Source organism: Durio zibethinus, chromosome 17, assembly GCF_047325235.1.
Source record: "Durio zibethinus cultivar Kanyao isolate XHJ-2024 chromosome 17, ASM4732523v1, whole genome shotgun sequence".
In the NCBI taxonomy this organism is placed as follows: domain Eukaryota; kingdom Viridiplantae; phylum Streptophyta; class Magnoliopsida; order Malvales; family Malvaceae; genus Durio; species Durio zibethinus.
In genome coordinates, this window is record NC_143178.1 from 7,587,452 (window position 1) to 7,643,480 (window position 56,029).

General features: G+C 26.8%; 3 protein-coding genes and 2 pseudogenes across 4 annotated transcripts; 3 read left to right on the forward strand and 2 right to left on the reverse strand.

The window, feature by feature from the left end:
- Positions 1-1,038: 1,038 nt before the first annotated feature.
- LOC111274344 (putative protein phosphatase 2C 57 pseudogene) lies at positions 1,039-1,671 on the reverse strand (annotated as a pseudogene).
- An 8,346-nt stretch (positions 1,672-10,017) lies between these two features.
- Positions 10,018-12,702, forward strand: LOC111288013 (silicon efflux transporter LSI2-like). The gene is made up of 4 exons (XM_089746385.1): positions 10,018-10,083; positions 10,626-11,798; positions 11,898-12,087; positions 12,211-12,702. The coding sequence occupies exons 2-4, from the start codon at positions 10,671-10,673 to the stop codon at positions 12,471-12,473; spliced, it is 1,581 nt and encodes a 526-aa protein (XP_089602511.1). The 5' UTR covers positions 10,018-10,083; positions 10,626-10,670; the 3' UTR covers positions 12,474-12,702.
- Positions 12,703-27,128: 14,426 nt separating this feature from the next.
- LOC111288019 (silicon efflux transporter LSI3-like) lies at positions 27,129-34,452 on the forward strand (annotated as a pseudogene).
- An 8,388-nt stretch (positions 34,453-42,840) lies between these two features.
- On the forward strand, positions 42,841-47,164 carry LOC111281027 (silicon efflux transporter LSI2-like). Its single transcript, XM_022868586.2, has 3 exons — positions 42,841-44,342; positions 44,469-44,658; positions 46,448-47,164. Exons 1-3 carry the CDS (start codon positions 43,353-43,355, stop codon positions 46,711-46,713), a joined length of 1,446 nt encoding a protein of 481 aa, XP_022724321.1. The 5' UTR covers positions 42,841-43,352; the 3' UTR covers positions 46,714-47,164.
- A 298-nt stretch (positions 47,165-47,462) lies between these two features.
- LOC111288027 (cell division cycle 20.2, cofactor of APC complex-like) lies at positions 47,463-50,080 on the reverse strand. 2 transcript variants are annotated; one of them, XM_022878777.2, is made up of 5 exons: positions 49,545-50,080; positions 49,034-49,309; positions 48,674-48,943; positions 47,726-48,577; positions 47,463-47,646 (listed from the first exon to the last, which is right to left on the reverse strand). In XM_022878777.2, the coding sequence occupies exons 1-4, from the start codon at positions 49,641-49,643 to the stop codon at positions 47,855-47,857; spliced, it is 1,368 nt and encodes a 455-aa protein (XP_022734512.1). In that variant the 5' UTR covers positions 49,644-50,080; the 3' UTR covers positions 47,463-47,646; positions 47,726-47,854. The 2 variants fall into 2 exon arrangements, with proteins under 2 accessions (XP_022734512.1, XP_022734521.1); XM_022878786.2 differs by having other exon boundaries at positions 47,463-47,649.
- Between the last annotated feature and the right edge of the window lie 5,949 nt (positions 50,081-56,029).

The following is a 56,029-nucleotide window of genomic DNA, read 5'->3' on the forward strand; positions in this document are numbered from 1 at the left end:
CATGCTATTTACTTTATTTTTTAAAAAGTAATTATGTGACCGTAGTCTTTTATTTTAAGGGAACTAAACCTAATAGGTTATTTGTGGTTAATTATGGTTTGCAATAGGTGATTGTAGGTAAGTGATTGAGTTCAAGTTTTGTGTACAAGATTTTTTCAAAACAAAAAACAAGTTTTTGACAATTTGCGAAAAGCATATTGAATTACTAATAACTAAGATCCTTTGCTTCATGTTTTCTGCTTAGAGTACTATCAATGTTTTAATTTGATATTTAACTTAGCTTAGTAAGCATGATAGTGTATCCATATTCTATAAATGTTTGTTATTTTGTAAATTTTTATTTGAAGATATGTCTTCACAATACCAAAATAAAAGCAACTGTGTAACGAAAATTTTGACAAAACATTGCAGAGAAAGTCTAAAACTACTTTTTAATTATTTTAGTTAAACAAATTGTTATAACAGTTGAATTCTAAATTTACCTATGTTTTTGTTTTGTTTAATATTGATACATTTGTATAGTATCTAGGACTTGAACCTATGTTGGATGATTTGTTACCAAAAAAAGCCACATTAATTGTTGCAAAATGGTTTATTGCTCTTTTACTATTGCTTTTGCAAGTTTGATCTCAATCGAATGTTTGTTTTGTAGTATGTTTACCTTAGGCATGATGTTAACAATTTCATTTAGTTGTAGTCAAAATCATTTAAATTTGTTTTTGGTGAATAATGTTGCATCATTCTTCAATATTCATGATGGACCATACATGTTTACTCCCCTACTTCTCCATTAATGTAAGTTTTTCATCATTGTATCTTTTTTTAAAAAGGTAAATTACATAGTTGGTCACTTAACTATTACGATCTTTTTAAAATGATTATGAAAGTATTAAAATTGTCAATTTAGTCGCTGATGTTTGAATAAGTATTTTTTTGGGTCACTATATATAGTTAAACAGTAATGGTTATCTGACGTGGCTTAATTGATCAAAAACACTTTGCTTACATGGCTTATTTTTTTTCACATCACATATAAAATTACAACTTTTTTTTATTTCTTTCTCTCATCCACCATTTCTTTCCCAAATTGTCTAAGAAGCTTTGTAACTTAGTAAAACTCTTAATAGAAAAGCTTCTTTATACTCTTGCATAATGGGCAAACAAGTTAGGAGTGGATGGGATTAAAAGAAAACAATAGCTAAGTTATCCCTACTTTTCTTTTTCAAAGCTTCATCAACTATATCCTTACTGCATATGACTAGATCATTGTGCTCCTGAAGCTTTAGTCTAGCAAAATCAATAGTATTTTGGCTCCAAAAACATCCTAAAGCCCATCATATCCTATGATAGGGAACTTATCCTCTTCGATCAGATTTGCAATCCTAATCTCTGGCTCTACACTTAACAGTCCACCATCGGCACTTTTCATTCCTTCTATGTGCCAATCTCCTAAAGCACAAGCTATATTAAGTTGCCAATTGAGGTAACTGTCATACATGTAATCTTCAGATGTCTCAAAATGCTTTCTTTCTTTATTCCTTTGTGATCTCTTAACATTTCAATTGTTTTGCCCTGACAATATAAAACTGCTTAACAGTCTCCAACATTTACTACTACCAACATTTTACCATCAGAAACAAAGTCAACAAACAAGATATCAGATCTTATCATCATTTAAATCATAAATTTTAATTAGTTAACATGGATAGTAAATTTTAAATGCGATAATGAACATCTTTATATCAAAAGGGTAAAAGGTCCAAAAAAAAAGAGTTAGAAAATTTAATCAATTCACATTCATTTCTATATCATTAATTGTAACTTTTTCATATGATTATCAATTTAAGCAGTTTTATAAACATCTAATAATCTTTGGCAACAAGTTTGAATGCTAAATTCATTATATATCAACACAAAAACAAGGCACCAATATTATTGCTTCTCTAATCTCATAACTAGTGTCAAATGAGAGACTTCTTATAAGGCTTCAGAACACCATCACTGGTCGAGCCTTGCTGTATATACGATAGTGTACAAGGATTTGATGGCTTGCACTTTCTCGTGCTCGTATTTTCTAAACAACCAATTTCGTTATGCCCCTCCTTCATCACATTCTCCAAATTCAACCCTAACTAACTTTAATTGAATAAATAAATAAAATTTCTATATCGAGTCAACTCACAACTCAACTTAGCTTAAAATTCTTAAAATAACCAAGCAAATGTAATAACAACAAGGTGAGATGGTGAGTCCCATAAATGAGTTCTAAATTCACCACCCAAATAAAAAAAGCTAATATATTAGCATAACTGATTTCTTTTGGATTTAAGGTTCTCAAGATTAGGGTTTAGAAAATGATTGAAAAGAAATTAGGGTTTTGGGTGATTCATAAGAAAGAGGAAAAGCTTTGTTTTAACTAGTTGGTTTTAAAGACCAAGCAGTAGGACCTCATTTTGAAAAGATTAGGGAAAGAAATATGAAGGGGAAAAAAAGGAAAAAAGTTGTAATTTTGTATGTGATGTGAAAAAAATATAGGCCATGTAAGCAAAATGTTTCTAATCAGTTAAGTCACATTAGATAAATGTTATTGTTTAACATCATAGTGGGAAAAAAAAAAAAACACTTATTCAAACATTAGTGACTACATTGAAATTTTTAATACTTTAATGATATTTAAAGTAGATTATAAGAAGACTTCGCATCTGATTGTTTCTTAGCTATTGCCAATTATAAATATTTGTGATTTTCTTAACCATGATAAATTTCATTCTTTTCTATACTACTTTGTGCTTATGTATAGACATCTTTAAGTTTGTTATGGCTTTTAAGTATATCCCTATGTTGCAAAAATACAAACATAACGATTTTGTATTTTGACTTTGCAAATCCAAACATGTTGCAAGTAGATTGCGGTGTAATAAAATTTGTCTTACAAATGAAAACATAATGTGTCCTAAGCTTACTTTCCCTGGTAGTGATTTGGATGATGAAGTGAAAGTGGAAACTCCTGTGATATGAATTATCTTCTTTGTAAAAGTTCATATGTTTTTATTTTTAGCAATGAATTATATTTGAAAAAAAAGTTTATATCTTAATATTGCATTACATAAATTGTCTTATATTTTATAATTATGTTTTTTATACTGAATTATATAAATTAATATTTTAAATTTTCTAAAAATTTCATCAGTAAAGTGCGGATTTGTTTTCTAGTTGAAAGATATTTTAGATTACCAAATGTTGTAATGGTTTTAGGAACCACTAGATGAATTTGAAAACAAAATATAGAGTCATCACCAATCTTTTTTGGTTAGGTATGATTGGGGCCACCTATTAAAACTTACCTTATTAATAAAATTTTAAAATTAATTAAAATTTATTAAAAAGATAATTTTTAGGTTTGCAAAAAAATAATTTGGGTTTGAGAGTCAGTTATGTGTAAAGAATTATTAACACCCTTACAGCACCCATTTAAAATGGTACCAATTAATTATGTGTTATCTTTTAATATATACTAAAATGGTTTTAATTTTTGTATTTAAAGATTAATTTTCTTAATTTTCTTTTAAAAAATATATTTATATTTTTTTAGTAAGTTTGAATAAATAAGAACCTCCTATTGAAAAATTCCTAAAATATTCTAATACTTTAACAATATTAAAGGAACCATCTTACCTAACGAATTTTTAAGAAATTCTCAAGAATCCTATCCTCAATTATTCATATTTATTTTCATAAAATATGATATCTATAATTTTAAAAAAAATAAATAGTATTTTCTAAAAATTCATCTCTATACCATTTATAAAAGAACAAGAAATCTTTATCGAAAATTAATCTAAGTGTTCCAATACATTCACGGTGTTTTAGATAGATTTTATTACCTAAAGATTCTTAAAGAATCACTATTTGAATTTATTTAAGATCCCATCCTTGGAGATTTTTTGTTTGTTTTTAAAACTTTTTAAAAGTCATGTGATAATATAATTATATATTTATTTCTTAAAAAACACTCTGTTAAGAAAAACTATTCAAGTTAAAGAAAATGATTATAAAATGAAAAATTTTTGTATTGAAAAGAAATTTCTAAATATTCTAATACTTTGACAATTTTTAGAAGACTTTTCTCACCTAGAGAATTTTCGAGAATCACAACTTAGATTTCCCGAAATCCTATCATCAAAAATTCTCATATTTAATTTTATAAAAAATGCATGCTTTTATAAATATTTTTTTATCCTCTTTTAAGAGAATTGTTCAAATTAGCTAAAAAAAAATTGTATTGAAAAGAGTATCTAAATACTTCAATACTTTGATAATTTTTAGAAATCTTTCCTCACTTAAAAAATTTTCAGGAATCACTACTTGGACTTCTCAGGCCTCATCATCGAAAATTTATATTTGCATTTGAAACTATGTAATGTAAACAATAAAGTAGAATATGCATACGAAAAATATAACATTTATTATGTTTTAATCTTCTTTAATTATTTTCCAATTCTCACTAACACTTTTGAAATGAACAAAGTAAATAAAAAATTTATTGAAAATTTTCCTAGATGCTTCGATACTTTGACAATATTTTAGAAAAATTTTCTCACCTAAGGATTTCTTAGGAATCTTTACTTGAATTTCCTTAGAATCTCATCCTTGAAAATTTGTATTCACTTTGTCCTTTCTTACTTAATTAATTATATTTTTTTGTTCCAATTTTTAAACTTTAATTATATCAATTTCATTACTTAAAGAGTCATTACACATTATCATAAACATTTATCAAAATTTTAGAAAAATAGACAAATGAAACTTTTTGTATTGAATATTTTCCTAAATACTTCATTACTTTGGTAGTACTTTAGAAAAATATCCTTACCTATATATTTTAGAGAATCGCTACTAAAATTTCTTTAAAATATCATCCTCGAAAATTTCATTCAATTTCATTATTTTATAAATGAAGAACAAATTTGCATTTAAAATAAATTAAAGTGCAAAAATTAAATTGCATAAAAATTAAAGTGAACATGGAAATTCAACCAAACAAGCAATGTAAGGAGAATGCATGAGATTTAGATTATAATAATATTTGAAACAACATTAGAGAAATATGAATGATGATATAAAACATACATGAAAATAAGCCTTATTGTAAAAATTTCAGCATCTTTTCAAACCTTTGTAAAGTTGTAAACAATCCACAAGAAGAATAAGACATGACTTTAAGCTAGGTGAAACAAATAAAAAAACCCAAATAGAAAAAAAAATTCTAGCCTTCCCATAAGTATTCATCACATCATAAGAACTAGTAGATTCAGTGAATATCTAACCAATGACCTAGTACTATATAGCATCAAAAAAATCAACTTAGAAATGTATTGACCACAACTCCAATGATGTCAAGCTGAAAATGCACATAGCATGTAAAAAAAAGGAAGCCAATTTAGTCAACATTGAGCTATATAAATGAAGACAATGCAACAACTAAAATTGAAAAAAACAATTGAAACATGTAGCATGAATGAACAAAGAAAGTCAACTTGAAACCTTTTCTACCTTTGCTTGCTTCCTCCTTTTTTTTCTTTTGGCAACTTCCTCCCTTTTGGTAGCTTCCTTTTCTTTCTTCCTTCGATAGCTTCCCTTCCAATATTTTTCAAGAGCCTCTTTCGTTTGGTAGCCCCTTTCCTCTTTTTTTTTTTTTTTATCATTCTCCTTCTCTATTTAGCTTCTTTTTCTTTTTTGTAAGCAACTTCTTTCCTTCCTTTTTTTATGTGTTTGGCTTTTTTTTTCCCTCTAACCTCTTTCTTTGACCGAACTCCCCTCCCAGTAGGCTTTTTCTTCTGTTTTTCTTTTTTTTTCTCCTTCACCTATTATATTTAGCGAGCCTCTATCTTTTTTTTTTTAGCAGCTTCTTTCCTTTCTTTTTTTATGTGTTTGGCTTTTTTCTTTTCTAGCATTTCAGCTCTCTCTTTAGCCTTCCCTCTCTTTTTTCTTTAACAGAACCCCCTAACCCCCTTTAATAGTTAGTTCCTAAAAAAAATCTAATTCTTTATGAATATGGACCCTTAGATGAGATTTCATCCAAGGGTCAAAACTTATTTTTTTTATTTCTTTCAAAGAATCATCTTTGACCGTTGGATCAAGATCAATAAAAGATCTAATGGTCTATATCATTCACTATAAATGTTAGATTTTTATATCCTCAAAACACATGAAAAGATCATTTTACTTCTAGCATAAAGTTTTCAGTATTTAGATCATTTTCTTATAAATCAATGTTTTCATTCTCATTTTTGGGATTTTAAAACACCAAAGATCATGAAATATTATAAAATTAAGATCTGAAAAGTTCATGAAAACTCGAGTTCGAAAAGATCAAATTACGAAAATATCTTTATAGGAGTATTTTAGTAATTTCATATTTTTTTAGAGTACCGCTATGATTTCAAATGTATCAAAAATCATGAAATATTATAATATTAAGATTTGAAAAGTTTATAAAAATCTGAGCTCATAAAGGATAAATTACAAAAATACCCTTGTAAAAATATTTTGATAATTTTACATTTTTTAGGGTATTGTTGTGATTTCAAATGCACCAAAAATCATGAAATATTATGAAATTAAGATTTAAAAATTTTCATGAAAATCCAAGCTCATGAAGGTCAAATTACAAAAATATTCTTTATAGGAGTATTTTGGTAATTTTGTATTTTCTTAGTGTAATAAAAATTTTTAGTATTTTAAAAATCACCAAATTTAATTTAAAACTACATTGATTCCATTTAGGTTACGAATTTTGAAGACCAACTCTGGTTCTATTCATTTTGATTGAACTTTATATAATTTTGACCAAAATTGACTTTGAAATTTACTCATTATTCTTAATTTTTTATATATCCACATGAAAAAAAAATTATCCATATAAATTTTATACAAAAAAATTTGAAAATAATCATATAAGTCTCCTTTTTCTTTGTCTATTAAGTTTAAGTATCAATATATTTATGAACTTTTAAAAAGACCTTTTTACGAGTTTTAAATTAGTTTTGTTCAATCATACAAAAATATTTTAGATAAAATCTGATATTTACGTAAGATAGGGAAGGAAAATAGAAGGAAAGCCTTAATTAAATAGAAAATGAATGGAAAGGTATGGCGAGATTTTTGTAATAAATATGGGGGTGTCTGGTTGCATTCCAAGTCCAAAAAGTCGGCTGAATGCAGGTGATCCCTTCTATTTTTTTCTCGTCTATAGTTGCAAACGTTAGTTGGTCGCGTAAAAATTGAAGAGATATTGGGAATAATAATTGCATCAATAAACACCAAAACACTTGTTATTATTATAAATATTAAATTTTAATATTAATATTATTAATTTAATTTTTAATTTCAAAAATATAATCAAAAGATTAATACATGCTTCATTTTGTTTTTAATTAATTTTTTAAATATATTTTAATAAGTATGTATCATTTTTATTAATCTCAATTATAAAATGTTAAAAATTCATCAACAACAAATGAAATATTTTTTCTTTAATAATTTGAAGAAAATGAGTTGAAACTTATATCCCATTTGGAAAGGAAAGTGTTATTATAAGTTATACATTGATTTAAATCTCATAATATTTTTTAAATATATTATTTATTCTTAAGCTTATTTTTTTATTTCTTAAAAAAGAAAATGAGACAAGCTTTTATATCTAAGAACAACAATTCTAGGTTTTTTTCATGTCACTACAAAATTTCACAGGCATCTTACTTTTTTTTTCTAAGAGAAGGAAGACAGGAAGGGATGGCGAGGTGGCGGACAGCGGGAATAAAATAATGGGCAGATAGTCTTCAACAGTACAACCTCGTGCTCTATTAGTAAAGAAGTATTAAATAACTTATAAAAGTTTGTGTTCGAATCAATTTTTTTTTATTATTTTATATTTGTTAAATATTAAATATTTTATTATTTTATATTTAAAACGAATCTTTTTATTTATTATTAATTAATTTTAAATTAAATATTTAATACATTTCTCATATTTAAATCATGTAGGTCAAAAAAATGATTAGAGAAAAGTTGATCCATATCTTCTTTCAATATTCTTTACGATGTTTTCTACGCACAATTATTTAATTAAACCCGTTACTTTGAAAGAATCAGTCACTCTGAAATAATGCTAATATTTTATTTTAAAAAAGTTATTTTATAAAGAGACTAATGATTTTGCAAAAGTTGTTAATCAAATGATTCTAGATTTCATACACTGTAAAGCAGAAGTAAAATAAAAAACAAATTGGAATGGGTGGTTTGGCTGTAATGGTTATAAATGGGCCCCATTGGTATGGCGGGTTCAGAAGAGGACGATGACACGACTTGGCAGGTTTTGTCGCTTGGTGCCGGGTCAATTCAATACTTTTCAATTCATTTTGCTTTTACGAATCTCTTTACGCTTTCTATCAAATTTTCGATTTTTTCTATAAAAAAAAATCGAAATTAATTTAATAGGTTTTTTTTCCTTTCCTTATGATGTGAAAGAAAAAATCAAAACCCATCAACAAGCTACAAAACATATGGCTAGACTTTACATTTTAGGACAACACTAGACTAATGAACCTTGAAGAAAAGTAAAAGAATTAGAGAAGTGTGGTTTTCGATGAGCTTATTAATAGTCAAATGTTCATTTCCAAGAAGTTTCAGAATTGTTAAAGTTCAAATGAATGTAACTTTTTTTTTTTGTTTTATCTTAGATTAAAGTCATAACAAAACTTAGAAGCAAAATCAAACATTACTTATGGAGTAATAGCTAGGAAACTAAGGATCTTTGAGATTCTTGACTAAACTTGAAAGTGATCACATAGGAAAAATCAAATTTCCTATTTAGCAAGAAACACACTAAAGCTCTGCAAAGTACAAGAAATTTCCTAATTAGAAACAAAAAGTTTTTGAAGTAATTTGTATAAATGTTACAAAATATATATTTTTCACAACATAAAATGGGTTATGCTGTAATAGACTAGTACTAGTTATATTTTAAAGCAAAAATATATACAAAATTGTTGGTGATGCATTTTACAACAGTTCACCTTACAAAAATTTGTATAATATTTTTTTCCAACATAAAAAGTTTTATGCTATAATAGATATTGCAAACTATTTTTGTAACAAAAAAATATATATATAAATTGTTACAAATACTTTTTGTAGCACAATTATTTACAACATAACATAAATTTTTGTTGCAAAATATAACATTTATTGTATAGCTAATTAACTATTAGTTCATATTAATTATAGATGTATTAAAATTTTTCAATTTTTTTCTTCCAAAATGTTCGAACCTTAAGCAAATATATTTTTAAAAATTATTATTTTTATTTTTATTTTTCCAAGGTTATTTTCCGGTTACTTTCCTTAAGTTAAGATTTAAGATTCAACTCTCTTCTCTCTTAATTTCAAAAAAAAAAAAAAAAAGTCACTTCTGTCTTAATCTTCAATTAATCAATATGGTATTAAAGTCAATATGAAAAAAATACTACCCAAAAAGTTTGACAAAACATTTTGTTTGCTTTTGTAACAAGTTTAAACAAAACTTTGCTTTCCTTTGCAAAAGGTCGGTTACCGCTGATATGGTTGGTTTACATATTGCAACGTATGTAATCAAAATAATAATGTATTCTTATCTCTTTATTTAAAAATTTTATTTGAATTTTTTTAAAAAATTAATATGTGTAAATATATATATATATATATCTCAATATTTATTTAATTTAATTATATTTATAATATTATTTTATTTTTTATCATAATTTTATAAATATGGAACTCTTTAATCTCTCTTCATTGAAGGCTCGATAGTGACCATATCCTACCTTTTTCGTTATCCGTACGTTTGGCAAAGAGGAATTACATTTACATGCTTTATGCGCGTATTGACCAATTAGCAGTGGACTGGCCAGGGCAAGTCATGGGAAGTTTCTTTGATATATTAAGTTGCCTAAAATTCTACCCTTGAACAGTACTAGTCTTATAAATTGTAAAGCCCTAGACGCTCTAAATGTCTTTAACTAGAAGGTTGAACATTGTCCTAAGGTGAGTATAAAGTGCTTAATTTTGTTTTTGAGAGAAATAGTCACAATTTGTAGATTTTTCTAAGACAGAATGATTGATGTATGCATATATTCATGATTGTGTTATTGCATTTGAATTAACACGGTTTGAGGTTTGGGCTAATCAACAGTTCATTGAATATAGCAGATTTCAAGATAGACGAACCAAGGGCTCTTCTGTCTTGCTTGAAAACTTTCCATTATGTCTGATCATTTTTAGGTTTCTGTTTTATTTTGATCGCTTGACACATGAATTGGGAGCATATCTAACGCAAATGACCATGAAAGAAGCATTTTATATTGAAAAAAGCTGAACTATTCGTTTTTGTAGCTTTTTTCCCTCATTTTGTTTCATGTTTTCTTTGGGGTATGTTAAAAGCAGCTAGTTTCTGATTGTATAAACTGTATATATAGTAGTAATCTAAATAGCTAGAGTTCCAATAAACAAGATTTTTAGGTTTAAACTTCATGCATATGTGCTGGAATTTCTCCTGAATAAGATTCTGAAAGTTCGAAAATTTCTAGGTCGATCGCTAGAAGAGCATTTTTATTGAGCTAAGAAAAAAGTACATGGCTTCTCCAGCTAATATGGTTCTAGGCTCCATTGCCTTTGCAACCTTCTGGGTATTTGTAGTTTTTCCTTCAGTTCCATTTATGCCAATAGGGAGAACTGCGGGCTCCATACTAGGAGCCATGCTTATGGTTTTATTCAGAGTCATGACTCCAGATGAAGCTTATGCTGCAATTGATCTCCCAATCCTTGGTCTTCTATTTGGAACAATGGTTGTTAGTATATATCTTGAAAGTGCAGACATGTTCAAATATTTGGGGAAGTTGCTTTCATGGAAGAGTATGGGACCTAAGGACTTACTTTGTCGAATTTGCCTGATTTCTGCCATTTCAAGTGCTCTTTTCACCAATGATACCACTTGTATGATTTTGACAGAATTTGTGCTTAAAATTGCAAGGCAACATAATCTACCCCCTCTTCCATTCCTGCTTGCTCTTGCCACAAGTGCAAATATCGGGTCTGCAGCAACTCCAATTGGAAACCCCCAAAACCTGGTTATAGCAGTTACGAGCAAAATTTCCTTTGAGGAGTTTCTTATTGGAATTCTACCCGCAATGCTTGTGGGACTGGTTGTGAATGCTTTACTTCTTCTGTGCATGTATTGGAGGTTGTTATTTATTCAGAAAGATGAAGAAGATGCAATTGGAAAAGAAGTAGCAGATGAAAATGCAATTACTAATTTATTTTCACGAGCCACGATGTCACTGTCTTCATCATTAAACTCTCAGGATGAAAACACAGCTCATGTTCACACAATTAGAAACGGAGCGAGTTCTACTGAAAATGAAATGATCCAGATCGTATCTAACAATGCTCTCGAGTCAAGTTCATTAATGATAACCGTGACAAATGTTGATCCTTCAGAGAGGAGTGAGGAAGTTCCACTTCTATCAAACAAGCAATATAGAGTGGAGGCTGCATCGTCTGTGGAGTCATCAAAATCAGAAGGGAAGGAAAACTACACCAAAAGGTGGAAAAGGACGATGTGGAAACCATGTGTGTACCTTGTTACCTTCGGAATGATGATTTCTATGCTTATGGGTCTTAATATGTCCGGGACTGCAATCACCGCTGCAGTCGTTCTTATATTTCTTGATTTTAGGGATGCTCAGCCTTGCCTAAAAAAGGTAGTAAAATTATATATCTGCTACTAGAATATTGTTGTTACATCTTTTGCTTCTCTATCGTTTCTCTGACGTGGTTTCTTCTTAAATTTCCTTGACCAGGTATCATATCCGCTTTTAATATTCTTCTGCGGAATGTTTACAACAATGGATGGCTTTAACAGGACTGGAATCCCAAGCACTGTGTGGGACTTGGTGAAGCCATATGCAAAGATCAATAATGTTTTCGGGATAGCAGTTCTTGCCATCGTCATACTTGTCCTCTCAAATTTGGTTTCCAACGTACCAGCTGGTATGGTGATGTTTACAGAAAGATATATTCAGGCTGTAAAACGTAAAAACAAACATTGGGAGGTTTGCTCAGTCATGAATTAAACATGCTTATGTTTTCTTTTCTTTTCTTTTTCTCAAACAGTTCTTTTGCTTGGAGTACCCGTGGCAGCATCAGCAAATGCTATTTCTGCAACCCATGAGAAGAAGGCATGGCTTATTTTAGCTTGGGTCAGCACTGTAGCTGGGAACCTATCACTTCTTGGATCAGCTGCTAACTTGATCGTGTGTGAACAAGCTCGCCATGCTCCACTTGGCTGCAACTTATCTTTCTGGAAACACCTTCAATTTGGAATCCCTTCCACTCTTGTAGTTACAGCTATTGGTTTGGCATTTATGATAAGCTAAATTATTAAACATAATATATAATAGGGTCAATTACATAAATAGTTAAACACCATTTGAGTTTGCCTCTTGAAGTTTAAAAAGTGACATTTAATCACCCTAAAAGTAACATTTAATCACCCTAGAATATGTATATATGTCATTTTGTAATATTCTTTATATGCCGTCTATTATAAAATGACAAGAATACTCTTATCTTTGACGGAATCAATTGAATTATAAATTTTGGAAATGGTAACTACTTTATTAAGAGACGATGGATTGTTGAGAAGAAGATGAACTTTGAAAGAATTGGATTTTACTATGATCGCATGCATCTTAAACAATCGATTGAAGAACATTGACCTAGATGATGATTTTACCTTATTATTTCCTAATTTTGTCATCGACTCAGATTAGAAAAGCTCACAAATCAATAAAAAAAATTCAAATTTTTTTCTTTTTTTTCTTCTTTTTAAAAAAAAAATTCAAGATTTTGACAAATAGGTATGTGTTTTTGTTGGGATTCTTGTTGTTGTTAGATGATGATGATGATGATTATTGATCAAAAATATAGACCTAGATGTGATTTTGCCTTATTGTTTCTTGATTCCGCCATCAACTCATATCAAAAAAGCTTGCAAATCAACAAGAAAATTCAAATTTTTTTCTTTTTTTTCTTTCTTTTACAAAAAAAAAAATTCAAGATTTTGACAAATGAGTATGTGTTTTTGTTGGGGTTCTTGTTATTGTTAATGATGATGATGATTATTGATTAAAGAACATTACCCAAATGATGATTTTCTCTTATTATTTCTTGATTCGGCCATCAACCCATATCAGAAAAGCTCACAAATCAACAAGAATATTCAAAGTTTTTTCTTTTATTTCTTCTTTTACTAAAAAAAAAAAAAAAATTCAAGATTTTGACAAATAGGTTTATGTTTTTGTTGGAGTTGTTGTTGTTATTGTAGATGATGATGATTATTATTGCATTTTACTTTAAAAAAAGGGATAAAGGAAAGTCGTTTCGGTTGTTCTTTGCTCCAGATAAACCCCCTTTGTTGAAGATTATAAAGAAATATCTATGCTTCCACGCTATTTTTTTAAAGTTTGAATATGAGAAATAACAAACAAAAACAAAATTGGAGAAAGAGCTAGGATTTGTTTGATTTGTCATTAATAACGTTAATAAAAAGTAACAGAATGACATGGATATATATCTCAGGATAATTAAGTATCACTTTTTAAATCTTATGAGGTAAACTCAAATTATATTTAATCATAAAATATATTTATGTAATTTACCATATGTAATATTACACACAAAAACTTGCACAATATAAAATTTTTTAATTTTACATTTTTTAAAATATTGATTTTAATAAATTTAAGTTAAGAGAGATACAAATAAAAATAAAAAATAATTTAATTTAATTTTTTAAATTTATTACAATTAATGATTAAAAAATATAAAATTAAAATAGTTTTATAATGTGTAGATTGATCTTTTGTCTTGTACATATATAAATACATTGTCAACTAATATCGTACAATTAAAATTATTATTTTCTATTACATTGTACAATGTAGATTTTTCATAAGAAAACACAATTCATAAACTTAATTTACTTTAAACGAGCCATTATTTGATTTTAGAGAATTTTCACTGTTGAATTCTTGGTCCTACTTTTGGCCTTGAAAATCGATTTAATTGGCACTACTTGCACGTTGCATGGGCAATTTTCCTTATTCGATGGAGCATATGCATACGTTTTCCCACGTCATTGTTGCTTTCTTTCAGCAAGTTTTGTCATCGTTCACTTTGATATTAATGGTCCCAGACTCTTAGCTGAGAGACAAAACTCACATTCAATTTAATTTGTAGGTAAGATTTATAAAAAAAAATTTTAAAAAAAATTTAATAAAATTTTAATAAAAAATTAAATTTAATAAATTGATAGAATTTAATAAAAAAATTAATAATACATAAAAAAATTTTAAAAATATTATTTATAATTCAAATTCGATTTATATTTATGCAATTATAAATTAATTTTATTAATATTTTTATTGAAAATGTTTATTTAAGAATATATATCAAATTTTTTTTAATTTTTTCAAATTTTATATACTTAATTTTTGCAATAAAATTTTTTAATTTTTATTTTAATTTAATTATTTTTAATAAAAAAATTTATGAATTTAATGTAAAAACCTTTATCTAAGTGTTCCCCCTTGCCGAAAAGCCAATAATAATGGTGGTGATGCATGTGTCACGGGTCGAGACTTAAGCTTCGAACTCGTGCGACTTCGAGATCCTGACATGCACTCATCCGGTGTCCCAGATCAGCCTTCCTGTTACGGTTCACACCCTTGTGAGGTATTATCCACTCTGACTTCCCTGATCTCACGGTTTTGTCCTATAAAAGGTACCTCGAGAGAGGTAGGCAGGGTCGTCAGCCTCTGTAACGAGGGCATCACAAGGTTGGGTGGGAGAGAATGTCACGGACCTAAGGAAGAGTCCTGAATCTCACATCGAACATAATAGGAGGGTCACTAGGGTATAAAAGGGTTCACACTACCTCTGCCTTGCGAGGCCAATGGGACTAGAGTGGACAATACCTCACAAGGGTGTGAACCGTGACGGTTAGGTTGATTTGAGACATCGGATGAATGGATGCCTGGGTCCCGAAGCCACACGGGTTCAGAGCTTAAATCTCGATCGTGACAAGTGGTATCAGAGCTAGCCCTAAATCGTTTGATCCACGCCAAGCGATTCGATAGAGGTAGGCAAGGTGACCAGCCTCCATGACGAGGACGTCACAAGGTTGGGTGGGAGAAAATGTCATGGACCTAAAGAAGAGTCTTGAATCCCATATCGAACATAATAGGAGGGTCACTGTGGTATAAAAGGGTTCACACCATCTCTGTCTTGTGAGGTCAAGGGAGTCAGAGCGGACAATATCTCACAAAGGTGTGAACCGTGATGATTAGGCTGATCTGAGACCCCAGATGAGTGGATGTTCGGGTCCCGATGTCATGCGAATTAGAAGCTTAAATCTCAACTCGTAACACATGCATGCTTGAAAAGAGATGCATGTTGATGCGAACGACAAAATTTAAGACTATTTTATTATTATCTATACGTTTATTTTTTATTATTATTATTATTTTGAATGCATGCATCTAATTATTATATGTTTACGAGTAAAATATTAAAGAATTTTTTTATTTTATTATTTTATTTAAATGAATTTTTATATTTTATTTTTTTTAAATAAATCTTTATTTTTATTTATATTCAAGTATATCTTTATTTCTACATTCAAATAATAATAAATATATTAAAAATAATAAAAGATTGAAGAAAAAGCAATTCACTCACATAGTGTAGTTCTAATTTTAACATACGTAAATGCTTTATCACTTCTAACTATTATAGTTAAATTAAGGGTAAAACAACAAAAAGGTCTTGAAAAATTATCACTTTATTGTTATTACATTTAAATGAGTATTTAATCTTTAATTTACATCAAAATAAATTTTTTTAGTATTTAATTTATATCTAAATAAACTTTTAACATTTAATTTATATCTAAAAAATTATTTATATAAATTAATTTTTTATTTGAAATAAAAACTTATTTGCATATACAAATAATCTAATCTTAATAATGAAACTTAATTGTTGACTTGTACGATTAATCATAGCATGACATGCACATCAAACACCTTTACAAATATAATTAAGCAATATCTAATGATATCTTACCGAAGTTAAACAAAAGTAGTGATCTGGCTGTGTTCGACTAAGACAAAAAATAAATACAAAATACAAAAGATTATAAAATTGGCCGCTGTTTAGGTTTGGTCCTTAGTCCTTAGAGTTGTGAACTTGAGAATGTTAGAGTTGTCTCTGTCCTGTCCTTCGGTGTTTGTGAACTTAAATTATTGGCGTAACTAATCTGCGTAGAAGAAATTCCCTTCGACAAATGTCTGTCTTCCCTAGTCTCCAACTGTGACTGCTACAGCTGCACATTTCTTGCTACACTGGGTAGGTTGTAACTGGCAACTCGAAAACTGAGCCGATCCACCCAAAGTGCAAATCCGGATAGAGAATTTGGGCAACGGAGTCCGGTTTGAATTTAATCAACGTCTCTTGTCAATTGTGTTACGCAACGCAATTAGAGTTGACAGACCGGGTTCGGAGCGGGTTTTGCTCGCCCCGAACCTGATCCGATTTAATGTTTAAAAAATTCGAACTCGATCTTATTCGAAATTTTTTTTGTTTTTTCATATTCGAACTCGAATCCGACCCGACATTATATCAATCGTATCCGATTCGATTCGATCTGAAATTAATAAAATATTATTTTTTAAATATAAATATTTAAAAATATCATTATATAAATATATATAATTAAAAAATTAATTAAAAATTTTATTTTTATATATATATCGGGTCGGGTTTACCTAAAACCCGATCTCGATCCGACCCCGATTTTATCTTCATGCTACCCGATCCGATCTCTAATTTTTAAAAAAAAAAACCGATCTTAAAAAATCGGATCAAATCGAAACCCGTCGGATACGAATTTTTTTTCCTTCCCTAAACGCAATGAATAGATAAACCCCATTCTTTTGTACGACACTGGTGAATTCTTGTACATTAATTTCAACGTGATCAGTGCTATTACAAGGATGATTGAGACGGTAACTTTTCTTTAAAAAAATGAAGGAGAAAGAGAGAATCAGATATGAAAATTCCTGATTTACTTTTTTTTATTAATGAATGCGATTAATCGAGTTCGCTAAAAAAAATTTTATTGGAAAAATGTGATTTCACTTCTGCTAGATGCAATATATATTTGTACGTGTGTATATATACATATATATATATCACACACATTTATATGTGTGTAAATTTTAAAAGTGTTAAAAGTGATCAATTTATATATTTTTATAAATTTTAAAATTAATAAATTTATTTTTAAATATATAAATTTTTTAAATTAATTTAAAATTAATTTCAATAAATTAAAATAAAAAATAGAATTTATGTAAAATTAAACTACCTAAAATTTTAAGATTTTAATTTCAAAAGTGTTAAGAACGATAGATTAAAATACTCGCATTAAATTTTTATAAAATTTAATTTAAATAAAAAAATTTTATTATTATACTTTTTTTATAATTAAGCTAAAAAAATATTTAAAAAATTAACCAAAATACTCTTAATAAAATTTTAATTTTAAAAATGTTACAAGTGATTAATTAAAAACCATTAGTAATTTTACAAATTTCAATTTAAATGAATTTTTTTATTATTACACATTCTTTTTATAAGTAGACTCCTATTAAAGACACAAAATATGATTTTCATTTCAAATAAAAATACAAATAGATTGAGATCAAAACTTATTAATATGTATAAGAATAAGACAATTATATGGAGTTTGTTTCTTTATAGTTGTGAATACAATTGCACATGTAATTATATTGAGAAATAAATTAATTGAAGATAATCATAATTAATTTATTGAAGCATATTTATTTTCTTTTATTTTTGCCTTTTAAGTTTTTTAATTGATTTGCTAACAATATATGTATGTTAATGATTTTATTATTTGTATGTTATGAGTTGATCATTGATAACATAATTAAATTGTTTTAGTCTCTTGAAATAATTTTTTAATATATATCATTCTTATAGTTTGGCTTGACCTCTATAATTAATTTTTTTTTATACTTTTTTCTTTTAGAATTTTATAATTGTTATTTCAATGAATAAAAATTAATATAAAAACAAATGCAAATAACTTGCAGATCTTCCACCAACAATTAGTACTATGTAATTTATTGAACACCTTGTACACTTCAATTAGACTCTCCATCGTAGAATTAAATGATTTAGGAGGCAGTGAAACTATCAATAGCTTAGAACTAAATTGTCATAAGAATTAATATCTTGATTAATTTCTATCTCAAAAGGATTTAGTCTTTCTCAATTGTATTAAATTGCTTGATTTTTTAGGTCATTTTGGTGGTTGAATGACCTAACGTGAACTATTTTAAGTAGAGAATTATCAAATAAAATAAGATTAATTATTTTTGGTTAATTCTTTTAAAGTGTAACAAAATTCATTGAAACAATCTTTTAAACTAAAATTCCATTCGTTCAAGAAAATTTATGTTGTTAATATTGAAAATGAAATCATTATAAAATATATAGGTGATATATAAAAAGTTTGTTATTATAAGAATTGAAATTTTCTTAAGAAGAAAACATGGCAAGTTGGAAGGTTAAAATTTTATTTTATTTTATGTTATTTTAATTTTAAAAATAATGTCTTTTAATATTTTTTATATAATAAAAACTTATGTATAATAAAAATTTTCAAATAAAAAAAATTAAACTTTCAATTAGTAGAATGTACAATTATAAACATATGATAGAAACACTAATGGAAGATTATCATAAGAAAAAAAAAAACAGAAAATTCATTAGTTATACATATATCTATTTTTTTCATATGACAAATAATGTTAGTGCTATATAATGTTTTAATGAAAAATATATAAATGTATTGATTCTAAATTTCTTTAGCATTGTATATTCATTGTAAACACTTAATTTTGTTTGAAAATTTATTGGAATGAATTTCGGCCTTAATGCAAAAATTTGGATTTAGTTTATTTGGATTTTTATTTAATTTTTAATCTTAATTTTAATTTTGTTTAATTTTGTTTAATTTTGTGATTGGTCAAAGGAAAAGTAAAAAATGTCAAAAATAAAAAAAAAAAAATGTGAGAATTTGAAGATTTCAATTCAAAGAACCAAAGATTTGATATTGTGGTTTAATGGTTGAAGATCTCAATTATGAGAATCTAAGATCCGATTTTGTGGTTTAATGGTTGAATCAATTATGGAAATACTTTGATCTCAATCTTCATGAGAAAGGAAAAATTACAAAAGATCCTGTTAATATTAAAATTTGTCAAAATTGAAATGGGATTGATTCCTATAAAAGAGTTAATTGGCAAAATAAAGAGAGGGGAAATTATTCACAGAAAATCCCAACTGCCCACAAGCCAGCCGAGCCTTCACTAAGCCCTATGGTTGAACCTAATACCATCTCCTCTATCCCCACAATCCAGTCCCGAAACCACCATCACCTGCCTCATTATGTCTAAACTTGAAATTTCCCGCTCATCAGCCCAAAACCAAGCTGACAAACAACACAGATCAGCAAGAAAGCCAAAACCTGGAAAACACACTTCATTCCCAGTAAATCTGAAACCAACCAATAGAAGCAGAACAAGACGAGCAAAAATCAAGTTTGCAAATCAGGCATCAACCAATGAGCAAGAAACAAAAATCAACCAAAGACAGAATTTGCATTCAAAGCCTAAATATCCAGTCAATAAGCCGTAAACCTGACAACCCAAAAAAATCGATTTTAACAGCAAAACCAAATCCATCCAAAGACCTTTGATTGATGACCTCAATCTACAATACACAATCATCAGAAAATAGCTACAATCAAACGCAAACAGCAAAAAGGAAAAAGGAAAAAGAAATTTTTGGGTAGGGAATTCTTCTTTGAAGTCTCGACTTGGGTTTTACTTTTTTGGATATTGTTGGAAGAAAGGAAGAAGGCTGTCTGGGTTAGTGAAGGCAGGCGGCTAATTTAGGCAATTGCAGAAGGTTTCTTGAAAATCTGCCAAAAGGAAAAGGCAGCAGTCTTCAATCAGATTCTGGTTTTGTTCTCAGTGTTTTAGAGAAAAAAAAAAAAAGAAATAAGCAGAAGGAAGAGACCGGTGCTGCTAGTAAGTAGCCGAGGCATTGGTCTATGACTTTTTTGAGTTTCTGGGATCTGGGTTCAGTATCCGGTCGGTCTCAGCTTTGATTGTGTTGTTCATCTAGTAAGGAGAAGAAGAAAAGCTAAAGAGGAAAGAAGAAGAGTGGAGTTTTGATGCTGGCAGTGAGGCAGAAAGGCGGCGAAATCGATGGCGGAATGGTGGTGTTTTTTAATTGGTTTCTGGGTTCCATTAGGGAAAGAAAGGAGAAAACCAAGGGAGGTAACATAAAAGGACTAAGCTAATTTTGGAAAACGAAAAACGGTGCCGTTTTCTGGGGGCTAAAAGAACCCAGCTCATTCGGCCCGTGCTTGGAGACCCACTTTGGGTCTGGCTCAATCTACACCTTTTTCCAGCCTGCGCAATGGAAAGTCAAGCCCAATCATAAGCCTAGGTCATCCAATCCCCTCATGTCTAGGTTGATCAAATTAAATTTAGGCCATTCAAGTTCAATCTGTTGGCCTTCAATTTGGATTGGATCCAAGAATTGGTATAAGATTTTTATTTTTTCTGTTTTTATATATCTTATGTTATTATGTATTATTTATTTGATGTTTTAAAATATATAAAAAAATAATAATAATAATAATTTTTTTTTGAAAATTAATTCATGATGTCCTACTAAATTATTGAAGGATTTTTATGGATTTTTAAAAAATATTTTGATTATGAATCTTATCAAATTATTAGGGGATTTAAATTTCAAATTAAATATTACGAAACTATTTGAGTAATTTTGAGATTAATTTTTAATTTTTAAATTATTTGATAAATTATAAAATTGTATAAAGGCTTCGATAATCTAAAATCAAACTGGTATCATCTTTTTTTATGGGCACTGTGAATATTTTTATTATGAATCTTATCAAATTATTAGGGGATTTAAATTTCAAATTAAATATTACGAAACTATTTGAGTAATTTTGAGATTAATTTTTAATTTTTAAATTATTTGATAAATTATAAAATTGTATAAAAGCTTCGATAATCTAAAATCAAACTGGTATCATCTTTTTTTATGGGCACTGTGAGGATATTATAACATTCCTCATGCATAATCATAGTCCCAACTTAAATATGATTTCATAGACTAAAATTTATCATTTAAAGATACTTAAGTCAAACTTAGAACTCTTTTTTAAAATGAAACAAGTTTAGTCATGTAACCAATCACATCTAAACAAAAGAAATTTATGGTGACTCTTAAAATCTATATCTAGTGATAGATTCACAGATCTTTACGTTATGACACCCTTTCATTTTCTTCATTATATTAGTTGAAGATTATTAATTGTTGTATCAAAATTTTTAAGATTACCATATTAGATAATATTAGTTCAAAAGGATTGAAATTCATTAAATTAATTAACACTACTATATTTAATATAAAAATATTATTATAGATTATAGTTTAACTAAATTTAAAAGTGATTTAAGGGTATGTATTAGCAAAATTCATTTGATAAATCTTTATTTAATTGTATATTTAGCATTTCAATCATTTTGAATTTTGAATTCTCTTAATTTTGAGTAGAGTTTTAAACTTAAGATCAATGATCAATTAGATTAAGTCATGATTTATTATCTATTTTTATTGGTAGTATACTCAATTATTCACTTATGCACTTGGCAAATTTGACTCAATAATTTGTGTATACTTATCTTTGTTTGAAAAACTAGATTCAAATCATCTTAAATCTAAATAAAAAATAATAATATACTTAATTACTTATAATTGCAATTTTACTTTAGAAATATTCTTAAAAATTAATTAATTAATTCAACCACAAAGGCAATAAACATAAGACATTTGAGATGAAATAAAAAAACTTAGATAAAGAACTTTTAAATTGTTATTGAAGATGAATAAGAAATTTTGAATTCTAATTCAGTTACTCTTTCAATTCGAATTTTAGTTATATTCAATTATTTTAGGTTTTAAATAACTATTATGTTGTTAATTTTTTAAAATCAATTGAAATTGAGTCAAGTTAGTTCATTCTTATAATTAAAAGCATTATATTAACTTCAATTAACTTTAATTTAAATTTAAAATGAGTAAAAATTTTATTTATATTCAATTTAAGTTTTGAATTGTTTCAAGTTTAAGTTGATTAATCCATATTATTTTTAATTATTCTTGTATGACATGTTAATAAATTTTAAAATAAAATGAGGATATGACACAATGAAAATTTAAAATACAAAAGTTATGAGAATACTAATGACAATTTTAGAAGAAAAACCCCTATACCTAAGTCTTGTAAAGATTAAATGATATATCTTCTTTTAAGAATTTTGAAATTTGTATTACAAAAATATTAATTTAGATAAATTAGTTTATAATCATTCACTTGCTTATGAAATTATTGTTATATGGATTGAAAGAAACCACCGAAATATTTTATTTGAAAGAAATATTATAGTTTATACTTATTTAAGAAGATAATATAAAATTAAATATTATTTGAGTTGTTATGACCCTTAAAGTATTATTTACCTTTTCCAAATGAAGAAGTTGGTAGATATCAAAATATCAAGAAAGTAATTTTGAATATGGTAATAAAAGAGAAGCAACAATTAGAAATATATTATTTTTTCATTTAATTGAAGAAATTTTTTAAGAAAAACGCAAAAGTAATTATTATAAACTTAATACATGAAAGCAATTATTGTAAACTTAATATGTTTTAAATTTTGTATCTATTTTTTTTTTTTGTAAATTTTATTTAATAAATTTTTTCTCATTACTTTCATCATATATAACAAAAATTTTTTCCAAAAATTATATACTTAAAGATAGAAATATAAAGCAAAGGTTATTACTTTCATTGTTGATAGAATACTTTAAATTTCAATATTTTATATGCAATTGTATTTCAGTAACAGGAATAAAAATACATAAATACACTAGCCACTTAATCAAATCATCAATAAAACTTATTTTAATATGTACCATTTTATCGTGAATTAAAAAATTTAAAGAATATCTTAAAAATATTGACTTAAAATATATTGTATATATTTATTTAATTTAGTGTTGATACTTGCATTAGTATAAAAAGCTATGATTTAAATTTATTATTACATGTTAAACTATAGACAGCAAGTTAAGAACATTTATTCATTGCTTTTCAAGTCGTTTATACTTGAATTTTTTTTCTTTCTTTCTCTCTCTTACAAATTATATCATGTAACATACATTGTAGTTGCTTTCTTTTTGAATACATGCTAATCAGTAACAAAATATTAGTAAATAATTGGTAACTTAGTAATTAATTATCAAAAACTTAAAAGTAATCACTATAATTTAGTAGTAATTATTAATAACTTAATAGTAAATTATATGTAACTTAGTAGTAAATTAGTAATAATTTAATAGTAAATGAATTGTAATTTAATAGTCAATAATTGATAACTTAATAGCAAATCAATAAAAACATAATAACATATACATAAAAACTGAGTAGTAAATTATTTATAATATAGTTATAAATGCATAACAATATAATAATAAATCAAAGATATCTTAATAAAAATAAGTAATAACTTAGTAGTTAATCATTGATAGCTTAGTAATAAATTAATGATAACTTAATAGTAAATTGTGATAATTTAATAATAAATCAGTTTCAAATAAATAGTAATTAATTGTTAAGAGTTAATCATAAATAATTTAATAGTAAATCAATGATAACTTAGTAATAAATAATTGATAATTTAGTATCTACTCATTAGAAACATAAAAGTAAATCAATATAACTTAATAATAAATCATCGATAACTTAATAATTAATCAACAATAACTTAATAATAAATTAAGAATAATTTAATATAAATTAGTGATAAATAACTTGGTAATGAATTATGGATAATTTAGTAGTAAATCATTAGAAATTTTATAGTAAATAATCAAAAATTAAGTAGTAAATCAATGATAACAGAGTAAGAAAAATATAATAATATAATAGTAAACATTGATAATTTAGTAGTAAATTATTAATAACTTAGTAGTAAATCAATAATAACTTAGTTATAAATTGATAATAATTTAGTAGTAAATTAGTTACCATTGGTAATTTTGTAGTAAATTATCGATAAATTACTAATAAATTAGTTATAATTTTATAATAAATTATTAATAACTTAACAGTAAATTATTAATAATTTAATTGTAAATCATTCATAATTTAATGATAACTCATTTTAATGATAAATAATTCATAAATTATTAGTAAATCATATATAATTTAGTAATAAATCATTGATAATTTAGTAATAAATCACTAACAATACAGTAATAAATCGATAATAATTTAATTATCCATTATTAATGTATATATATATATATATTTTGTATTTGAAGTTGCTATGGATAAACCCTGACTATTAACAAAAATGAAGTCAGAATTTTAATCATGGGGGGCTAGGATAAAATTTTCATGAAGCTATTAAAAAAATTTAGTAAAAAAAATCTAACTTTAAATGAAGTATAAACAAACAATTATCTCATATATTGTTAGTTGAAATTTTAAACACCACATTTCATAGTTGTAAATGCACAACATATTAGTAAATCAAAGATAGTTTAACAAAAAAGAAAGTGATAACTTAGTAGTTAATTATTGATAACAATAGTATTAAATCAACTTAATAATAAATTAATAATAACTTAACAGTAAATAAAATTTAGTTTAATAGTAATTAATCAATAAATTTAGTAGAAAATCATAAATAACTTAATAATAAATCAATGGTAATTTAGTAATTAATCATCAAACTTAAAAGTAAATTAATATAAATTAATAGTAACTCATCAATAACTTAATAGCAAATTATGAATAATTTAATATAATTCAGTGATAATTTGATAATGAATCATAGATAATTTAGTAATACATTTTTTATAACTTTATAGTAAATAATTAAAAAATTAAGTACTAAATCAATGATAATATAATAGTAAATATATAATAGCATAATAATAAATCATTGATAATTTAGTAGTAAATTATTAATAACTTAGTAGTAAATAACTAAAATTATACTAGTAAATCACTAATAAAATTATTTAGTTGTAAATAAGTGATAACTTGGTTGTAAATCAATGATAATTTAATAGTAGATTAGTTAATCATTAATAACTTTAATAGTAAATCATTGATAAATTAATAATAAATGAATTATAGTTTATAATAAATCATAAATAATTTAATAGTAAATCATTTATAAATCAATAGTAAATCAATGATAATTTAGGAGTAAATCATTGATATCATAATAGTAAATAACTAATAATATAGTAGTAAATTAATAATAACTTAATTATCAATCATTAAAAACTTTTTTATACTTGAAGTTTAAGAGATTAAATTTTAGTTATTAGCAAAAACAAAACTAGAAATTTTATCTTGAAATGCTAAGATAAACCTATCATAAACTTATTCAATAATAAAATTTTGTAAATATATTCTAAATTTGAATGAAATAATAATGTTATTTTATAAAAAAAATTATCTTACATTAAAATAGAACTTGTATTTTGTTGCAGAAATTCATTGTTACATATATGATAACACAAATTTTATTGATAATTACCAAAATTATATGAAAGGTTGTGAAAATTACATCAAAAGGTTACTAAAATTTTATTAAAAATTATTAAAATTATATCAATGGCTATAAAAATTATATTATAATTAGTTACCAAACTAACATAAAAGGTTATCAAAATTGTATCGAAAGTTATTAAAATTTTATTAAAAGTTATCAAACTTTTAACAAAGGTTATTAAAATATATAAAAGGTTATCAAAATAAAAATTTATCAAAATTTATTAAATTTTATCTGTATTATACTAAAATCAAAATTAAATTATCAGTATTTATCATTATTATCATTGTATTCATTGAATTAAATTTTTAGAGATAAAAATTATACATGCATCACACGTTGAAAACTATTATATATAAAGATTTGATAGATAAATTAAAGCTTATATTTTTATAAAATTTAATATTAAAATTATATGAAAAATATATAAAATTTAAAATTTTTAATAAATAATATATATGAATTTGATAAAAATTAAAATATATCTTATATTTATCTGTCAATAATATATCAATTTTTTATATTTTACGCATGTTGAAGAGACGCAAACAGGATTCAAATATTCCAATTGTCAGCTCTATAATCTACTTAGTCTTTGTTTGAGTCCAAGATAGTTGAACTTTTAAGTGTTGGTGCTACTGGCTACTGCTGCTTATCTCGATTCTTTTCATGCTGTTGCTCGTCTCGGTTGCCCTTAATATTGTGGCCATGGAAGTCATACAGGATTTCTCACAGTTTTGTAAGAAGCTCCAGCTCATAAACAGAACTTACGACCCATATTTCTCCTCGATTAAACTGGAGAACTTTTGAGTCCAACCCATCTAATCCAAAGCCAGGTTTGATGAAAAGTGTTCACTTCACATGCAAAGATGCCCCTAGCTACTTACCTTTTCGTTTCGATGAGTCTAAACTTGGTTGTTTTCTTCATTACTTTGTGTCTTTGCATCTGGATGTTTTAAATTCACTACAGGTTTTACTGAATTTTCAGGGTTCTTTCGACATTTGTCTTGAATTAATTATGACTGTCCGGAGGTCAAAAATCTTCACTTCGAAAACAATGTTCTGTTGGATTTTATTCATAGGCTGCTCTGTCCAGTTCTTTTGGGCAGAAAACTGATGGGATGAACTGGAGTGCTTGTACTGAATAAGAATTTGAAGGTTTGGAATTCTTGCAAGAATAATGCCTATCATTTATCAGAAACAATGGCCGTGGCTTCTTTTGTTAAAGTGGTTCTATGCTCAATTGCCTTTGCAATCTTCTGGGTATTGCCAGTTTTCCATGCTGTCCCCTTTCTACCAGCTGGGTGGACAGCAGGGTCCTTACTCGGGTCCATGCTTATGGTTTTGTTCAGAGTTATAACCCTAGATCAAATATACGCTGCAATTGATCTCCCAATCCTCGGTCTTTTATTTGGTACTATGGTTGTCAGTGTCTATCTTGAAAGAGCTGATGGGTTCAAATATTTAGGTAAGTTACTTTCATGGAAAAGTAAAGGAGCTAAGGACTTATTTTGAAGAATCTGCCTGATTTCCGCCATTTCAAGTGCTCTATTCACCAATGATACCTCTTGTGCGATCTTGACTGAATGTGTTATAAATTGCTGTTAGTAGATTTAAGAAAACAGAAATAGTAAGAAAGAAGGAAATATAGTTTTGAGGCGTGAATAACACTGTCTTAAAGATAATTATACCTATAGGATACAACAAAATCTTAAAACTCTCTAAATTAAAAATAATAAAATTGATCAGGCAAAAAGATCTATTTATAATAAATGAATAGTCATTAATCAAATCAATTCAAAAAGTCATGATATTTTATATAGTCATATTTTATTGTTTAAATAAAGTGCATAGTCATATTTTATTGTTTAAATAAACTTTATTTAAACAATCATGTCTTTTACTGTTCAAGCATATTTATTCGGAATCAATAATATTCCGAAATAAATAATAATAATAATAATAATAATAATAATAATAAAGATTTAAAAATTAAATTTATTGTCAAACAAGCCTAAGTGCTCCAAGTGCCCAAGTACCCATCTTTGACTTTTAAAATTGTCCAACCCACTAGGAAAACTTCTAGCAAGCCCAAATGACTTGGCCCACTTCAACACTTAGCTCAATTACTTAAATAATATAAGTAATTTCTTTTAAACCATTTATAAGTGATCTTTCTACTCAATGTGAGATATACCACATTCAAAACTACTAATAATTCCCCACTAGTTTGGAATGTTGGTGTTTAATCTTTAACCTTTCATACAAATAAATATTATAAATACAAGAAGGTATCTATCGATTTAAACCTTTAATTAGCATATATAACTTAGAATTCTAACAAAGTTGATGGTGTCCACAGATTAAACCTCAACTCCTAATGTTAAAATTGAAGATATAATACACATAATATTTATTTAATATTCTGTCAGAGGTTTATAATTGCTTTAGCACTATTATGGCCATGTGCTTATCCTTATTCATAAACATTTACAAGAAAGTTTTCAATTTTCTTGTTGAAACGGCACCACTTATATGTTTATATAGGTGGAGTTTCTTATTCATGTCTCCATTGCTAGAGACATTTAATTATTAACTCCATTAAGAGTTCAATCTCATCCTCCATTTATGCAATAGCTTACACTAGTATTTCAAATATATATAATGGGTTGACTAGTTTTTACAGACACATAATAATAATTTGTTATTACCTATTAAACTTTGCAATTAGAGGTTACTAATTCAAAGTTAGGTTCTCATTATTGGTGTTTAAAAAGAATTTTAAACCCATTCCACTTGTGGTGCTTCTTACCAAATTTTTAGGTAGCATCTTGGTAAGAGGATCTGCTAAGTTTTTAGCAGATTTAACATATATGATGCTAATTACCCCATTTTTTTTTATCAATTTTTTGATATAATCATGTCTTAGACTAATATGTCTAGATTTTCCATTATAAATTTCACTATAAGCTCTAGACATAATACCTTCACTATTACAGTACAAGGAAATGGATGTCATTGGTTGTGGCCACAACTCTATATCCATTAATAAATTTCTTAGTCATTCAGCTTATTTGCCTGCTACAGCTAAAGCTATAAATTCATATTCCATAGTTGAATGTGAAATGCAAGTTTGTTTATTGGATGCATAATTAATTGCACCACCTCCAAGGGTAAACATGCATCCTGAAGTGGATTTATTGTCACTTATACTAGTGATCCAACTTGCATCTGAATATCCTTCCAAAACAGTCGGATCTCTGGAATAAAATAAGCCACAATCTTTAGTTCTTTTAAGATAACCTAGAACTCTTCCTATGGCTTTCCAATGACTTATACTAAACTTTCTTGTATATCTCGATAACTTGCAAATAGCAAAAGCTATATCTGGCCTAGTACAATGTGTAGCATACATGATACTTCCAATAGCACTAGCATATTCAAGTTGTACAATTACATTATCTTGATTTTCTGTTAATTTTATACTCGTATCATATAGGGTATTGGTTTCTTTTATATTGAGATATTTAAACTTATTAAGCAGTTTCTCAATATAATAACTTTGATTAACAATGAAACCCTTATTATATCTCTTAACTTTAATTCCTAAAATAGTATCAACTTCATTTAAATCTTTCATTTTGAAATTAGAAATCAAATACCTTTTGGTTTCATTCATGCCAATCATATTAGTACCAAAAATTAGCATATCATCCACATAGAGATATATTATAACTCCATATTCTTTAGTAAATTTTGAGTAAATGCACTTATCTGCTCCATTATGTTTAAAACCATTGGCTACTATAATTGAATCAAACTTTTCATGCCATTGTTGAAGAGCTTGCTTTAGCCAATAAAGTGACTTAATTAATTTACAAACTTTATTCTCATTACCTGGAAGAATAAAACCTTCTGGTTGTTTCATGTATATTTCTTCCTTTAAGTCATCATTTAAAAAAGCTATTTTAACATCCATTTGATACACATGCAGTTTATGAATGGAAACCAAAGCTATAAGAACTCTAATGGATGTTATTTTTGCTATTGGAGTATATGTATCAAAATAATCTATGCCTTCCTTTTGTTTAAAATCTTTTACAACTAATCTTGCTTTAAAAGTTTGTATAGAATCATTTGTATTATATTTCTTTCTAAACACCCATTTACATCCTATAGGTTTAGAACCTGGAAGTAAATCTACCAAGACTCATGTATTATTGGACATGATTAAGTCCATTTCATCATTAATAGCTTCTTTTCAAAAAGCAACATCTCTTGAAGTCATAGCTTCATTAAATGTTTTAGGGTCTTCATCTACATTTAGTAAAATTGATGTTTTCTTAAACACTTTGGTTCTATTTCCTTCTACTAGGAATACTATAGAATCTGGAGAAACAAAATCAGAAAGCAAAAGATTATCTTTTCTAACTCTTTTGCTCCTTCTAATTTCAACAGAATCATTACTTTCTTTTCTTTTATTTCCATTCGTAAGAATCATTTCAATTTGTTTCTCCATATCAATTTTGGTATCACATATAAACTTATTTTCAAAAAATTCTACATGAATAGATTCAACAATAACATTAGTATTTAAATCAAGAAGTCTATATGCTTTTGAATTCTGTGCATACCAACAAAAATACTTTTAATACCTCTAGGTCCTAATTTTGATTTATGAGGATGAGGTATTTTATAAAAGGCAATGCACCCCCACACTTTAAAATAATCCAAATTTGGTTTTCTGTCATGATTTCAAAGTTCATATGGTGTCTTTAAGAATTTTTTTGAAATAATTCTATTATGTATGTGGCATGCTGTTAAAAGTGTCTCTCCCCAAAGATTCAGAGGTAATTTAGCATTTAACAACATATTATTTACCATATCAACCAAGGTTCTATTTTTTCTTTCGGCTAAACCATTTTGTTGGGGTGCATAAGGGGTTGTCCTTTGATAAATAATTTCATTATCTTCACAAAAAAGAGAAAATGAATTTGGAAAATATTCGCCACCCCTATGTGTTTGAAGAATTTTGATTTTCTTCTCTTTTTGATTTTTAACAACTGATTTATATTCTTTGAATTTATCAAAGGCTTCATCTTTTGTTTTCATTAGATACACAAAAGTATAACGAGAATCATCATCTATAAATGTTATAAAATACATTTTTCCTCCCTTTGTTAATAAACCATTTAGCTCACAAATATCAAAATGTATAAGTTCTAATAATTCTGTATTTCTTTCAGCTTTAGAAAAAGGTTTCTTAGTCATTTTTGATTTGACACAGATTTCACATTTAATGTCATGATTTTTCTGGTATGTTATATAACCATGCTTAGTCATATGATTCATATAATGATAATTTAAATGTCCTAATCTAACATGTCATAAAGAAGAAGAATGCTCAACAATATAAGCAGAAACATTATTTATTTCATCAATGCTTAGTTTAAACATACCATCATTGGAATATCTTTTTCCAATGAATACACCATTTTTGGAGACTATAACTTTATCCGACTCTAGTACAATCTTAAAGCCTTTTTTACATAATAGATTTGCAGATACAAGATTCTTTCTAATCTCAAGAACATGAAAAACATTAATTAGAGTTAGTTTTTGCCTTGAGGTGAATTTCAATTCAACCGTTCCTTTTCCAATCACTTTGGCAGGAACATGATTTCCCATAAGGATGTTTTATGGTTTCTTGCATTCTTCATAAGTCTTGAACTGCTTTTTGTTGTTGCAAACATGAATTGTTGCACCAGAATCTAGCCACCAATCAGATGACTTATTTGTAGTAACCATACGAACTTCGGTGATCATTCTAATTTGCATGTCAGTTACCATTGCAACAAGTTCATTAATTTTTTACTTGACCAAATTTGCCTTGCTTTCAAAACTAGAACCAATCTTAATTCTAGTGTTTTTAAATCTACAATCTTTAATCAAATGTCCTTTCTTTCCACAATGGAAATAAATTTTGTTCTTGTTAAATTTGGACTTCTTAAATCCATTTTTCTTGACTTTAAAATTGTTTTGAAATTTACCAAAAGACTTGTGAGTTTTTCCAAAATTTTGTCCACTCACGTAATTCACATTGAAACCTCCAAAGAAAAGTGCATCTCTTGCACGATTTTTTGCTTCAATCTGTATGTGAGTTTGAAATTCTTCAATAGTGAAAGTATCTGTTGAGTGCAGAACTTTCTTCCTATATCCATTCCATGAAAGAGGATGTTTTGACAAAATAGCTCCAACTTGAAGTGAATCAGGAACCTTAATTTCCAGCTCACTTAACTTAGAGACCAGAATTTGCAACTTGTGCACTTGGTCCATGATTGGTTTATCATCAATTATTGAAAATTCAAAGTATTTCAAAGCCAAAAACTTATCCGTACCTTTCTTTTCGTTCATGTATTTGTGCTCAAGAGCAGTCCATATCTCTTTTGGTGTTTTCACATTTCTGTATAGGTCATATAGACGGTCAGATAATGAATTCAGAATATAACCATGACAAACTAGTTCATCTTCTTCACGTTTGCTTCTTGTTGCCTTAATAGTATCAGAATCTTCAAGAGTTGGTTTTAGAATTGGTTCCAAATTTGGATCAAGTACATAAAACATCTTCAATGCTGTCACTAGAAAAACCATTTTGTCCTTCCACCTAGTGTAGTTTGATCCATTAAAAGGATCAAATCTGATTACATCTTGATTTTGAAAATGAACCTTCATGCTTGATTCCAAATCCATAGCAGTAGTAGGGACAATAACAGATGTAGTATCCATAATTGCTTTTAAATTGTTAGTAGATTGAAGAAAAACAAAAATAGTAAGAAAGAAAGAAATATGGCTTTGGACGTGAATAACACTGTCTTAAAGATAATTATGCCTATAGGATACAACAAAGCCTTAAAACTCTTTAAATCAAAAGTAGTGAAATTGGTCAGGCAGAAATATCTATTTATAATAAATAAACAGTCATTAACCAAACCAATTCAAAAAGTCATGACATTTTTTATTGTCATATTTTATTGTTTAAATAAACTTTATTTAAACAATAATGTATTTTACTGTTTAAGCATATTTATTCGGAATCAATAATATTTCGAAATAAATAAATAATAATAATAATAATAAAGATTTAAAAATTAAATCTATTTGTCAAACAAACCCAAGTGCCCAAGTACCAATCTTTGACTTTTAAAATTGTCCAACTCAGTAGAAAAATTCCTAATAAGCCTATATGACTTAGCCCACTTCAACACTTAGCTCAATTATTTAAATAATATAAGTAATTTCTTTTAAACCATTTATAAGTGATCTTTCTACTCAATGTGGAATCCACCACATTTTAAACTACCAACAATTGCAAGGCAACATAATCTACCCCCTCAGCCATTCCTGCTTGCACTTGCCTCAAGTGCAAGTATAGGGTCTGCAGTAACTCCAATTGGAAATCCTCAAAACCTAGTTATAGCAGTTCAGATTAAAATTTCTTGTGGGGATTTTCTTACTGGAATTCTACCTTCGATTGCTTTACTTCTTCTATGCATGTATTGGAGGTTATTATCGGTTCAGAAGGAAGAAGAAGATGCAACTGGAGAAGTTGTAGCTGAAGAGGATATGATTTCTCATAGGTTTTCACCAGCTAAAACGTCACATTTTTCATCTTTGAACTCTCAAGAATGGAACTCAAGATTGGAATCTATGAATGTCCAAAGCTCTCCCAACGTGAATGGAAGCGCAGCTCATCTTGACACCCTTAGAAACCGAGTAAATTCAGCTGATCGGAGTGAAATGCAGGGGGCAAAGGGTACCTATTGCTTCAATTGATTCTGCAAGGAATTCAAATGCATCGAAGTAGGCAACAACGGAAGGATACTCCCATAAAAATGTGGAACCTGTTGCTTCAAAGATGATTGCATTAACTGGTAGCTTCAAAGATGCATTTTCTGTGCAGCCTTCAGAAGAAAAGGAAAATCTATTGACAACTTGGAAAAGGAGGTTTCGGAAATTCCGTGTTTACTTTGTTACCATAGGAATGCTGATTTCTCTGCTTACGGGTCTCAACATGTCCTGGACTGCAACTGCCTCAGCACTTGCTTTTATGGTTAACCTTCATTTTAAGGATGCTCGACCTTGCCTAGAAAGGTTTTTAAAAAATTAAAATCAGATTGGAAAGCTAAAAAATATCATCTATATATAAAAGCATTAGTTTCATAAGATTAATTAATTAATTAAGCTCAATTATTCTCTGACGAGGTGTCCTACTTGCTTTTAATTTTCTTCTGTGGAATGTTTGTCAATGTCGAAGGCTTCAATAAAACTGGAATACGAAGCACTTTTTGGGACTTGATGGAACCCTATGCAAAGATCAATCATGCTTCGGAGATAGCTAGCAATTCTAGCCGTTGTCATACTTGTTATGTAGAATTGGGCTTTCCAACTGCTAATTGTTGATTTTTGTCCTTTGAATATGTTTGACGTATAATTTAGCAATTTAAAGTAGAAATCTTTGTTTCTTCATTTGTTTTCTCCCGAAATTGAAGTTGATTTTGCAAACAGCCATGTAATTTGTTGGTACAATACTGAACTTTTAATTTCAATTATTAAGGTTCAAATCTTAATAATCTTAAATATCATAAACAAACATTAATTGGTTTTGTACTGCCACCTTTATGTACAAAAGGGCACATAATTTTCTAGTTGCTTACCCCTAACACTGAGTTCTCTTGCTTGGAGGACGAGTGGCAGCATCAGCAGCTTCGATTTTTGATTTAATGATTTCGATTTCTGTGGGTAAGGGTTTGGGTAGGCTTTCTGTTTAGAGGCTGGTTATTGAAGCTGTGTGCTTATTTTCTGCCAAATTCGGCTTTTGATTTTTTCTTTCGCTTGCTTTGCTTGTAGATTGAGGTTGTGTGTTGGGTGGAAAATGCCTAAGGTAGGTTTTCTAATTGCCTCTGTATTTGTTTCTCTGGTTTGCACGGCTCAAATCTGCATCTGAATTAGTGCTGCCGTATAGGAGAATTGGATCCCTTCTCTTGATTGCTGTCCCGAATCCTTTATAGGGATTCATGTTTAACCAATTTAAAAAAAAAAAATCATTTCCACAAAATATGTGATTATGATTTTATTCCTCCATGAATTGATTCTATGCATGAATTATGCTCGAACTGAATCATTAAGAATTATGTTCCAACAAATTTGGGACTGAATCACCGATTTCTTTTTTTTACAACGCGTTTTTTTATTCTTGATTTCTTTTTTTATTTTTTTATTTTTTTAAAATAATAATAATAATAATTAATTAATTAATTAAATCAAATTAAAATGAAAAATTTTCCATTGAGTTTGAAGCTTTTTTTTTATGTTAAAAAATTTTTTGAACAAAATGAGATATCTATAATTATGATTGATATTAGATGAAAATAATGCTATGGTTTTAAACTGTTGAATTTGTCATGTTTTTCCTCTAGCAAAATGAAAAAAGAAAGGTTCACCATGTTTTCTAATACTAATGCCAAAATTTGATCACTTCCAAGTTTCCTTGTCCCTTTTAGCCCTGAATATAGTATATCAAGTTAAATAAAAACTGCCTTACATGTCCCCTCGGTTGAGCTTAAGTGTGCTTTGCCCAATGCCATTTTTTCCGTTTTCTTCCAGTTTAGTGTTATAGAGTCTTGGTCCCGCAATTTTGGAAATTTTGAACTTGGATTTTGAGCCCTTTTTTCTTTGAGTCTAATAGGTAACCCAAGCCCTTGTGTGTTGGATATCAGCGACAGGAGTACCAATATTTTCTAAGTAATAACCATATTTTCAATGATTTTGTTTCTACATGTATGCAGTAATAACTAAAAGTGTAAATGATATATTAGTATTTGTAAGTTACTCGAATTTGATTCAAATAAAATTTGAATTTCATTCTATTATTATCGAGTCAAGCTCGAGCTCAAGTAGCTCGACTTACTGATCGAGCCGAGTTCGAGTATTTTTATATCTGATTTGAGAAGCTCGTAAGCCTAATTAAGCTTTGATATTTAAATATATTTTTATTATTTTAATTACTAAAATATTTCAAACTCGAGTTCAAGCTCGAGCATAAATAATCAAACTTTTTTCGAATATATGAATCGAGCTTATTTTTACATATTAATTGAGCATAATCGAGTGAGTTGGAGTAATTTGATTTCTATCTCGAGTCGAGCTCGAGTTAAAAAAATAAAATTTGATTGAGTTCGAATCAAATTTCGAGCCTCGAATTTCAAATCGAGCTTGAATTTAATACTATATCGATTTGAACTCGATCGATTACACCCCTAATAATAATCATATTTTATGTTGTTAGATAACTTAGATGATTCCAATCTTCATTTATCAAGGTCGATTATAGTTTAATCTTTTTCTTTATTTATTACTAGTTTTTGACACGTGTGTCACTCTAAAAATTTATTTCAATAAATAATTTTTTTATACTATGATAACAATAATAAGAAATATTAATAATTTAATTTTGATTTTGGTATAATATATGTAAAATTTGATAATTTTTTATATAATTTTGATTTTGATAATTTTTAATAAAATTTTAATAACTTTTAATACAATTTTGGTAACTTTCGATATTAGTTTAGTAACTTATAATATAATTTTCGTAACCATTGATAAAATTTTGGTAACCTTTTGATATAATTTTAGTAATTAACTTTTTGGTAATTTATGATTTTTTTTAGTAACCATTGATAAAATTTTTATCATCATATATTTAATAAGGGATTCTTATAGGATGTACGAATTCAATTTTAGTATAAAATAAATTTTTTTTATGTAATAACATTATTATTTCATTCAAATTTAGAATTTTTTTAACTAAATTTTTTATTGAATCGGTTTCTTTATAAGTTTATCCTAGTCTCCTAAGATGAATTTTCTAGTTTCATTTTCGTTAGTGGTTAAGGTTCAATTTATGGCAACTTTAAATATAAAAAAATTATCAATTATTAATAATTAAATTATCATTAATTTATTATTATGTTATTAACGATTTACCATCAAGCTATCAATGATTTATTGCTAAATTATCAATGATTTACTACTAAATTGATATTGATTTGCTACTAATTTACAAATGATTTACTACTAAATTGTTGATGATTTACTACTAAGTTACTCATAATTTGTTATAAAGTTATAATTAATTTACTATTAATTTATCAATGATTTATGACAAACTTATCAATAATTAACTAATCTATTACTAAATTATCATTGATTTACAATTAAATTATTATTGATTTACTACTAAGTTATCAATAATTTACATTTAAATTATCAATGATTTATTATTATGTTATTATATATTTACTATTATATTATCATTGATTTACTACTTAATTTTTTATTATTTACTACAAAACTATTGCAAATTTATTACTAAATTAACTATGATTTATTATGAAGTTATCACTAATTTATATTAAATTAATTATAATTTACTATTAAGTTATTGATGATTAACTATTACTAAGTTATATTGATTTACTTTTAAATTTTCAATGATTAACTACTAAAATATCATTCATTTTACTACTAAGTTATTTATGATTTACTATTAATTTTATCAATAAATTATTATTAAATTAAAACTAATTTACTATTAAATTATCACTAATTTACTATTAAATTATCAATGATTAACTACAAAGTTATCACCTGTTATTTATTAATCTATCATTAATTTACTAATATATCTTTATTCATTTATAATTATGAAATATGAAATTTAAAAGGTCTACTAATAATATATGAGACAATTTTCTTTTTATATGATAACATTATTGTTTTATTTAAATTTAAAATTTTTTCACTAATTTTTTTATTGAATAGGTTCTTAATATGTTTATCATAGCCTTCAAAATGAAAATTTTGGCTTCGTTTATGCTAATAATCAGGGTTCAGACAATTTCAAATATAAAAAAATTATCAATGACTAACAATTACATTATTAGTTATTTACTATTAAGTTATTAATGATTTACTACTACATTATCAATAATTTATTTTTAATTTATGAATGATTTGTCATTAAATTATGAGTGATTTATCATTAAGTTATTAATTATTTCTATTAAATTATTGGTAATTTACCACTAAGTTATTGATGATTTATTATAAATTTATAATTGATTTACTATAATTTACCAATAATTAACTAAAAAGTTATCAATGATTAACTAATTTATTACTAAATTATCAATGTAATTTACTATTATATTATCATTGATTTATTACTAAATTATTAATTTACTACTAAATTATTAATGATTTACTGTTATATTTTATATAGTTACTATTATGTTATTATTGATTTACTATTTAATTTTTGATTATTTACCAGAAAATTATCATGAATTTACCACTATATTATCTATGATTTATATTAAATTATGCATGATTTATATTAAATTATGCATGATTTATTATTAAGTTATCATTGATTAACTAATATGTAATCGATAATTTACTATTAAGTTATATTAATTTATTGTTAATTTTCAATGATTAATTATTAAATTATCAATTATTTACTACTAATTTATTATTGACTTACTACTAAGTTATTTATGATTTAGTACTATCAATTAATTACTATTAAACTGAAACTGATTTATTATTAAATTATTACTTATTTACTATTAAGTTATCATTAATTATTACTAAGTTATTAATAATTAACTTATCACTTACTTTTTGTTAAGTTATCCTTGATTTAGTACTATATTATCATATATTTACAACCATATTATAATTGATTTATCATTAAGGTATTATAAATATATTATTATATATTATTACTAATTTACTAAAAAGTTATCAATTATTTACTACTAAATTATTATTCATTTACTATTAAGTTATCACTAATTTAATATTAAATTATCGATGATTACTACTAAGTTATACTAATTACATTTAAATTTTTAATGATTAATTACTAAGTTATTAATTATGTACTAATATGTTATCCCTTATTTGTGTATATCCAAAAATAAAGTAACTACAATGTATACTAGTTGGTGTAATTTGTAAGGTAAAGAAAGAAAGAAAAAGTTTAAGTTTAAATGACATGAAAAACATAAATAAATACTCTTAAATTACTATCGGTAGTTTAACACATAATAATAAGCTTAAATCATAACTTGTTATATAATGCAAGTATTAAAACTAAATTAAATAAATATATACAATTATATTAAGTTAATATTTCTAAATTTTTTAGTTCATGGTAAAATAATATATATTAAGATAAGTTTTATTAATAATTTAATTGAATTATTAGTGTCTATATATATATTCATACTTGTTAGCGAAATACAATGCATATAAAAAATTAAAAATTTTAAAATGTTATGTCATCAATGGAAATAATAAATTTTGTCATATATTTCTATTTTTAAATATACAATTTTAGGTAAAAATTTTGTTATATATACGATAAAAGTAATGAGAATTGATTTACTAAATAAAATTTATAAAAATTAAATAGAAAACAATTTTAAAATATTAAATTCATAATAATTATTTTCGTATTTTCAATAAAAAAAAAGTTTTTCTATTGAATAAAAAATAATATATTTTTAATTATTGATTCATTTTTATTACCATCATTCAAAATAACTTTTTTGATATTTCGATGCCAATCAATTTTTCTATTCAGAAAGAGAAAAGAATATTTCACATTCTCCATAAAAAAATTCTTCTACTATACAAAAAGATAGTATATTTTTAATTGTTGCTTCATTCTTATTATCTTCATTCAAATTGACCTTTTTGATATTTTGATGCCAATTAACTTCTTTTATTAGGAAAGGGTGAAGAATATTATAATGAATCATAACATTCCAAATACTGTTTAATTTTATGTTATCTTTATAAATTAGTTTGAACTATGATATGATCCCTTTCAAATGAAATATTTGAATTGTTTCCCTTAACCCATATAATAACAGCTTGATTAACAAATAAACAATTATAAACTCGTTGATCTAGATTAACATTTTTACAATATGAATTTAAAAAATTCTCAAAAAAGAAAAATCTTTTAATCTCTGCAAACTTGGGTATAAGGATTTTCTTCTAAAATTATCATTAGTATATCTCCATCACTTTTGTACTTAAATTTTTATTATGTTGTATTCTTGTTTTATTTTGAAATTTATTATCGATATCATAAAAGTATAGCTAAATTAACATGAATTAACCAATTCAAACTTGAAATAATTCAAAACTCAAATTGAGTATAAATAAATTTTTTACTCATTTTAAATTTTAATTTAATTAAAAATAATATAATGGACACAATTATAAAAATGAACTAACTTGACTTTATTTCAATTGATTTTAAGAAGCAATAACTTAATAGTTATTTAAAATAAAAAGTAATTGAACATAATCGAAATTCTAATTGAAATAATAACTCAATCAAAATTCAATATTAGTTATTCATCTTCTGTAACAATTTAAAAGTTCTTTATTTAAGTTTTTTTCCTTTCATCTTTAATATTTTATTTTTAATATCTCTGTGATTGAATTAATTAATAAATTTTAAAAGTATATCTAAAGTGAAATTACAATTATAAGTAATCGAGTATAGTTATTTTTTTATTTGAATTTATGACAATTTAAATCCATCTTTTTAAATAAAAGAGAAGCTTGTACCAATTATTAAGTCAAATTTACTCCGCTGTATAAATGAATAATTGAGTACATTGTGAATAAAAGTAAATGATAAAACTTGACTCAACCTAATTGATTGCTCATCTTAAGTCTAAAATTCAACTCAAAATTATAAAAAATCAAAATTTAAAATGATTAAAATACTAAATACACAATTAAATAAAAATTTTTCAAATGAATTTTGCTAATAAATACCTTTAAATCACTTTTAAGTTTAGTTAAATTATAAATTATAATAACTTTTTATTTTAGATGTAAAGTAATAATTAATTTGACAAATTCCAATTCTTTTAAACAAATATTACCTAATATGATAATCTTAAAAATTTTAATACAACAATGAACATCCTTAAACTGCTATAAAAGAGAAAATGAATTAGTATATAATATTTCTCCTAATAAAAGAGTTTCATATTAATTTTAAAGAAAGTTGAAATCAATATATTTGTATATTTTCCATTGAAATATTATTTATCATTAACCTTTTTTGTCCTATGAAAAAGATAGACTTATGTATAACTAATCAATTTTTTATCTTATTTTTCTGTTTAGAATAATATTTCATTAGTGCTTTTATCAATTAAATATAGTTATACGATCTATCCATTAAAAGCTTAATTTTTTATTTAAAAAATTTTATTATACATAAATTTTTATTATATAAAAATATTAAAATGCATAATTTTAAAAAATAAAATAAAATAAAATTCTAATTTTGGTACTTATCATGTTTTTTTAAGAAAATTCCAATTCTAAAAATAACAAACTTGTTATATAAAACCTATATAATTTATGATAATTTCATTTTTAGTTTTAATAAAATTTGAATGAATGTAATTTTGGGGTAAACACATTTAAAAGATAGTTCCAATAAATTCTATCACACCTTTAAAGAAATCATAAAAAATAATTAATTTTATTCCATTTGATAATTTTTTACTTAGAATAATTCATATTGGGTCATTCAATCAATTAGTTGATAAAAAAATAAATAATTTAATACAATTGAGAAATATTAAATAATATTGAAATATAAATGAATCATATAGGCATATTAAGATAAAAGTTAAGAGAAAATTCAATTAATTATTGTTTCAATCAATGTGAATAATTTTTATGATAATTTGATAGTACTCTAAATCATCTAATTTTACAGGTAAAAAATCTAATTAAAGTGTTTAATGAATCATATAATAATAATTGTTGGTGGAGGGGATGTAATTGATTTACATTTGATTTAATATTAGTTTTTGTTCATGAAAATAATAATTATAAAATTCTAGAGAAAAAATACAAAAAAAAAATAATTATAGAAGTTAGACTAAACAGTAATAATGATATATTAAAAAATTATTTCAAGGGACTAAAAAGATTAATTATGTCATCAATAATTAAATAATCAACTTATAAAATATATAAATAATAAAATTATTAACATACGTATTTATGTAATATATTAAAACCAAAAATTGAAAGAGAATAAATAAAAAAATGCTTCAATGAATTAATTATGATTATTTTTAATAAATTTATTTATTGGCACAAACTACATATACAATTATTTTTACAACAACTAAATAACAAACTTCATGTAATTGTTTTATTCCTATGCACATTAAGCTTTGATCTCATTTTAGTTGTATTTTTATTTGATGTGAAAAAGCATTTTACTTATAAACAAAGAGTCTAATAATAAAAAATCATTTAAATTAAAATTTATAAAAAAATTACTTCAATCACTTTTAACATTTTTGAAATTAAAATTTTATTAAAGATATTTTAGTTAATAATTTTTAACATTTTTTGTCTAATTATAAAAAAAGTCTAAAATAAAAAAATTATTTAAATTAAAATTTATAAAAACATTTACTAAGTATATTTTAATCAATCACTTTTAATATTTTTAAAATTAAAAATTTAAAATTTTAAGTAATTTAATTTTATATAAATTTTATTTTTAATTTTATTTGATCTAAATTAAATTCAAATAAATTAATAAAAATATATATTTAAAAATAAATTTATTAATTTAAAATTTTATAAAAATATTTAAATGGATCAATATTAATATTTTTTAAATTCATAATATTATAGATAGGCGGTAAGTTTAGCACTCACAGTGAACAAAATGAAAATAGTAGTAAATGGTTTTTTTAGGCTGACATAGGATTCCAAGTTCAACACGTATCAAGTTGCCTGATCCTATAGATCCCGGAAATCCACTCAAGACCTCAGTAGATCCTGCGTGTATAACTCATTCAAATATTGAAATGACAATGCCAGATGTGAAGCCGTAAAACATTTTTCTCTCCAAAAGAGTTATCAACTGCCGCCGTTGTTACTTGCATCTTTTCCTCAATAATTGCACGGTGTTTCGGATAAAAAAAAAAATGCACGGTATTCCGAGTTCAAATGGGGAGAAAGAGACAGCCGAGAGGCAGGCCAAAATACATGTGCGAACCTATTCCTGGCTGTCAACAGCTTTGCAATGACATTCTTGCTGATAAAACCCACCTATTAAAATTTCTAGTTTTTTCATTGCAGTTGCTAGAAACAGTAGTACTATTACTTTTTTCTTAGTAGAATGAAGTCAGCAATCTGATCCTAAGATAGAATCATGAGGTATTTTAGACAATCCTTGTTTTAAAATTATCTTGATGTCTGTTAGATAAGGCTTTCTAAGAATGCTAAAAGATGGCAATGGCATCTTATTTAAAAGTGATTCTAGGCTCAATTGCCTTTGCAATCTTCTGGGTACTGGCAGTTTTCCCTGCTGTTCCAGTTCTACCTATTGGGAGGACTGCAGGGGCCCTCTTAGGAGGTATGCTGATGGTCATTTTTCAAGTTTTAACTGTTGATCAAGCATATGAAGCAATCGATCTTTCAATCCTTGGCCTTCTTTTCGGTACAATGGTTGTCAGTGGATATCTTGAAACAGCAGATGCGTTTAAGTACTTGGGTAAGTTGCTCACATGGAAGAGTAAAGGCGCAAAGGACTTAATTTGCAGAATCTGCTTAATTTCTGCCATTTCAAGTGCTTTGTTCACCAACGACACATCTTGTATGGTTTTGACCGAATTTGTGTTGAAAATTGCAAGGCAAAATAATCTTCCACCTCAACCTTTCCTACTTGCCCTTTCCTCAAGTGCTAATATTGGATCTACAGCAACTCCGATCGGTAACCCCCAGAATTTGGTTATAGCCACCGAGAGTGCAATTTCTTTTGGGGAATTCTTAACAGGAATTCTCCCTGCGACTATACTAGGAGTTGCTGTCAATGCTTTATTACTTATATGCATGTATTGGAATTTGTTATCTGTCAAGAAAGATGCAGAAGATTCAGCTGCGGAATTTGTTACGGGGGATAGTGTCAGTTCTTACCATTTTTCACCAGCCACAATGTCACATTTGGCATCATCTACCTCTGAAGGACGACTCCCTGGATTGGAAATTAGAGGCGGTGTAAATTCAAACCAGAGTGAGGCTGAGATTCACTGGTCCTACAGGAATCCAACTTGTTCAGAAAGATGGAAAAGGAAGCTGTGGAAATCCTGTGTTTATCTAGTTGTCGTAGGAATGTTAATCTCTTTGCTTATGGGTTTTAATATGTCAGGGACTGCAATTACTGCTGCCCTTTCTCTCATGATTCTCGATTTTAAGGATGCTGTGCCATGCCTGGAGAAGGTAAAATCAGCAACTATGACTCTTTTGTATTGTTCCCTCATTTAGATTCAAATTGATTAGATTACTGCTTAGATCTGTGGAAGTGTCAATAACTTGTTGGGGATTTCATTTCTCTGGTTTTAACAGGTATCTCACTGTCTTCTAATTTTCTTCTGCGGGATGTTTATCACAGTCCAAGGGTTTAATAAAACTGGAATCCCAAGCGCTCTATGGGAGCTAATGGAACCCTATGCAAAGATTGATCAAGTCAGTGGAATAGCAGTTCTTGCACTTGTCATTCTTGTCCTGTCAAATTTGGTTTCAAATGTGCCGACTGGTATGTTGATTTTTCTCTTCTATCTGCTCTATTGTCTTCTTGATGAGAGTGGCTTTCAAACCTGGTTGAGAAATCTAGCTCATTTAAAGTTAATTCTTTGGGACACTTGGTTGGAAGCAAATGTGACTGTTGAGCATTAGAAATAAATGAATATTAAAAAATATATAATATTAGTGATGTGCCTCTCACAATTTATTTTAGGTATCAAGGATTCTTTGGTTCTTGGAGCTGAGATTGGTTTTGTTTTGTTTTTACAGAATGGCTTATGCCTCAGGATGTTGCTGAATGAAAAGATAAAACATAAATAGATCCTAGTCATATGAACAAATGAATAACATAAAATGTAATTCTAGTCTGACAATAAGAACAAATTTGCTGATCATACAGTTGATATGTGTTATGAAAATGTAGAGTTGAACAACAATTTCTAAAGAGAACTAAGCTGTATGTTTTGAGAGCTTTTAAGAACTTCAACTTGACAATTAGGTAAAATATAGAACTTGGCAGAATTCATCTGATGTAACTAAAAGTTAGTATCCTCACCATATCTGTTAAAAACAGCCCCATCCCTTCAAATATTGCATTTTTTATAAGTCCTGAAACATTTTAACTGCCCTTTTGACATACCTGCTGTTTGGGCCATTCACTTCTCAAATTTAGCAAAAGAAATGAATAGGAACAAATTTTGTTATAGAATTATGAAACTCTTTACTTTAATTTTAAGAAATTGACAAGCTTTAATCTTGCCAAATCTGTGTGGTTCAAGTCATGTGCAATGCCAATACTCAAGTCAAGTAAAGAAGATCAATGAACAAAACAAAATTTCCCTCTTAGAATTGTGGATCTTTTACTTTCATTTAATGAAATTAACAAGCTTCACCTTGGTAAGAATCTCTTTTGCAGTTCTTAGAAGATTCAACTACAGCTGAAGTAATGGAAATTTAGTACAATGACTGATTGGACAATTTTTTGGTTGTACATCTTTCAAACATATACCAAACTTTAGTGATTCTTTGTTAAACTGGTAATTAAAGAAATAAACAGATAAGTTGACTCGGAACTATGTCAAGCTCTCAATGCATATTTTCAATCTTTCCCTTCGTCAAAAAAGCAGCAAGTGCAGATAATTGCAACTAAATATTAAACTAATGTACTTTAGCTTCATCTCTATCTTAGTTTCCAAAACTTCAAAGATTAGAAACCTATCCAAAGAGCCTTTTCAACATCAACAACAACACACTAAGCCTTATATCTCATACTCTGGGGTCAGCTGTATGAAAAATCAAATAAGAGAATGAAGTTAGGTTGTAATTTGAATCTTCTGACACCACTCATTTCTATCAACAACCACCTTTTCTCCAAATAGCCTTTTCACTGTTGCAAATGTTATACATTTGTAGATGCAAGCCAGTTATGGAACTTTCATTCCTAGACTACATGCTTGAAATTTTGGGGAAGTATTGAACTTCTGCTTCAGTGTCCATTTGGATCAGGCCCCTACTACAAGACAGGATGCCTTTGTTAATCAGTCAATTAGTTAATTTATAGATTCTCAGTTGCCAATGGACTTAAACCTCTTGCATAGCATGATAGCATCTCTGACTGAAATTCTCTCATGTTTGTGTTGGGTGTGAGTATGACATCTATAGTGGAAGCCTACTGGTCTTACTTCTTTAACTTATGATGAAGCTTTTGTTTGTTTTGAATCATTATTAGCTGTCATATTTTAAAACCATGCAAATATGAGGTATTGTGTAGCTTAATACCAAACATGTTATCCTCGTCTCAGTTCTGTTGCTTGGGGCAAGGATGGCAACATCAGCAGCATTGATTTCAACAGCCTCTGAGAAGAAGGCATGGCTCATTTTAGCCTGGGTCAGTACTGTGGCTGGGAACCTCTCATTATTGGGATCTGCTGCCAACTTGATAGTGTGTGAGCAGGCCTACCGGGTTCCGAATCTGGGGTACACTTTAACCTTTTGGAACCATCTAAAATTTGGAGTCCCCTCCACTCTTTTAGTCACTGCAATTGGCTTGATTCTAATAAAACCATAGCAAACATGTCTTAATCACAGAGCGTTTCAGGGTATGATTATTCTTTATTGAATCATAACAGAACATATGCTACATTTCTAGTTATATGGTTCTCCTTGAATCAATGATGTTTTCGGCCAAGCCTTAAATCAAGTGATTGGATGACAAATTTTTGTGGTTGGCTTGGGAAATTCCTGCTTGACTATCGCCTGATCTTTGTGGCTGTCCAACTTATCTGGACTTCGGCTGGGCCTGGCTGCAATGGCACCCAAGAAGTAACCAGACATTTGAGGAAGCTGGGGGTTGGTTATAAGGGGGTAAAGACAAAAGATTTGTGGTTTTTTCACCCACTCTATTATCTCTTTTGACCTTTTCAAAGTTTGACATCTCTACTATCTTTCCATGCATATGTAAGATATTTAAAATAAAATTCAATTAATATTTAAAATAAATTTTATAATTAGATACTTAATTTTCAATTTTATAACATAAATTATCTAATATTACACGGTTTACAAAATCGACATATATTTTCGAGCTACAAAAAACTGTCAAACCAACATGAAATGCTAATGAGGCGACGATTACATGACCGCGGATCTTACTACATGACCGTGGGTGCGTCATCATATCTTTATTGCGAAATGCGTAAATCTCATTTTCTGGATGTAAAATTGTTAGTTGGAGGCACGTTATATAAGTAGGATGTTTATGAACAATAATTAGGAAAAAAAATTTGAAAAAAAAAATCTTTTCTTTGATAAAATTAATAAATTCATCAACAAATTTTTTTTATATATATAAGAAATCTCCAAATATCCCAATGAATTTTGGGATGGATCAGAAGAAAAGATTACAAAATAAAGCAAGCACGCACTGTTGTCTCCCACAACAAATGCTGACAGTTGCTCCAGATGAAGTGAATCTTTACAGAAACCAAAATCCCTCCATCGCCTGCTAAAAATAAAACATGAACAAATAAGGCAGATTTACTTGGGAAAACACTTAGAAACATTATGAAACTTGTTATTACCTTTTTCAACCAGTATGAACTGACACCTTCGGAAAACTTTAAGCTATTTTTGAAGGAACTAGAACTGGACCAACTAGTAGAGTTAGGGACTCAAGAGGATATCCACCACTTCCTACCAGTTTTTCTTTATCACCGGATACGGTTCAACTGAGAAAATGGCTCAGGGTTCACTTTTGGAGCAGGTTTAGCCACTTCTGGGACCCCAAAAACATTCCAGAATCTTAGTGTCTCATCGCCTGCAGCTGATGCCACTGTGCAACCATCTGGGCTTTGAGCCATGTAAAGTACTCTAGATGTATGACCAGTTAGCTCTGCCATCTTAACCATTGATGGATACTTCCAAAGAATTAATTGATTCTGAGTAAATCCGTGAGAGCTCAGAAGCTCCCTCTCATTTTTGTTCCACAGCAAAGCGCAAACCTGTGAGCCAGTATCAACTGAATTCAAGCATGCACCTGTATGTGTGTTCCAAAACTTTATGGTTCGATCACCTCCACCACCACCAGAGGCCAGCAAATTGCTCTGGAAAGGGCACCAGGCAAGGGCTTTGACAGCAGAAGTATGATCCTCCAACCTGTGTAGCCATTGTGTTGGTGAATTTGAAGATGCCATGGACCTGTCCCATATATGAACAAGATTATCATTGCCTCCACTGGCTAGTTGTTGTCCAGAAGCTGACCATTTTAGCCCACAAACCTCTTGCTCGTGTCCTCTGTAGGTTTCAACAACATGGAGTCTAATCCTTACATCATTGTTAACTATCTGACCATCCATTCCTCCTGTTGTAAGAATGTGATTGTTCCATGCCATCGAACCTACTCTTGATCTGTGACAACCTCTCAGAGTACGCAACTGCCGCAACGAAGGTAAAAAATTGAGTCAGAATAAATGATGGAAGATTGAAAAGAAGAAGCTGCAAATATTTTAGAGATGTCTATAACAACAAACCTGTCGGTTGGAAGCAGAATCCCATAGTTGTACTTCAGAATTGTTCAAGCCAATGGCGATATGCCGACCACCGGGAGCCCAACTCACACTTGTTACTGGGCCATTTTCATCATCAACAGTAACAAGTTCTGAGGTAGAACTATCTGAAGCATCCCACAAATACACAGTGTTTCCAAGTGCTATTGCTAGAACATTGCTGCTGCCCCAATCCAATAAATTCAGGTAGAAGTCGTCCACAAGGTCAGGAGCATCCAATGTTCTCTCAGAGCTCTGAAGAATCAAATGATAATCACATGTAAGTGTCCGTGGAACAAAAATTTTTATGAACTAGTCAAATTAAGCATAGCATGCTCTACTTACCTGGGGTATGTGTCTTCGGGGCATTGTGGATTTGGCAGGGTGAACAGAAGAAGTTGAATGCTCAGAAGGGAAGAGTTCAACAGGTGTTGGTGGCTTGTTCTTGAAAGCCAAGATTCGGGTCCTATTCATGTTCAAGGTCTCAGCCAGCTGCTTCCTGTAGGCCTCCCTGGCTGGTGAGCACACCGTCTGGTTCTCTTTGATCTTCCTCCCTTCGGTCAGCATGTAATGCGCATAGTCAAAGTCCATTGCTGAACGGTTTGGTATGAATCTGTCCATCTGCCAGTACCAATAAAGCATTCAATTTGAGTGTCATTGCAAAGTCTAATTTATCAAGCCATAAATAAAAAGCCTTCATTTAATCAAAGCTGTTTCCTAAAATCAATTCAAGACCAAGATTGATTACTGGAATCCCTTTGTCAAATTGAAAAACCATAACTCTAGAACAAGAAAACCCAGATTTTGCAATAATTAAAATTAGATAAAATACTAAGTAATAAGTTGAAATACTTACATTTTCTTTAGAATTCCTTCTCTGGAGAAGCTGTTCCTGAAGTGGGCATCTAGATTGCCCCTTCGAGTTTGAAAAAGAATTCAATGATCCTGCATCCATAGGTCAATGTATCCAAAAAAACGAAACAAATATGATAAAGAGAAATAAAAAGCAATGAACAAAAAAAAAGATCCTGCAAGAAATAGTTAAGTAAAATCCAAAAAATTATATATATGCCAACCCAGGACCTGCAAAATTCAAATCAAAAGTAAAAAATGATAAACAAAAATAAAATCAAATGAAAAAGAAAACGTTAGAGACAGAAAAACTAGAGAAATGCGAAAAGAAAGAAGCGTTGTTGTAGATGTTAGAGCGAGAGTTGATCGAAGTTGACTGGACGAATCGACGAGTTTATATAACGATGCCGTTGATAGGAAGATAAGCAGAGTAATTCGGATTTGATGTACTCTTTTAATCTTCGTTAAGGAATATCTAGGTTTATGGAAAGCCGCAACGGCAACTTTTTTTGGTAAAGAGCCGTTGTAAATTAGGTTTACGAAAATATCCCCAGGGTTTCCCCTTAGTTGTCATCCTCGGTTGTGAATTCAATGGACGGGTAAGAGTTGGTGGGCCTTGCTCCTGCTGCCGCTTGGGCTTGCCAATTGGGTTTAGCATTAGTCATGAACGCTCGCCTAACGATTTTATTTATCTGTAAGTTTTCGTTGCAAGTTTTTTCCAGTAAGGGGGTATATAGATAAGGAATTTATGTCATATCATTTTTTATATATACAAAATACAAGATTATTTATTATGATTTAATGCTTTAACTCTTTTTCAATCAAAGACTTTTAGTAGCAAGTATAACACAGGCGACAATGAAAAATTTTAAGTGCGTTTTTCAGTATGTGCTCAATCTCTCTTTTCTTTTGGGGATTTGTTGTTAACTTAATATTAAACTCACAAGCTCTTCATCAATGTTATGTAAATTTGGAAAGATGGTCAGACTTCCGATCAAAGACTATCGAGACATCCAACGAAGGGTTTTAGTTTGAAATTTTCTGAGTTTTTATTTAGGAAGTTTGGGTTAGAAAAAGGAGGTTGAAGGAAAAGGGAACGAAAGTGGTTTTCGTTTTGCCATATTGCTAGACAAAATCGAAGTAACGTTGATTTGACCCATTTCAATTGCAGCACACGCTACTTGTTCGACGAAATTCCTTAAGGAGAGCTCTCAACAAATTAAAAGTAATTAATTTGTTTTATAATATAGTTTAGAAAAAAAGAAAGACAAAATATAACATATTTAGGATTATATACACGAAGTAAAACTTCAAACTAACAAAAGCACTGAAAATATTATTAAAAATTACGTGCAATCGCACATCTTTGTACAATTGAATTTTAAAAAGTCATGAAAAGTTAAGTAGCTAAAATTTCATAATTGAAAAACAAATAACGTTGGTTGCTTTCAAAGATGATTGTTTATTAAACTAAACATTGTTTCAATTCTTAAAATTTTTTTCTAAATAAAAATAATTATTTAAAAAATTTTATATGAGGGTGATATATAGTTGACATAACATGAAGTATCCCATTTAAATAAATTAGCATTAGATAAAGTAAAATTATTATATTAAAATTTAATGAATAACAACGGATATATGAATACAAATTTATTTATTTTTTAATATAAATTATATAGAAATGTAATTTTTTATTAAATTAAAGTGTTAAATAATATCCTTATAATATAATATATATTAAATAAATAATAAAAAAAATATTTTTTATATATCTTGAGGAGGGTTAGGGCAGAGCACCCCAAACCCAATCCCAAATTGATCAAAATTATTTAAAGAGATAAAATTTAACCGAATTCTTATTAAAAAGATTGTATTGATTGGATCGTGACAAATCGAAACCCACCGAGTATAAATTATTTTGTCATTCCTAAATCTATTGATTATTTTTTTACAAAATTTAATTAATAAATAAAATTTCAAAAAAATTAAAAAAAAAGATCGATGAAGTTATTTAAAGTATTAAATAATATTTTTTAATAAAATACATATATAAATATAAAATTAAATAAATAATTAAATAAATATTTTTTATATATATAGGGCTGAGGCATAACACAAAAAACTTTACTCTTACCAAAGCTAAATATAAAAAAAAAAAAATTAACCCAATTATCCCAAATTAAAAGAAAGTAAACCAATTGGATTAGGCGAATTGAAACCAATCAAATACATACTATATTTCCATCTCTATTTCAGTTAATATTTTTATTGCAAAATTTATCTAATAAAAAATTAAAAGTAAAAAAAATTTAAAAAGAAAAAAAATCAAAAGTTTTAAAAATTAAAGAAAATTTTAAAAAATCCAAGACATGATGAAATACCTTAAATTTGTCTACAACCCAACCTTATTTTCAAAAAAAAAAATCAACCCAATCTTTATTTAAAAAAAAAAAAAAACACACACACACACACACCTATGTTGGATCAATGCAAATCAAAATTAATTGAATCATATTGTTTTATCATTATTACCTTTCAAAACTTTATTTTACAAAAATTATTTAATAAAAAATAAAATTAAAAACTAAATAAAAAGTAAAAAAATAAAAATGATATATTTAATAAAAAATAAGAAACAATAAAAATATATAAAAATAAAAAGTAGAGTTTTGGAGGAAGGGAGAGGCATGTGGACACCTTCTCCTTCCTCCAATTTTTACAAAATTAATTTTATAGATAAATTTAAAACTATCCCTATTAAAAAATAAAAATTTTAAAATACACATGTATCATCATTAATTTAAAAAAAAAAAAACAAAACAAAGATGATGCTCTTTCCACTTAAAAAAAATTCATTAATATGAAATTATTATGATTACATGCTTGATTACAAGTTTACCTAATTACACTCTATTTCACATGAATCATAATCAATATTAATTAAGTACTACCTAACATTCATTTTACAAAAGAATCATATATATATATATATATATATGATCATATTTGGTGTATAAGATGATAGATAAGATAAGATAATAATCGTCTTATATTATATTTGATTTGTATTTAAAGAAAGTGATACGATTATAAAGAGGATTAATCAATCTCTTAGCATAGGATAATTCAATTATTCCAAAGCGAAAATGATTATTTGTAATCCATGAGATTAAACTTATATGTCTTATTATACTTTTAAAATTATAATAATAATTTAAATTGTATAAACTTTGAAAAATGATAACTTTGACCAATAAATAAAATTATCTTATCATAATCTTAGCACAAATCAAATACAAGATAAAATGACATTATTTAATCTAATTTTATTTATAATTTCATCTTATTTTATCCTATTATAATTTTTTCACTAAACACACCCTATATATATTATATTATAATATACATAGACACCTGATAAGGTTTGCTACATGAATACTTAGGTAGAAAATTTTTTAAAATAACACGTATGGTAATTTTTTTAAGGAATAAGATAGTTTCTTTTTAAATAGAGTTTTATAATCGATAGTATTTGACAATAATTTTTTGTTTATTTTTTTTTAAATGTTAGAAATGTTATACCTTATATATATATATATACATATATATATTGATATACATGTGAGGAATCCACTTATATTAGTGTAATTCTTACATTTTTTAGATCTTTAGATCAAAATTATTAAATTTAAAACTATTATTTTGATTCAAATGAGTCATGGATTTAATTTTGACCAAAAAGTAAGGATGTTAATGGGTAGGGTATGGAATGGGTGGAGTATTCTCCATCCTTATTCTCTATTTTTTGGATTATACTCATCCATGTACTTATATGCAACAGGTATTTCAAATTCATCTTTATCATCATTCCGTGAATATTTAATGGATATGTTAATCCTTGTATCTTTAGCTTTTTAAAAAATAAAAAAATTATTTTTTAGCCTTTTTTTTAATTTTTATCTTACATATGCATGTAATTTTTTTATAAATATATTTTTTAAATACAAATATATTAATCTAATTAATCTAAACTAAGATTTATATTATTAAATACAAAATTAATTTATTAAATGTATAAATATGTATAATATAAGTACGGGACAAATGTTATATTAATCGTTTCTATACTCGTACCATCCTTTTAAAAATTTAAAATCATGCCCATCTCTGTTTTTATTCCCAAAATTGAATACCCGCCCTTGTCTTTATTAAGGTAAAAAATTAGGTTTTCTATTGGGTTGACATCCTTATTAAAGGATACAAAAAAGTGTATGAATTACACTTTTATAAAGCCAAAAAAGTTTTACATATTTTTCTAACAATTGATTTTAATATATTCAAGAGATGATAGAGATAAGTAAAAATAGGAAAAAATGGTTTAATCTCATCTATCGGATTTATTGAAATCAATAGTTTAAAAAAAGTTTATATATATGAAAAAAGATCAACTTATATATTGTAAAACTAAAAAAGTTTTATACTTTTTTTAAACTATCGATTTCAATAAATCTAAGAGATAAGATTAAATCATTTTTTCCTATTGATTTCAATATATACATATATATATATATATATATATACATACACACACTCAGTAGTTTTTTTTCAGGTGTTATGCATGTGATTGTTAACTAAATTATAATTCTAATATAATAAAATAATTTAAATATTTTTATAGTAATAAAATTGAAAAAATTAATCATCATACGAAATTAAATTGAAAATATAAATTTAAGTTTAAAAAATAAATATATAAAAAAATTTAATTTAAAGTTCAAACAAAGAATAAATATTTAATCTTTCTCTATTTTGACTTTTTTTTAGAAGTTTTCTTTTAAGTCTTCTGGTGTTAGGTCATCATCTTCATTCAATTTTTATATTTTTTTTCTAGTTTTTTTGGTTATAGAGGATTGTCTTCTGTTATAACCAAATCGAATTTTGTACTTTCCTTCTTTTCTATTTTATGCTTTTTCTTGAGTTTTTTTATTTTTTTGGTAATGGATTTTTATCTTTAATTTTATAAATTTTTTAGGCAATCTATTATTGTTAGACTCGTTTAAACTCTTGCTTTTCATCTATTTGCTATTGAAAATTTAAATTTTTTATTTTGATTTGAAATCAAATTGTTATAAAGTTTTTGTTGCTTGAAATAAAGTAAATATATAATTTCTTTTTCATTGGCTTTTGTTATTAATATGTACTTATTTATGTAATATAAATCATTTTATAGTAAAAAATGCATATTTCGTGAATTTTACTAATTAAAAAAATTAATTTATAAATATATTCTATAAAAAGGATATAAAGTAATAAGAACTAATAATATTTTGGTGTAATAATCAATGATGTTTATTTATATATTTACAAGGGATATTGACTAAAACTACTTTTAATATCGAATATTGATTTCTTAAAAGCTACTAAATATACATAACTTACTAAAATATGATATAATATGAGTTTAAATAACACACTTAATGGTATAACTTATCCTAATCAAATAGTTTTTTTATGTTGTTCTTTAAATATTTAAATACTTTTCTCAATTAACTTTGGTTCAATATTATTATTGTTTGTTAAATAATGAAATATAAGAATTTTAAAATTAATAAGATATGACCTATTTTAGATAAATATAAAAAAATATTCTTATATTTTGAAGGTAAACTATGTTTTAAATCTTAGACTTAAAAATTGAAAGTGAATATATTTTTAATATTTGAACTCTTTTTTAATTAAGATTGAGTAATTTCTTTATTCAATGAACACTTAATTATATATTTAGCATAAGTTATACAAAAAAAATTTATCATTTAATCGATATTATTATAAAATTATAATTTATAGAATTCATACTATTATTTGTATTATTAGATCATTTATTTTAGTTTAAAATATTATGTACCTAAGAAAATAACTTATAGGTAATTTTTTATGGTGCTTTCATTAGACTCATCATTTTTCTCTTTCATTTTAAAAATGACTTTAAAGACAATAATTTTTTGTATAGTTGCTCTAAGTGGTATAGAGGATACCATCGAACACAACAATTTATTTTAGTAAAGATATAACATTAATCTAGTTACTATTAATATATTATTAAGTAGACAATCAATGACATGCAAATTTAGATAAAAGTCATTCCAAATTTTCACTTCAAAAGTTGATTTTTTTTTCAATAAAAAATGTTATAGTAATTGGTACATGAATATTCTTTTAATTATTTATATATGTGTACAATATCCACATATATTGTAATTCAATACCTTAGTATTAAATGGCAATTAATATAATTTTTTAAATGAATTAAATATGTTAGACATATTAGAAAATATAGCTTATATCAATTTTCAACCAAAACAAAAAATACTGCTAAGTTAGCAACCATTTACTACTATACGTTATCGATAATTTACTACTAAGTTATATCACTAATTTACTATTAAAATATGAATAATTTACTGTTAAATTTTTTACTAAGCTAAA

Bases quoted from the DNA above. Each gene is read 5' to 3' on its own strand.
- LOC111288013 (XM_089746385.1), top strand. From the start codon at position 10,671: ATGGCTTCTCCAGCTAATATGGTTCTAGGCTCCATTGCCTTTGCAACC. The intron at 11,799-11,897 runs GTAGTAAAATTA...TTCCTTGACCAG, and splicing joins CTCAGCCTTGCCTAAAAAAG to GTATCATATCCGCTTTTAAT. The intron at 12,088-12,210 runs GTATGGTGATGT...TTTCTCAAACAG, and splicing joins GGTTTCCAACGTACCAGCTG to TTCTTTTGCTTGGAGTACCC.
- LOC111281027 (XM_022868586.2), top strand. From the start codon at position 43,353: ATGGCAATGGCATCTTATTTAAAAGTGATTCTAGGCTCAATTGCCTTT. The intron at 44,343-44,468 runs GTAAAATCAGCA...TGGTTTTAACAG, and splicing joins CTGTGCCATGCCTGGAGAAG to GTATCTCACTGTCTTCTAAT. The intron at 44,659-46,447 runs GTATGTTGATTT...TCCTCGTCTCAG, and splicing joins GGTTTCAAATGTGCCGACTG to TTCTGTTGCTTGGGGCAAGG.
- LOC111288027 (XM_022878777.2), bottom strand. From the start codon at position 49,643: ATGGATGCAGGATCATTGAATTCTTTTTCAAACTCGAAGGGGCAATCT. The intron at 49,310-49,544 runs GTAAGTATTTCA...TGGTACTGGCAG, and splicing joins GAAGGAATTCTAAAGAAAAT to ATGGACAGATTCATACCAAA. The intron at 48,944-49,033 runs GTAAGTAGAGCA...TTGATTCTTCAG, and splicing joins CCCGAAGACACATACCCCAG to AGCTCTGAGAGAACATTGGA.